The 72,089-nt window shown below is 39.0% G+C and overlaps 2 protein-coding genes and 1 pseudogene across 2 annotated transcripts; 2 read left to right on the forward strand and 1 right to left on the reverse strand.

Moving 5' to 3' along the window:
- Window positions 1-15,581: 15,581 nt before the first annotated feature.
- On the forward strand, window positions 15,582-18,613 carry LOC143559583 (uncharacterized). Its single transcript, XM_077048112.1, has 7 exons — window positions 15,582-15,704; window positions 15,787-15,903; window positions 16,533-16,850; window positions 16,968-17,110; window positions 17,185-17,305; window positions 18,112-18,252; window positions 18,358-18,613. The coding sequence occupies exons 1-4, from the start codon at window positions 15,651-15,653 to the stop codon at window positions 17,097-17,099; spliced, it is 621 nt and encodes a 206-aa protein (XP_076904227.1). The 5' UTR covers window positions 15,582-15,650; the 3' UTR covers window positions 17,100-17,110; window positions 17,185-17,305; window positions 18,112-18,252; window positions 18,358-18,613.
- LOC143559742 (uncharacterized) lies at window positions 17,103-18,435 on the forward strand. The gene is made up of 4 exons (XM_077048225.1): window positions 17,103-17,110; window positions 17,185-17,305; window positions 18,112-18,252; window positions 18,358-18,435. Exons 1-4 carry the CDS (start codon window positions 17,103-17,105, stop codon window positions 18,433-18,435), a joined length of 348 nt encoding a protein of 115 aa, XP_076904340.1.
- A 4,144-nt stretch (window positions 18,614-22,757) lies between the features above and the next one.
- On the reverse strand, window positions 22,758-24,359 carry LOC143559753 (scarecrow-like protein 3 pseudogene; annotated as a pseudogene).
- Between the last annotated feature and the right edge of the window lie 47,730 nt (window positions 24,360-72,089).

Here is a 72,089-nt window from a genome sequence, read left to right on the forward strand (position 1 = left end):
GGCTCCCCTTCTCTTCGTTTTTGATTTAATAAAATCGATTCCAAGCTCTAGGAGGTAAACTAAGGTGTGTACTAATCTCCCATAATCTCGTTTCCTTCATATGTGGCCTCCTTGATGATCAATTGCTTCGGTTTTCAACCTTGGGCACCCACTTTCCGAGGTAAAAAAATTGGGCCTTTTGGTGCCAAAAGATTCCCAGGTATGTATAGTATATCATACTAAAAATTCATGGCCATTGGAGTTGTTTTGATAGGTCAATTGCTAAATTTCGAATTTTAGGGTTTAGGTGGGTTAAATATCGTAATTCTTTCAATTAGGGTATTGTTTGAGTGAATTGACAACTGGGTTAGGTCATGTGGTATTAGGAAAGGTTAATGGCTGTAAATAAAGTACTGTTTTTACAAACGTGGCAGTTTTGGTTGGTGATCACTCAAACAGTTCGTTAACGCGCGAACTCGTCAATTGCAAGGGTCACCGGGCATATTTTGTGAACCAGTAGCCCCAAATCGGGTGTGAGAAGTTAATATTATCAAATTTAAGGTTTAGGGGCTGATGTGGATGATTTTGGTAGTGTACGGGGTTTCAGATCGGTTTAATCGAGTTGGAAAAGCTTGTAGAGTTAACTAGTCGTTAGTGGTCTAGTTAGTAATGTCACGTGTTATAACTTGACAGGCTTTTGACTTGGCTGAGCTTATAGGTTCTCTAGCTATGGTATTTGAGTTTACAATCATAAGGTGAGTTTCATGATGCTCGTTTTTAAATGCTTTTGACGTTTTGGGCCTAACATGCACACTTACTGTTTATTTCCCTGTACAACTTTTGCTTGTTATTTCCTAGACTTGATGATGTATGTATGTTATTTGCATATTTTTTTGTATACGTATGTTTTGGTCTATGATTGAGGATGATTCGTTATTATATGATTTAATTGATGTTTGGTGTGGCCACCGATTTGTATGTTTTTATCAAGTCATGACCGGGTCGAAGAAAAGAATAAAATTCCTTAATTCCCCTATTGGGGGTTAAGGTGGATGTGTCCCGGGATAGGAAGATTGTCCTTGAGGCGAATGGATGTTTAAAAATCCCTTAACAGTTTATCTGTCCTTAGGGTAAATGTTACTTGGGTCCTTTACTTTGTGTTTAGTGACTTGAGGTGAGGAGGATCGTGTTGCATGCTTGACGGAGGATATTATTTTTATAAGGATGGTTATTGATTTTTGTATTATATAGTTTATGATTAATGACGTTTTTATGATGAGGATGTCTGAAAGTTGTATTTTATATTTTAACGATTAATGATGTTTTTAAATTCCTTTTTATTTAAGCATGAACTCACTCAGCTTAAGCTGACTTTGTGTGCATGTTAGATTGATTGCACGTTAGATAAAGATTGAACATTGCTTGGAAGTGCAATGAGCTACCTGACTTTGGATGATGACATTTCTAGTCGAAGACTCTATTTAAATATTTTAAAGTTTATGTTTTTATTTACCGAATGGGATTGTTAACATAAAGAATTATTTAGTTTGATTTTTATGTTTCCACTGCGTAGACTTGAGTTTTAAATTAAATAAAGTACAATTTTTTATTCAATTTAAAATCCGCTTTGTGTTTTGGAAATTTGAGTTGAAAGACTTTCGTTGTTTGTTTTTAGATTAAATGAGCTCGTTTTATCTTGTACAATTAAACTTCTATGGAATGATTACCAACTGTGGGACTCCCAAGTTTTGAGGTCTTACAAGTTGGTATCAGAGACAACGTTCGAGGGATCTGGGCATCCTTCGGTGCTTGGACTCGAATGGTTAAGGGAAAGACTAGAAATGCCAACCGCGGGTAGTTACACGCCAAAAGGTAACCTTTCATTTTTAAAAAGTATTAGAATTTATTTTATGCGTTTATAATTTGCTTTAAGTGTTTGGGTAGAATGCTAAATATGATTAGGGACATGGGGTGAGTAGGATAGGTTGGTAAAGTAAACAACTAATCACACTTGATCAACATTATTAGCGATTTACCATTACTTATCCTAGACACTACTTGTGCTTGATTATATTAAAGTTCTATCCCTGTATTTCTCCATCTTTTTCTATTTACGTGAATGACCTATGTTTAGTTGTTTTAGTAAGGATTAGGATATTGCCATCCCTAGCACTTTTTTTGCTCAAAGAGCTGTAGGCTTCGGTCATGTTACAAAGCTTGAACTTAATGGATCATAAGATATGACAATCAAGATTTGGATCCATTTTTTTTCAAATGAAAAAAATACAACACATATATATAGGACAGCACATATGCAGTGGATAGGTCACATATATGTGGTGTATATGTAGTTATCCGCTGTATGTGTTCTTACTCAACATATACGGGTGTTAACACACAAAGCCTATTACATATGCGGCGGATATGTGACATATCCGCCGTATATGTCCACATACACATACATTTGAAATTCTAACACTTTTTACTACTATCATCATCTAATTGACCTAACAAGACCTAAGTAAAACACGTTCCATGCTCTAACAGACTCCCCCTTGGATAGTGCTAGGTACTTGCATCTCTAATCCATGCCAAAGTGCTTCTTGCGATGCGCTTTCCTTGTCTCTTCAAACGATGGCTTCTTTGTTTATGATGTTGGACGAGGTACTCGGCTTGGCATATATTGAAAACGATTCCATGAAGCCCGAGTAGTCCCCTCTTAACATTCTTCCTCAAACTCCACCTCAATACGATCTTGTTCTTTACTTATCTCTCTATAGTTGGTTTCCCAAGCACGTCCAGAGTGTATATTCTTCTCGAAACATAAATAAACTACCTTTTGGAATAGATTTTCTTGAGTTTTAACTTTGACACCTGAAATATGTATCCTGCTCGAATGTAACACTTCAATGTCTTTCTGTGAGCAATTCGCCAGCCACATCGGATCATAAACTCGTATTACATCATGTCTCTTATCTCCATGATCCAGATAGATACTAGCTTCACCTGTTAAGACAAGTACGACCAACAAAGGTAGTAAGGATGAAAATCTTGTTCCATCGGGTATAAAGGTATGACTCGTAAAGAATCTGGTCGAGTGTATCGCAACGTGACAATCAATTTTCCTTTAGGATCCCTTCTTGACTTTGACATTGAATGTGTGAATATTAATATGATCATATAAGTTATACGGTTGTATATCTTATACGCTCGTACAAGCCTTTTTCACATATTAAACATGTAAACTCCGTATATCACTGCTATCCTACAGTACAACCTACAAGACCTAAGCGATAGAAATTCATGCTCCAACAGACTCCCCCTCGGATATTGCTTAGTCTTGTTGTCTAAGAAGTAGACATTCATGCTCCAACAGACTCTCCCTCGAATATTGCTTAGACTAGTTTCTCAAATTTCAATCATCAAGATACAAGACCTATGAGCATCATGATTTCCGATCATCAAGAAATGATTTGACACTTTAGACTTTTAATTTGGCTAACAATTAGGTCTTTTATATTTCATGAACTCCCAATAATATGTCACGACTATCTTCATTTGGTTCTCCACTCGTATATCTTCCAACATAAATCTTGATTCTCCATAAATGATTCATCAGCGTATAGGTACCCACAGCATATATGTAACATATACACTTATGTTCATATATCAACATCTAAGCTTGTATACCACGTATGTAACGATTCCGGCAAATTCAGGTATACCCTAGCCGGAATATACTATTTACGTGTTATTCAATACTGAATATATGAATTATAATGTGTTTATACGAGTATATAAGATTCACCGTACGAATTATACTCGAATGTACAGTTAGTCGTATTGGAATTACGATTAACCGATGAACGGTTATTGAAACCCGAACGAATCGGGGATTACGTCATAGATGAAATATATGATGTTTAGTAAGGTTTACGAAGTATTAAGGCTTCGGGATAAGTGAATTTATAGCACAGAAAAAGGATTTCGAGTTATTAGTACGTCGGTACGTTAAACGAAACCTTTAACATCAAACCAAGCAAGAGACGATCGATCAAGCCGAAAAAGATGCACAATGACCGACAATATGATGTGTTGAGTCAATAAATGTCATGGTTTAAGTTTTTAAAGATTTTAAATCGGTTTTATATAAATTTTATTTTTAAGCCGAAAAACGACCGTTTTAGCCTCGTTTTAAGCCGAATTAAGTGTTTAACCGAAAAACGAACTGAACCAGATTATCCACAACATTATCCGGATTACACAATCCAAATGTGTGGCCATGGTTGGAGATGTGGCCCCCCCCCCACACATACTAGGACCGATCGGTCCCAATACACACACACACACACATTACATTTTCTTTTTTCTAAGCTCCCAACTCCAAAATCCTCTCAACACACTTCAACCTTCATCCAAATCCTTGATTTTTAACAAGAATCATAAGGTAAAAACATGGTTTTAATGTTTGATTCATAGTTTTGATTCCATGATCTTGAGAAAATGAGGTTTCAAATGAAAAATGGGTGAAAACCCGAGATGAAACCGATTCTTGCATGATCAAGTGATGTATACAAGTTATACAAGGGATCTTGGTCCAAGAAAGGAGTTAAAAGAGTCAAAAACAAATTTTTACGGTTAAAATCTTTGTTTTGATGTCTTAACCGAAATCATGAAAAAAATGGCTTGATTGTGGGTATAACTTGCTTGGTGTGGTGTTATTGTGCTTGTAGGTGTTGTATCTAGTGGCTAGCAAAGGCTAGAAACCAAGATCTTTGCGATCTAACGCTAGAAAACACAAGGTAGTTCGGTTTTCGTATGATTTAGATAATTTGGACAGATTGTGATAGACCTAGAGTTGGGTCACGAAATTTCACAGAGATTATCTACACATGAAAATATGAGATCTGTGAATTTTTGGTAATTTTTGGATAAAGGATGAATATTTGGTGAATTTAATGCTCGGTTTTGGCCAAAAATGGTGAAAAATAGCTAAACATCATGAAAAATTCTGGAAAATTTAAGATAAGCTTTTTATAACATATAAAAGTCACACACAAAATTTCAGGTTCATTGGAGAAGTCTAAGTAGGCTTTTAGGTAAAACAAGTTCTAGGGATTTCTAGCTCGGTTTTGGTAAAAATGGCATGAAAAATGAGTTTTTGGTTCTGGAAAAATTACAGGGAACTATGTGGGTGACAGGGGTCATCCCAGAAAAATTTGGGATTTTTCGAAGGTCGTTTGGTATTTTCGACATATTTGGTGTTTAAATGACGTTTAAAAATGGTTAAATAAATTTTAGATATAAAAATTAATTCTGGAAAAAATTTTATAAAATTCCTTACTGTCAAAATATGGTTTGTACAAAATTTCAAGGTCCGAGACTAAACGGATATTTATTTGTGCTAAATGGAACTTAAAAACAAACTTTTAAAGCTTAAAACGAGTAAACCGGCGAAGTTCGCCTAAGCGAGCTGACTGGTGTTTGAAAACCTTAAAAATGGATGATTTTTATGAAACTAAGTTAATCAAGTAAAAATAAATCATCCGAAAATAATTCGGATGATTTGGGTAATTTTACCCGACTTAACCGTTTCCGGTGTATTAAAGGCGGAAACGGGCCCCGCGGCCAAACGGGGTGTCTAACCGAGCTCTAATTTCACCACTTTCATGAAAATATCAATAATGACTATTTTCGGGACGTATGTGGTCAAACTCATTTTTTGAAAACATAAAGACGAATAACCGTGCTAGGCACGCAAAACGAGAAAACAAACTATCGGTAGTTTTGACTAAAGAACTCTAAGTGATATCACAATCTAAGTCCTGAAAAGTATTTCGGGGTTAACATTGTCCCCGGATCGTGTACGGTACTGGGTTAGCAGTGTCCCCAGACGTACCGGTTAACACGAATTTAAGTTATATTGATAGAAATTGTGTAGTAACGATTTGGGGATCGTATTACAGATCTGTACCAGTAGCCGTGCACCGTAGTACATCTTTGCTCACAAGAAGGTGAGTTTTCACGAGCCCCTTTTACTGAACTGTTTTAAATATTTTCCCGGGGCGGAAAGCATGTTTTTATCAAAGTGTTTAAGTACATGCTGATCGCATGGAAATGAACGTATTTATATAATGTTTATTGTACGGGAATCGTACGGTAATGAATTAAGATGGTAATTGTCTGAGTTGCTAACAGTGTAAGGCCCGAAACAGTGCTCTGGGGTAACCGAGTTCCCAGAGGTTATTAAATGTGTTCTGGGGTAACCGAGTTCCCAGAGGTTATTAAATGTGTTTCTGGGGTAACAGAGTTCCCAGAGGTTATTAAATGTGTTTCTAGGGTAACAGAGTTCCCAGAGGTTATTGGAAGTATTCTGGGGTAACAGAGTTCCCGGAGGTTAATCGATATGTTTTGGGATTAACAGAGTTCTCACTTGTGGGCTCAGCATAATTACATCGCTTATTTATGATTATTATAATGATTTGTTATGGTTTATTTAAATTAGTGAAACTCACCAACTATTCGTAGTTGACCCGTTTTCTTTACATGCTTTCTAGGTACACTCAAATTGGAATGAGTGATATGTGTTCGATGCTGTGTGCTATTTTGTGGAAGTCTAGAGATCTATATTTTGCATTAAATATGTTAATGTACTATCGGTAACACTTATGTGATAACGCTTAGATGGTTATGAAACTCAGAACAATGTAATACGTTTAAATTAATGTAGTGGTGTTTTCTTTATAAACAATGCTGTTGATATCAGATGTGTCTGTTGCATCCCGTGTACGTTTCCGCTGCGGTTACGGGGTGTTACAGAACTTGGTATCAGAGCCATTGGTTATAAAGAATTAGGATGTCTTTAAAAGATACCTAAAATATAACCAGTAGCTCAAGTGTTATAGGATCTGAATATCAACTAATAAAGTATTGTGACGAGGTCTGGATGAACTTGGATGGACAAGTGAGTTATTATGGTCCGGAACATAATAACAGACTTGTCCGCACGAGGGAATTCAGGGGAAGTCACGGGGGACTTTAATAGGTAAAATCGGCAACATATGTGTAAGTATATGATAATATTTTTATGTGACAAGGTGGCAACATTCAGGGGAAGTCACGGGGTTCTTGTTCTTGTCTGGTCGTCTTCTATATTGCTAAATCGGTTCATCATCCTTCACTAATATAGGTAATTAAGTATGTCGTTGTACTCTTCGTCTTTTCTGGATATTTAACTCTAAGGGTAATCGGCGAATCCCTTAACGAATTGGCCGTAGGAAACTAGGGTTCATATGCATGTTTATAAAATTCCGTTACGGGCTTATAACCAACTAACCCCCTAGCCCAGTTGGCTAGGGGGTGCGTGTTAAGATTCTAAGGGGCTAGAGGGTGCGGGTTCGAGCCCCTCTAGCACCGTTTTTGGTTTCTTTTTTTGTTACAGTTCAATTATACTTATATATATTCATATATTTAATAATTTAAATTATGTTATTGATATTATACATTTAATAGTTAGTCCATATTTTCTACACAGACAAGTTAACCGAGCACTTTTTTGAACCTTTGTTAAAACCATATATGTATGTATGTATGTATGTATGTATAATAGATTATTTAAAAAAATTTAATGGTTTTAATATTTAAAAAGGGTGTTAATCTAATATATATATATATATATATATATTTAAAATTTATTGTAAAGTAACGTATTAAAAATATGATCTACGTATCCTATAAAAGATCATATTTTATATAAATATTACTATTTATTATTAGTTATCTAACTTTTACAACATTAATATAAAAGAAATATTAATCAATAATAAAGATTTACATAAATACATTAAACATATTTTTAGTTTAAAATAAATATTTTAAAACAATCTCTTTATATAATATTTACAACAGTTTTATAAATATTTATTTAAGTATTTTTATGTATTTTATATAATTAAATCATCTTTATTACGATAAAACTTAAAAATGAAATTTATAATAAAATAATGAAATAAATAGCTTTTGTAAGATTATACTCGATCATCAAATCTCGAACCTCTATTTAGTTTTAGACTTTATTTAATTCGTATTTATTCCTCAACTATTGTTACTTAGGATTTCTCGTCGGTAACTTCCGAAGAGCGTGACTCTTGTTTACTACCGTTCTTACCGATTCTTTATCTCTTGCTTAATTGCTAAGGTGGGTAATCACTACCCTTTTTATTTATTTTAAATCTTTTGGGGATATATGCGTATTTACAATATTTATCTATTATCTAGTATTTAAAAACAGCAACTATTTAATCCTTGTGTGTATATCAGTTTATGCCTAACTTGTTATTTGCTTACTTGCTTATTTGGTTGTGTCGTCATAGTAGCCATCGCCCAGTTTAACTGGCATCGTGCGTATCTACAACTTATTTACTTGCTTATGTAGTAGCCATCGCCCAGTTTATCTAGCATCGTGCGTATCAACAACTTATTTACTTGCTTATGTAGTAGCCATCGCCCAGTTTATCTGGCATCATGCGTATCTACAACTTATATACTTGCTCATATGGTTAAAGTGCTTATCTCACAGGAACAGATTGCATCTTTCTTTATTTATTATATAATATTATTGTGATGTCTTAAACTGGTGTTTTACTCACTCAACATGTGTTGTTGACAAACCTTTCTATTTTATACGCATATACAGGTTATTGTTTGAACTAGTTGCAATATTTAGTGAAGAATTATGTTAGGAGAGATATAATCAAGATTTAAATTTGTATTTATTGTTTGTTTAATGAGTTGTATTTGTATTTGATTATTCGAATATTTAATTAAATTAATAGATACTGTCACTTTTATTATTGCATGATAGTACCTTGGGAGTTGTGAGCAATCATCTCACGCCTCAGCATTTCCGCCTTAGGTTAGGGTGTGACAATGTAAGGATATAACTTTTTAGTATGATGTTCAAAGCCAAAAATGTGACAATGTGTGAAGTTTTGGTAACATTTGAACGGCTACATCCTTCGGAATAATCAAAATAGTGTAGAAAAGAAACGAAAATGAGTTTTCCAAGTAGATTCTGAGAACCTAGCTCTGATACCAGATGAAAGAACGATGAATGGATCGTATGACACGACGTGTAAAACACGTTCACGAAAAGATCTACTCTTTAATGTAACACGCGGAATTCGTTACAAGATGAGAAACACGATAACGTCTCTTTTACTCATTTATTCATTCAATAGCAGTGACAGTACATTCGGGTATGACAGTATACAATACATTTACCGGATTTGGACCAAAGTCATCTACGTTCATGCACCAACAATCACCATTAAGTTTACTTTCTTGTCTCCTTTTGACAACATTCTTTGTGATTTTTCTTTTCATTTCAAATGGAGTTGATTTGATATAGTCAATGGAATTCTTTGAATCTTGAGATTTTATTGACAGTTTCTTCACCAATTTCTTGACATTCAATACTTCTTTCTTCACACCCATTCCTTCATCTTTCTGCATCCCCTTCATCAAATATTCATCATATTTCTTCTTGTAAAACACAAAATCTAGACCACAAATATTTCCAGTGATTTGATTTTCTCTAGTTTTCCATAAATATTTCTAGTGGATACTAAATTGTTCAGAAATCAACTTCCACTTGAAGTTGTGTACTCTTTAGCTTTTCTTCTGTGTACATCTTTTTCAACCCTTATTTCTATGGTGAATCTTGACTGAGTCTTGTAGCTGTCTATACAGCCTTCTTCAAGACTTTTAGTTTGATTTTAATAAGTCTTCTTACTCATCTCATATACATTAATAATACTTTCCTTTTTGGAACACTCACTCTGCTATTTACATACTTCTTTCTTCAAATAATCATTCATTTGTCATAAATCAATAATAGAGTGATCAGAAATTACCTGAGAGTTTGAAGTTTCAGCTTGATCATTCACTATTGCCATAAAAGCAACATTTTCCTTTTCAATCTCTTATACATGGTTGCTCCAATCAAATTACCCATCATGTGGCTCTTGTGCAAAAGCTACATTGCCTTGATTTCTAGGTTGGTTCACATTAGCTATGTTTTGATGAATAGGAGCTTGATTGTTGTTCATTTGGGTTTTTTGTGGTGGTGGTGGTTGTTGAGGAATGATCTGTTGATTATTCTGTTGTTGCTGAAAGTTGTTGTTTTGATATTGTCTTTGCTGAGGAACTTGATTCAGGTTCTGATTCTGGAACTGATTTCTTTGCTAATTGTATTGATTTTGAAACTGACTCGTCTGATTTTGAAATTGTCTAGGGAGATTGCATTCTCTGGCAAAGTGCACTGGTTGTTGACAGTTGTAGCAAATAGTCTTTGACTTGTCAGATCCAATTCTTTTATTGGGACAAGTGAATGAGTATCTTCCTATCCTATTATACACTCTTTTGCTTTTCTGGTCCAACATTGTTGCTGGCCATTTCAAATCCATATCCTTATAATCATCAACATCAATGTAACATCCCAAGTTTCGTCAGTATTTAAATGAATTGTGTTTGATTAAATTATAGAAGATAAATGTAATTATCTAAAGTAGTTGGAGAATATGTGTCATTAGATGAAAAGTTAAACATGAAACCCTACCCTCTTCCTATAAAAGTAGACACCATCTCATTATAACCATTCTAGCCTCCAAATTTCTTCATTACCAAAATTCCCGTTTTTGAGAAAACAACCCACAAAGACATGATGAATCCTGGAGATCTAACCGTCGGATCGGTCTCAAATTTTAATTGGGTGTTCATGGCATATAAATGAATATTCTCATCGATCAGATCTTCGATCAGATGTCGGGAAATCCAGTTTTTATCAGCAAAACCGCAACAGCTAAAATGGAATTTTCTGGCCACTGTTCAGCCTCTCCAGCGACTGTAGCGGCATTTTCCGGAAACGAAAAGGTGATGGGTTTGTAGATCGGGGCGATACGGTTGCGTGGCCCCTTGAATCACTCAATTCTGAGTTCGTTTGATATGGTTTTGGTCTATTCGAGTGATTTCGAACATAAACTCAAATGTACGTTTTTGTTAAAAGGTTTACTTTTCGTGTACGGATTTGCATGAAAATTGGTAGAATGATAGAACGGGTCGCGATTATTGATAAAGCAATGAAATTGTGAGTAAATGGGTTAGTTGGTTCATTTCGGGTCAAATGAGTAGTGTTCGGTTCGTGAAAAGAACGGGTAAACGAAGTCGGTTTTGCATGAAACTTGGTAGGATAGTAAATCGGACCTTATTATGTGAGAAAAATTTAAACTTGAACATAAACAAGTTGTTTGGAATGAAACGGGAGAAACGGGTAATGTTTGAACCAAGTTAGTGCAAGGAAACAATATAGTTAAAGTCAAATGATCATTTATTATGCAAGACGGGCAAAACGAGTCGAAAAGAATGATGGAAAATGATGAGAATAAAATCATATTCAAATCCGAAAATAAACCAAATCGAATGAACAACGTAATCGAATCGAATGGGCAAAGTAATCGAATCGAGTGGGCAAAGTAATCGAATCGAATGGGCAAAGTAATCGAATCGAATTCTATTCGATTAGAATCTGCCATTCAATTAGAATCCGTCATTTGATTAGAATCTGCCATTTGATTAGAATCTGTCATTCGTTTTAGAATGGTCATTCGATTAGAAAAGTCATTCGATTAGAACTGTCATGCGATTAGAACTGTCATTCGATTAGAATTGCAATTCGATTAGAACCGTGATTCGATTAGAATGATAATTCGATTATATGATATAGTTAGAGGTAGTTAATTGATACTTATAATTATTACACAGTTAGTCGTGCACAGCTAAGGAGGGGTATTATAGTTAACTCTGAGAAACACAAGACACAGGTGAGTTTCTTAGCCCTTTTCTCTGTTATGTTTTTTGGGGCTATGTGCATACTCCTATGTGTTTAGTTAATACACTTATCTTAAGTGATAAGTGTATGCTACATGAATGTTATGAATGATATTTGAATGATATAGAAAGGGTTAAGAGTATGCATGTAGATGTATATGAATATATATATATATATATATATATAACTAAAAGTATGTATGGTATTTATGATTTTATGGAAAAATATGTATGGTTGTATGCTTAAAAGGTTGCAAACCCTAATAATATATGCGAGGGTTAAAGGGTTGAAGACCCTAATAATATCTGCGAAGGTTAAAGGGTTGTAGGCCCTAATAATATATGCGAAGGATAAAGGGTTGCATACCCTAATAATATCTGCGAAGGTTAAAGGGTTGCAGACCCTAATAATGTATGTGAAGGTTATAGGGCGAAAGGCTCTTTAAAACGTAGAGATAATTACATATGTATAACTAAGCTAAAACAAGAAAGTATGAAAGAATGAACGTATGAAAGTATGAAAGAATGTAAGTATGAAAGAATGCGAGTATAAAAGTATAAAGTGTGTATGTATGAATGAAAGAAGCAGCTTAAGTATGTAATATGTATCTACTGATACATACATATATATATATATATATATGAATGTAATGTATGCTATCTGATTAACTAGAACTCATTCAGCGTAGCTGACTTTTAGTATGCACGCATGCAAATAGGATGAAGAAGCTGGCTTGGGGGGGGGGGGGGGGGCACATGGCATGGACTGAGCTGACTGACATCTAGTGAAGAAAAGTTATGATGTTTTATGTTAAAATAATTTGTAAGTTAAAAGTTATGATTTTAATATTTTGTAATGAATGTTTGATGTTTTTATATTCCGTGAAAAAATTTATTTCACTATGATATTTAGAACTGTGTTTATGAGTAAATCCAACATCCAATTTAGGGCACCAGGACTGGGACGTTACAATCAATTCGCTCAAGATCTTCTTGAACAACACTAGTATGAATTAAATTCTTTGCAACAAAGACATTGTAAGATTATGTAAACATTGAAAATAGTGCTTGATACTCATTTCCTTGACTTGCATTGTTTGGAAAATAGGGAGCATGACCACTAGCTATTGAAGAAGCATCACCAACATCTAACATCTAACAATTGAATCTTTGTTGACCAGACTGACTTCTAGATGCTAGAGTGACATGATAAACTCTTAGAGTTTCAGAGTTGAAATCACTTGGTTCTTCAGTGATGAGAATTTGTTGTTGATTCTTTGTTGACATACTACTTATGGGAGCAATCAAAGCATTGGCCACCGGAAAGCTTGGTCTTTCCTCTTTAATCATATTGTTTTCTATCATTTTATGCTCTGCGGCTTGAAGAAAGTTGGCACTTTCTTTTATGAACTATCTAGCAGTGTACCATTCAACGGATAATGATGACAACAAATTCTTGTTTAAAAAAAGTCAGTGATTGGTAAATCAGCTGTCCTTATCTCATTTACTATGGTCACAAACCTCTGCAGCACTGATTTTATCCTTTCACCCTCTTTAAACTTGAATATGTCTAACTGTTGTTTCAACCTGTCTTTCTTGATTTCCTTCAGCTCTATATTTCCTTCAAACATTTCAACAACTGCATCACACATTCCATTGGAAGTTGTATGATGGTTAACACTAGTAAGAATTTCGTATGATAAACCCAATTTCAGCATAAACAATGCTTTGTCATCTATTTTCTTCATCTGTCTCTCAGGAGCTTAATTGTTGTTTAGTGCAGAAGAAGGAACATATGGACCTTCTTTGATTGAACGCCACAACTTTGTATCACTGTAGCTTACTACTGTTTTAAAAAACCCTTTCAACTTGATGTAATTCTCCTAACCCAAAAGTCTAGGAATCTTGTTAGTAGACACCTCTTGGTCATCCATTTGTTCTTTTTGAAATATTTTTATCAAGAACTTAAGAACCTATTTTTGTATTTTTATAAAAATTTTAGACAAAAATGAAATTTAAAATAAAAAATTACTAAAAACTTGAACTTTTGAAATTTTCAGATCTGAAGAAGAAATCTTTAAATCTTATGGGAACAAACGATTTTAACCAAGATCTAGACACAAACTTAATCAAATAGATGTAGATCTAGGATTAGAATACTTTTGAAGCTAAAACAATAGCAGGTCTGAAAGAAAGGAGAACATGGTAGCTGACGTCACTCTTCAATGAAACAGTAGTCTGCTTACGTCATTGTCTTCAACCTTAAATCAACATAAATATACTAAAATTTCACAATCAAATCTTTAAGCAGCATAACGGTCTTCACTTAGCTAACACAGCTCTGATACCACTTGTCGGGACCGAAAATTCGTAACACAAATAACCCTAATTGACAAGAACTATTACGAAACAATAATATGTGAAACCTCTAGATAATAACCGGCGAAATCAGTTAGAATCAGGAAGTTGCATAATATAGTAAGGATACTAAAAGTGACAATCACACAATCAACTCAAAAGATTTCCATTAAAATATTCAGACAAATACAATCGGAAATGCTTTAGGGTTTCGAGTGGAACGTCAGGGGCGTCTGCCTTTCCGTATAGAATAATCAGTATGTCTCGAAAAGTGTGTAATCAGCCGTTTCCATCAATGTAACCTAGTATTCTCTTATATAGGCACCTGACATTCCTTATAGAAACTCTAATCATTTTAAAACATATTCAAACGTATTCAAAGTTATTACAAGTGTCAAACAGGTCTTGGAGTAAACTTTTATCTCTGACGAGTAGACCTTGTACACGAGTGTGCTCGGAGAGTTCCTTCGAGTAAACTTTTACTTAGAATATTTTTCTATGAAAATATTCTTCAAACAAGCTTCAATATTCATTATATATCCCAACTTTGCTCGGAAATATCCCGCGAGCAAAGTATTTCTTCATGATCTCTTCAATCTTTGTCCTTAGACTTATTCCAGCAAACATAGTATACTCAGGTCCTGTAGCCTGCTCAAGATTTAACTTTGCTCGTAGAAGTCTTTATAATAGTTCCTTTAACTTCTCACAAGTATGCTTGATATCTTCTTATTGTATCTTTAGTCGACCCACCAAATTACTTGTTAACTTGGCTTAAGCTAGGATATGTCAAGCGTATGCTCTAACACAAACTTTGCTCGACTGAAGAACAACTTTGCTCGTTGAAGTGTAGCTTGCTCGAAGCTCAACACTTAGAAGAATTCTAGAAGATAACCTTACTCGAATAAGATATCTTTGAATAAGAATAAACCTTGCTGGAAATGTCTGCCTTGCTCGAGTTCCATACTTAGCATTTTTCTGAGGAGGTTGAGAAGATTCCACGCTTCCTTGATCTTCCTTTATGCCCAACAAAAGGTCCGGATATCCGAAGTGCAGATATCTAAAAGTTTGGATATCCGACTTTGAACAACCATAGTACCGAGGGACTTTAATGAGCAAGAAATTATTGTGTGAAAAAAATGTTGGTTTTATGGTTTAAGGTTTGAAACCCAAGTGAAGGAGCATTTTTTCATAGTGATGAGCTACCTCATTGATGGTTTTTATGGATTAGTAAGACTTGGAACGTTAAATTAATATCGACAATTACCTCTATGGTGTTAGTAAAAAAAAAAAAGAAAAAGAAAATGATTGTTGGAGAGTTGAAAGGAAAATACTCGAATAGCAGAATTAGAATTAGAAAAGCAACCGACCTTTTTAAGAAGCGCCGGAAGCCCTAACCTTTACCTTTGAAATTGAAAGAAAGAAAGAAAATGGCTACTGAAAACAATAATAAGAAGAGGAAGAACCATTACCGTCCCAACAACGTACGTCTTTTTTTTCTTCTTTTTTTTTTAACTTATTTATACTTTCATCTTTAATCATCATATAATAATATTCATATGACAGAAATCAGTAAAGAAGGGGCCGTATCCATTGCGCCCAGGTGTTCAAGGCTTCTTCATTACTTGCGATGGTGGCAGAGAGCGTCAGGCTTCTCATGAAGCTGTTCAACTTATCGAATCTGTATGTAACACTGTATTATTATCTTCTTTTTTTAATTTAATTCAACAATTTATTATTAGACCATGAGCAATGTAATATGAATGGTTCGCTTCGGTTAGGTTAGGTTAGGTTAGGTTAGGTTAGGTTAATAGAGAGTACCAAAAATAACCAATTTCTAGTTAATCGGGTTTCTTTAGTTTTGGTTCGGTTTCGGTTATTTATTGCTCACCTATTGATATATCTTATATTTAGTAGTTAACAACTTACATAATTATAATTTTAGTATTATTTTTTTAATAACGGCTGCCTCATATACGTGATGTCACGGGTTCAAAACACATTGGAGCGTCTCACTCTTGTTAATACCAAACAGCATATGAAGTATTTGTTTGTTTTACTGGGATTTTTCTCATTCACGCAATTTTTGGAAAATGAGCTAGTTGTAATTTTGTTTGAATGCATATGTTGTGGGTTTTATTTTTATATATCGCTAATCAGTCTTTAGATTAACTCAGTTCTTGCTTATGTTATCCACACATGTTTGGCATCTTTATGAGTAGAATTTAGCATACCTGATTACATGGTTTTTAAAAGAGCATTTGGGGTTGTACATAGAGCAAAGCCCTCACTTTAATATTGGTATATCCCAGTTTCTTGAAGAGCTAGCCGAGGGAAAGGAACCAGATGTGAAGCACACAGTTAAGCCCATGAATAAGAAGATAAAGTTCAGTTATTCATCTTCTGATTCTGAAACTGATGATGATGTGAATGGTGAAAAAGAGCAAGATAAGTCCGAAAGTCAACCAAAGGATGGGCAAGAAGATGTTAAAAATGAAGAAGAAAGTCAACCCGAAAAGAAACAAAAATGTGCAGAAACAAACGTGTCCAACAATGAACAACTCGTAAAACCCAAGTCGATTGATCAGTTAATAGAGGCAGAACTTGATGAGTTGAAAGACAAAACCAAGGTCAGTTCATTATTCTAATAATCTTAGTATTTATTATTACGACTATTGTTATAAGAAATCTGAAAATCAAAACATTTAAAAGTTGCATCGATTATGTATGTATTGTTTGATTAACAGAGGCGTTTCAACTACCTTGATACGGGGTGCAACGGTGTAGTGTTTGTTCAAATGAAGAAAAGAGGTGAAAAAGATCCGACTCCTAAAGAACTTGCTCAGCGCATCATAACCTCTGCAGCTGCCACAAAATGACACATGTCAAGGTAAATTTATATCAACATTTATTCCCGATTGGTTTGAAGTTATATGTATTTTAAACTTTTAATGGATTTTACAGGTTTATTCTAAGAGTGTTACCTATAGAATTGCCGTGCTATGCATCGGAAGAAGAAATTTCACGAGCAATCAAACCTTTAATTGCTCAATATTTCCCCATTGACCCTCAAACACCATATAAGGTATGTTATTTTTTTCAATACAAAAGGTAAAAAACAATTGAAGCTTGAACAAAACTAGATGTTTACCGGTCAAAATGGGGGAAAAAAGTTGGTAATTGCTGTAAAGGGTTGGGTTGACTTTGGATGCTTTTTGTTCAATATTTTACTGGGCAAGTACAAAAAAAAATTACTTTCTGCTTTTTTTCCTCACAAAAGTCTCTCAGCATTTGTTTTCACATTAAAGTCCGTCACTCCCTCTACATGTTAAATTTGAACAAAATGTGAGTTTTTTTCTTTAAACAACTTGGAACGATACGTCTGGCTGTTTTGCTTACGTGTTTATCTTTTTCTCTTACGTGGGTTAAATTTTTTACCCGTTGTTTGTTTAAAATAATTTGGATGTCCCGGTTTCACGTTATTTTAAAAAATTCACATTTTTATTGAATTTAACATGAAGAGGGACTTTAATGAGCAAAAAAGATGTTTGAGGGAATTTTGTGAGATAAACAGAATTATGTTGGTTTTTATGGTATTCGTCTCTTTTATTACAAAAAGTAATTCTTTATTATAAATAAATTATAGGGCTATTACAACCGTACTTTTAACGTTTGTCTTGTTTCCTTTTAAGCTATTTTTCTATTCTACCCATTGGGAATAAAATGTAACACGAATTGACCCTTTTACTATAAACTTTTGTTAAGCGGCTGTGCATTAGAATCATGGTCTTCTATATTATCTGCAGCTTCTCTTCAAATTACCGGTGTTTGGAATGTACAGTATTTTGTGATTAATAACAACCGCCTAAATATTTGTTTGAATTTCCATAGTTTGCAGTGTTATGTGAGGTGCGTGCAAATAGTGGTCTCGACAGAATGATAATAATCAACGTGGTTGCAAAATCGGTCCCGGAACCCCACAAAGTTGATCTCACCAATCCAGATAGGACTATTGTGGTCCAAATTGCCAAGGTGTGTGTGTTTTCTTTATCAAACTAACAAATAATTAAACAATGCACATATTTTATATATATATATATATATATATATATATATTAATGGATTCACTATATGCAGACTGTGTGTTGCATTGGTGTTGAGAAGTACAAGGAATTGGCTAAATACAATTTGAGGCAGCTGACGTCATCCAACTAGTAGATTAAGTTCAAAATACCTGCTTAGTGGACAGTTTTTAGACATAAACTGGTGACATATTCTGAGACAGGCAGGATACATGTTTTGTCATTGTTTATGGAGTTGGATGGCTTGGTTTTTATGTATTTTTAATCACTAGGAAAATGATTTATTTCGTTTGATGTTTTAAATTATTTATTTCAGCTGTAACTGTAATGTTTGTTTTTAGATTACATTTGATCGCTTTCTTCTCCTAACTTCTCTCTTTTAACCTTGGCGATGGCTTAGTTATATCCGTTTGCCTATTAGGAAGATTTCTACGCTCTCATAGTTGAAAGTGATTCTAAGTGAACCGTTAAAATCAGCCGGTTTGAAATCCAAGTGGCTTGGATTATGGTTTGGTTCGTTTTGGAAGTTATAGTATGAATGCGACAAGTGTGTTTGATGTAAACACAGAAAATTTATGATTTCACTATGTTGTTATATCTAACATGAAATGTATACCCTAGTTGAACGTGTATGATTCATTTTATTAATTTACCCCTTAAACAATCTCGACCGTGTATTACATCAAAAGCCATTCTCACTTTGATGAAGTGATAAGCTGTTTAAGGTGTGAAAAAAGTGGTCATGAGTTTAAACTCTAAAAAAATTCAAAAACAAAATTACGTGTATTCTTTCAAGAAGACTCAACCAAACATGCTTCATACTTGTAAAAATATAATATTTATCACATACTCAAATACTCATCTTATTACCCATCTAGAACGTTTTGGATTTGTTTGTCATGTCTGGCTTCATTTATCATTCCTAAGATATCCTTGCAGGGCAAGGAACACTTAATTTAATATATACAATTTTTTTTTAAAGGCCGAATATACTAAAGCCAAAACGGGAACCTCCTAACCAATGATAGGAGCCCGAGAACATTCAAGGAACGAAATAAGAAAACAAAAACATACAAGACCAAACCCAAACTATAACTTTCAAAGGAAAACTGATACTTAAAACAACATCAACAATCTCAATCTAAAGTAGGTCTTTTGCCAGGGTTTTTTACCCGTAAAAAGGAATTTACTTTGATGCCTTCAATGATCTCAGTGATCGATCTCTAATTATTTGTGAAATATTTTTCAATTTTCAAATTGCCCATAACATAGCCGCGACAATCACTTGAATCACCATACAATCGCCCAACTCATCCGCACAAAGCTTAATGTATACAATCTTATACTCGCCTCATTTACTGTTTACCAAAAACCTCTACGTTGTATTCCAGAGTTGCAGTTAAGGAGAGAACAGAGATGATTTGAAGTGAAAAGAAAAAATGGTGTTTCATAGATTTTTTTCAAGGAGAGAAAGAAAGAGAGAAGAGAAAAACATGGGTTTTCGGTCTTCATATATTTCTTCCCAAATTAGAGTGATTTGAAGAGAAAGAAAGCCATAAAAAACACGTTAAAAATTCAATTACAAGTTTGTCCTTGTTAACATGATGGCGGGAATATCTCCCACCACCCGCCATGTCTTCAACAACTACCTTCCATCATCTCTCCCTAATTGATTTCACCATTCTTCTAGTGGTTTCGAGCAATTCTGCTTAGAAGAAGACCAAATAAAATCACCCACTTTCCTTTCATTTTGTTTCTGTTCTCTCTTAATTCCATTTCTTTTCTTTTCTTTGTTTAAATGGAACTCAGGAACACAACGTAAATGTTTCCACATTTGATGAATTCCAAACACTAGAAGCAACGTTATAACATAACTTATAGAGGTGCACAAACTGGGTATCCTCAGGAACCGGAACCGGGTATGGTCAACAAAAGTCAAAACAAGTTCCGGGTATAGTCAGGTATTTGACAGGTTCCATCGGGTTTTTCCGGGTTCGGGTAGGGTAGGGTCGGGTTTTGACCGGGTATTGGCGGAACCGGCTGCACCGGGTCCGGGTCGGTTCCGGGTACAGTTCCAGGGGAAACGCTTTGCCAAAGCCCGTTTCGTACCCGCGGGTAGGTTAGGGTCGGGTCTGATTCCAAGTAGGAACCGTCAGGTCGGGTCCATAACCGGTTCTTATATGCACCTCTAATAACTTACATGTCATATATGTCAAGTGGAGTGTCCTAAGATGCATTTGTATTAATATGATGGTTTTTCTTTTTTTTTTTAAAGATTAAATCATTAGATAAATCCCATTATATAATCACCAGGACCATAATATGTAATGTGAATTTAAAGCGGCTATTTGTTTACTCTCATCTTCCATGCTTAAAGCTGTGCTCTTATGTGTTCTTGCCAACAACATGACTACTATTTTCAGGCTGATGTGGTTTGCATTGGTATAACAAGATAAGATTCACTATATAAAACCAACAACTAGGCGTATATCTAAATTAGCCCCCATACACCAAAAACAAAAACAAAAGGGAAACATCAAAAATATAAACCATAACCTTAAAAAACAAACAACATTAGCATTAAACAACACAAACTTTCCAAAGGTTTCACATTCACCTTCTACATTTCCAAGCCGAAACCGAGAAAAACGGCCGGTCTTGCAACTAGGGATGGCAAAAAAAACCAAACCCGATGGGGAAAACCGAAACCCGCCCCGAACGGGGCGGGTTCGGGGACACTTAATCGGGGACGGGTCCGGGTTCGGGGTTTCCCCGTTTAAGTTAATCGGGTTCGGGGCGGGTATGGTATAGCCTGTACCCGCCCCGTATACCCGCCCCGTATACCCGTTTAAAACCCGTTTAATTAAATATAATTTTTATATTTATATATAATATATTATTTATTATTTATTTTCCCAATAAGGCTGCCTAACCCATTTTCCCGTATACCCGTTTAAAACCAGTTTCCTACTTTCCCATTTGGCCATTTACCCTAACCCTAGAACAACCTCCCGCCCGCACGCCGCCGCGCATCTCTGATCTCACAGCCCGACTCGCCATTCTGCAGTCGCCGTTCCCCATTCTGCAGTCGCCGGACTCGCCATTCTGCAGTGAGTAGGCACAGCCCGTTCCCCATTCTGCAGTCGCCGCCGCGCATCTCGCCGGACTCGCCTGACTCGCCACCGCCGCGCATCTCCACAGCCCAGTGAGTAGTGGTTTCAAAATCTATTTTGATATATTTAGTTTCTGTTTTTGATAGATTCAAACTTTGTTTGATAGATTTAGTTTGATAGATTCAATCTATTTTTGATAGATTTAGTTTTGATAGATTCAAACTTTGTTTGATAGATTTAGTTAACAAGATTCTTGAACTGAATACATATATAGTTATTTGTTAACTGAGGTCAACACTCACTAACTCATTGTTCATTCTATTAGATCATTGACGGTTGTAAGTTATGCTTTGTGTATTGTATTAAGTGCATTGACTGTTGTGAAGCATGCTTGTGTATTGTATTAAGTGCATTGAGTGTTGTGAAGCATGCTTGTGTATAAGTGTATTGGATTAAGTGCATTGACTGTTGTGAAGCATGCTTTGTGTTTTGATTGCGATGCTAAGAACATTTTCATTTTCATAATTATTCGTAGGATTTATGGAAGGACACACACAACAACCACAAACATCTCCGGGTGATAACTCACAAGCCGATAGCAATAACTGTATGAACCAATCTTCACCAAATACAAGCAATGAAGGTCCATCACACACAACCACAGGAGAGCAAACCCAAACCCCAACCCAAAATGATGATAGCAACATGGGTTCTAGGAAGCGAAAACTTACGTCAATTGTATGGAACCACTTCGAGAAGATGACGATCAATGGTGAAGACAAGGCGGAGTGCCACTATTGCAAGAGAAAATTAGGAGCTAAGAGTGAGAATGGAACACGCCACTTACTTGATCATTATAACAAATTTTGTCCAAAACGAAACCAAAACGAAACCAAAGAGATATAAGAGTGACAAGTGTTTGAATGGTTGAATGGGTGCGGTATGGACGTGTAAGAAGGATCAATCATGAAGTTAATTTCCGTTGTGATGGGAGAAATAAACATTTTTATGTATTAATAATGTCTTTTGTATGTGTAATGTGTTTGGATATTGAACTTTTTGTGTATTAATATTGTATTGTAATTTTGTATCATTTTCTTACAATCGGGTTTTAAACGGTGAACCCGACGGTTAAATGGGGATCCCCACGGGGAATTTAGCCCGTTTAAAAACCATTTATGCTAGACGGGTTCCCCGAATACCCGCGGTTTTCCCCGAATCCCCGATGGGGATTCCCCGTTTAGTCCCCGCGGGTTTTTAGACGGTTTTGGTAATGGGTTTTATAAACCGGGGCGGGTATGGGATTGGCATTCCCCGCCCCGAAACCGCCCCGTTGCCATCCCTACTTGCAACACATCACCACACACCCATTCTCCTCTTTGATCCTAAACCCATCACAACTATAGCCTTGAAGCAATCTACGCGATTGCAATAGCGCGTAGTAGCTCAAAGGCACACACGCGAATCCAGCAAGATCCAACCTTTGAACCCATTTTTCGAGCTTTTCATGTCTTTCTATTCTCTCCCCACCTTCACAAGAAATAATATTATTAATCTCTTCTCCAAACATCTTTTCCACCTTCAACCTCTCCATTGAGCTTCGCGGTAATGTTGACTCCAAACAGTCGAACAAAGCGGCATAAAAGTACAATGACTCCGATAGTCTCTCCATTAGAGATGATTTGTTGTGATCCGAATCTTGTTCGGCTACCACCATCACTTTAGGGGACAATGCGCGTAATGCATTGAGAAACGCCTCTATCTTTGTTGAAGTGATAACGGGGATGAGGAGGCGGTATCTTGACTCGGGCTATACCCGTTGACCAAATCTTTTTGAAACACCCTTTGAAAGTTCTTTCTTGATTTACCTACTTCATCGTCGGGTGCTAGCAACGAATGGAGTTTAAGAACCGAGCTGACCACTAAAGCTTCCCCCGTTTTAACATTAAGCTTCTCCACATCAAGATTCTCTAACTTGCTCACAATGGGATTGAACTGAAATGGGATATCTAACTTCTCGGCATCTTCGATTAAAACTCGCGCCATTTGGTCTAAAACCTCTTTTTGTTGATGAACACCTGTGATCCTCAGATGCGGTGGGCCCTCAGGGCGCGCGCTCAGGTCTCGAAGAAGCGCGCGCCACTGAGTAGGCTCACCAGCATTGAGATCAACCACATGAACCATCTTTTCGCCCTCCATGGCTTCGATGATCACTTGATTCGTTATCACAAATGCTATTTTCAAATAAGGGAAGTACTCAAAAAACATCTTTCTAACCAAAATGTTTTCAGAGGCGAATGATATTTTAGTGGAATGAACTGCTTTATAGATTCCAGGCCATGTTTTGAGGATTCGGTTGGCGAGTGCTTGGGCGAAATAGGAAGCGATTCGTTGCATGGTGTCGCCTTCGGGGGAGGCGAGATGGGTGATTTGATCAAGGGCAATATTGGCATGTTCAAAGTTTCCTGAAGCCACATGTTTGGCACAAGTGAGTAAGAGATGAATCAAACACAAACCCCTTTCTTCTGATTTGAGCTCCTTGAGCCACGGATATGGTGATCCCATTCCGGACATTAACGGAAAGGTTTGAACTGGTGTCGAAGTCACAGATGATGACCCATCATCTTGAAACATTGGATTTCAAAGAAAGGAATTGTTTCTATTTATAAAAGATCTGAGTTATCAAGAAACAGGGGATTCGAAATTACGTCACAGATTGAACGAACACAGCAGCAATTCCTTACTGGGTATTGAAATTCATCAAAAACCCAATTCGAATATCACAAAACCCCTGTCAATCGGTACCAGATAAGCATGAATTAGGGGTTTTTAGAGAAAAACAAGCGATAAACTAGGGTTTGAGCAAATACCTACAAGAATCAAAAGAAGAAAAAATCGTTACTGGGTTTTGAAATTCATCAAAAACCCAACTGAAATCTGACAACAATTGTGTCAATTGAATCGAATTTAATGGGTTTTTGTAGAGTAGAGAGAGAACAAGAGAAGAGTTTAAAGCGTGGTTGAGTGAGTGAGTGAGGCGGTTTGATTCACAAAGGAAAGGAACAGTAGAGCCAAATGGCTTGAGATTTGTTTTTATGTTCACCGATTTTGTGTCGTCTAGTGTTGCAGGAGAATATGTGACTTGCCATAATTCGAATAAAAGAATACCACTTTTGTCTTTTTCCTTCCATACCAAAACTGCTTTTTGCAAAACTTTGTCTTCACTTAAGCTGGATAGGGAATCCAGGATACATCCACAAACCTCATGGCACCTTAATTCTCTATTTTTTATTTCTTTTATCTAATTATATAATAAAATTATTATTATTATGTAATCTAGAAATGACTTACTTTTCAATTATTATTACTTACATCGGATGCTCTAAGGGGTGTTTGGTACAGAGAATGGAATCGTAGAGAAATAGAATAGAGAAATGGAATTACAGAGAAAGGGAATTGGTCTGGAAAATGAGAATTGACTGTTCTGTTTGGTAGTACAGAGATTTCAGTAGAGAAATATAGCTGAGAATCATTTCTCTTGTTTGGTACATAGGAAATAAACAGAGAATTATATCAACTTTATCATTAGCACAAGTATTTTTTTCATAACAAATATTTATTAAAAAATAAAAAACATATAAAAAGATGCATAAATTCCAACCAAAATATGCATTGATCAAACCAATTCACATACAAAACATAGTTTTTAAGCAAAAAACATCAACCATAGTTAAAACCAATTCACATACAAAACTATTCTTTAGTCCCCCTCTAGTTTCTAGCATATCACAAAGTGTTGTAAATGCATGTATATTCATTCTTATGTTAACAACACTCGTAACATCACTTTCATAAACCATCCTCACCATGTTTTCACGCCTATTATGGTAACTCATTAAATATTTTGTACGTAAAGTCATTGACTCAATCGACCGACGCAAATGATAAGTACACAACATCTGTAACACCCCGACCAAAGGCGGATTATACATCGGGGCGCCACATATTGTTTCATTACTCGTGACACTATTTGGGTGTCAATATTTAATAAATACGTTCATTCGCGCACGCGCAAGGTAAACACAGATAACATAAATCAACATAAATCAATATATCATAAGGCAAAATATTCGAACAACAATAACTTGTCTTGATACATTTTAATCTAGGTCCAAAAGTAAAAACGTCCTACGTGTCCACAAGCTCCAAATGTAGCTACAGCAAACCTGAACATGTGTTAAAATAAACGTCAAACACTTGCGTGTTGGTGAGAAATCAAGTTTAATACAATACATAGATAACAATAAATCTGCGCGCAACATGTGTATGTCTGGTTTTCAACAAGGGTGTAATCTGATCGGGACCAACTCTAAGATTCATAGACTGCCAGTGCTCACAATTGAGCTCACAAACAAGACAAACTGTGCATGTGTAAACAAAAGAGAAAATCATAAACGATAGTTCTCCCGTGTTCATCTAATGGTACCATGAGAACTGCGGAATAGACCGACAAGACGGTTAATGATCCACACATACAAATAAACAGCCAAGTCTACGTCCTCAACACATGGGATACTGCGCGACTAAAGTTCATAAACAGTTTAAGACTCTAAGTTTGTATGAACACATGAACATCCCAAAACGTTAAAAGCAAAAAGGGATTAGGTACGAGATTACTCACTTGATAAACGATGCGGTGTAAGATAAAGCAAGAGCCAACTTTAAACAAGCACAAGTTAACCTGTAAATAAGATTATTGTTTTAATGATTTGTTTTAAGTCTTGATATAAGTTAGCATAATTAATAAGTAAGTTATTATATATAATATATATTACCGGAAAAGCAGGACAGAACAGGGAGGAAGACGGAGGCAGAGAGGAGGACGGCAGAGAGAGCAAGGAGCAAGAGAGATTAAGTGTTTTGTGTGTGTAGTGTTATGAAAATATTATTATTATTTATAGAGAAACCCTAGGGAACACAATCCCTAGAAAAGGGGAAAAAGATCTCAAAAAGCAAAAGATTCCAAAAGCAAAAGATATCAAAAGATATGGCAGCTGCAGGGGCAAGATAAAGCTGACAGGGAACAGTAAAAAGCATGGGCGGATCAGAAAAAGGTACTGGTCAAAGCATGGCAAAAGCAGATCTCAAAAGATAATGTCAGTCACTTTTTCTACCAACCAATGGGGTTGGTGCGCATGCTGCGCCGAAAGTAACTTTTCAGACATAAAGCAGATTAGGTCAACAGCACAGAAGATAGACAACACAAAAGCAAACAGGCTGGATAAAACAGAAGAAAAGATAAGTCTAGCGCGAGAAAGCTCGAGCGCGAAGGCAGACACAGAAGGTCAAGAGAGCGCGAGCGCGAAGGCAGACAGAACCAACCTTAACGCGTCGCGGAAAGAACTACATTTCTAAGCGTGCCGCGGGAAGAATCACATTTCTTAGCGCGCCGCGGGAGGAACTAAAATTCCTAGCGCGCCGCGGGAAGAACTATAATTCTTCGCGCGTCGAGGGATGAACTACAATTCTTAGCGCGCTGCGAGAAGAACTACAAATCCTTAACGCGTCGCGGGAAGAACTACCGTTCCTCGCGCGCTGCGAGAAGAATTACAATTCTTAGCGTGCTGCGAGAAGAGTTCGTCTCGCGTATCGCTGGAACAGATGGTCTTCACGCAGGCTTCCTTGTAAGGAGTCTGGCGCGTGGAGCTGCGCAGACAACCTTAGGTGGGAAGGAACAAAGGACAAGCAAAGAGTTAGAAGAAAAAGAGGGAAACAAGGCGTAAGGGCGGGACGGCGACAAGAGGGAAAAGAAGGCGGAAAGAGAGAAGGAAGAGGGACGGGACGGCGGAAAGAAAGAGAGAGAAAGAGGCGGGAAGGAAAATATATTATTATTATTAAAAATAAAGTATGAGTATAAATAGATATTAAATCATAAAAGAAAGAGATCGGATAAGGGAAACGGGTACCTGGGTCGGGTCGGATCGGGGCAGATGTTACAGTCTCCCCTACTTTAAGAAATTTCGTCCCGAAATTTATCTCGAAGTAGGTTGCGCAGAGAACAGGTGCGGGTACTTGATCTTCATTTGATCTTCCCTTTCCCATGTAAACTCGGCTCCGCGCTTGGACTCCCAGCGAACTTTCACGATAGGGATGCGACTGCGCTTGGTTTGCTTAACCTCGCGGTCCATAATCTCAACAGGCTTCTCCACGAAATGCATAGTTTCATCAACTTGAACTTCATCAAGTGGGATGTGAAGGTTCTCGTCAGCTAAACACTTCTTGAGATTGGATACATGGAACGTTGGATGCACATTACTGAGCGCGGGCGGCAGGTCAAGTCTGTAGGCAACTTTTCCCACACGCGCGAGAATCTTAAATGGTCCAACATATCGAGGAGCAAGCTTACCTTTCTTCCCAAAGTGGACAACACCCTTCCAGGGCGACACTTTGAGGAGAACAAGATCACCAACTTGAAATTCTAGAGGCTTCCGCCTACGATCTGCGTAACTCTTCTGTCGGCTTCTGGCAGTCAGCAGATGATCACGGATCTTGGCGATTTTATCGGTTGTCTCTTGAACAAGTTCGGGTCCTGTGATTTGAGTTTCACCCACTTCGCTCCAACAAATCGGGGAGCGGCACTTACGACCGTAAAGTGCTTCAAATGGGGCCATACCAATACTGGAATGATAGCTGTTATTATAAGAGAACTCAATCAAAGGCAGGTGTGAATCCCAATTACCTCCAAAATCAAGAACACAAGATCGGAGCATATCCTCAAGAGTTTGAATAGTTCGCTCAGACTGACCGTCAGTCTGAGGATGATATGCCGTACTCATGTCCAAGCGAGTTCCTAGCGCAGATTGGAGAGATTTCCAAAAGCGAGATATAAAACGGCCATCGCGATCGGATATGATGCTCAAAGGAGTACCATGACGGCAGACAATTTCCTTGACATAAAGCTGCGCGAGATGCTCAACACGGTAGTTTTCACGAATGGGCAGAAAGTGAGCAGACTTAGTCAAACGATCCACTATTACCCAAATGCTATCATGTTTGCTTGCTGTCAAAGGTAACTTGGTAATAAAGTCCATCGCTATACCTTCCCATTTCCACGTAGGAATTTCTGGTTGTTCGAGCAAACCAGATGGGCGTTGGTGTTCAGCTTTTACTTTAGAACAAGTCAGGCATTTAGCTACGAACATAGCAATATCCTTCTTCATACCGGGCCACCAATAAGTAATGCGCAAATCCTTGTACATCTTATCAGCGCCGGGATGAATAGAATACCGAGATTTGTGCGCTTCACTCAGGATATCAGCGCGAAGATTCTCATCAAAGGGAATCTAGATGCGATTGAGATAGCAGAGAATTCCACTCAGATTGGGCACAAAATGCGCTTCCGCGCCACACGCTAACTCGGCGCGAAGGTTACCATTACTGATGGATGCGCGCTGCGCGTCACGAATACGCGATTCAAGGTTGCTTTGAATCGGCGCAAAGTGAAGCTGGGTGCGCGGCAAGATACAGTTAAGCTGGCAGGGTTTTCGGCTGAGCGCATCGGCTACCACATTAGCCTTACCAGGATTATACCGAATCTCACAATCGTAATCGCTGATGAGTTCGTTCCATCGGCGTTGCCTCATGTTGAGTTCCTTTTGATTAAAGATATGCTGAAGGCTTTTATGGTCAGTGTAGAGGATACACTTAGTACCATAAAGGTAGTGTCTCCAGATCTTCAAGGCAAAAACAACTGCACCAAGTTCGAGGTCGTGAGTTGTATAATTCTTTTCGTGAACCTTAAGTTGCCTTGATGCGTAAGCGATAACCTTGCCTCGTTGCATAAGAACACAACCGAGACCTTGGTTGGAGGCATCGCAATACACGACAAAATCATCATTACCCTCAGGTAGCGCAAGGACAGGAGCTTCACACAACAAACGCTTGAGCGTTAGAAAGGCTTCTTCTTGCTTCGAGCCCCAAATATACGGTTTACCTTTGTGCGTTAGAGCTGTTAAAGGCAAAGCGATCTTCGAGAAGTTCGAAATGAAGCGCCGGTAATAACCAGCTAAGCCCAAAAAGGAACGGATCTCAGAAGGAGTAGATGGCGTAATCCAGTTCTTGATTGCTTCAATTTTGGATGGGTCGACATGAATACCCATCTTGTTTACAACATGACCAAGAAACTGTACTTCATCAGACCAAAATTCACACTTGGAAAGCTTAGCATAGAGTTGCTCAGTTCTAAGCTTTTGCAACACCAACCGAAGATGTTGCTCATGCTCGGCCTTGGTCTTAGAATACACCAGAACATCATCGATAAACACAATCACGAATTTATCCAAGAAAGGCCTACACACCCGATTCATTAGATCCATGAAAACGGCGGGTGCGTTGGTTAAACCGAAGGACATGACCAAGAATTCAAAATGGCCATAACGAGTTCGAAAAGCAGTCTTCGGAACATCTTCATCGCGAATGCGCAACTGGTGATAGCCAGAGCGGAGATCAATCTTCGAGAAACAAGAGGCACCTTGGAGTTGATCGAAGAGGTCGTCAATACGCGGTAAGGGATACCGGTTTTTAATGGTGAGTTTGTTCAACTCGCGATAATCAATACACATGCGAAACGATCCATCTTTCTTTTTAACGAACAACACCGGAGCACCCCAGGGCGAAGAGCTAGGGCGGATGAATCCTTTAGCAGTCAACTCTTGAAGTTGGCTTGCCAATTCTTGCATCTCAGCGGGTGCAAGACGATAAGGAGATTTGGCTACGGGGGAAGCACCAGGGACAAGATCAATACGGAACTCGACTTCACGAGCGGGAGGGATACCAGGAAGATCATCAGGAAAAACTTCAGGAAAATCGCGCACAACAGGGATGTCGCGAAGCTTCTTCTTTCCTTCATCGGGTTTAACCACATGGGCTAAGAATGCAATACACCTTTTCCGCATGAGCCTTCGGGCTTCGGCGCAAGACATAAGCTTAAGACCGCGGGAGGGTTTCTCGCCGTAGATATGAAGATCACCATTCTCTCGAGGTATGCGAATCATCTTCTTGGCGCAAATAACTTCGGCGCAATTATGCGTAAGCCAGTCCATACCAATGATAACATCAAAGCTTCCAAGAGGCATGGGGATGAGGTCGATCAGAAAATCGTTTTCGTTAAGGTTAAGCGTGCAATCTTTAATCACAGAGTTAATTAAAACAGTTTCGCCATTAGCCAATTCAACTGAAAAATCTTCTTTTAAATCGTTGCGCGGTCGCGCAAGCTTCTGCTCGAAGGCGCGAGAGATAAAACTTCGATCGGCGCCAGTATCAAAAAGTACAGAAGCATAAAATCCGTTAAGCAAAAATGTACCATTAACTACGTCATTATTCGCTTGCGCTTGGTGCGCGGTTATGTTAAAAGCTCGTCCGCGTGTCACTTGGTTCGAAATCTGGTTCACCGGATTCGCTTGTGTAATCTGAACTTGTAGTCTCAGGCACGCGTTCCGGAAATGACTGGGATCACCGCAGTTAAAGCACGATCTGGGTCGTGGGTTTTGGTAGGTTGGTTGTGGGTTCTGCGGGTAGACTGGTGGTGTTGGCGCAATTGGATTGGCGGGAAGGACTCTACAGTTTTCTGCAAGGTGACCAGCGCGGCCACATCGGGTACAAAGTCGACATGGGACTTGAGGTGGGTGGTGGAGTCTACAGGTTGGGCAAAAGGGGTGGTTTCCTGTGTAAGGTTTCTTAGTTGGCGGGGCAGGGAGTGCTGGATTGCTTAAGGCATAGTTGTGGACTACAGGAGGTGTTGGGTAGGCTGACAGAGGGTTAGGCGCGTATACTAGAGGTTGGTAGGCGGGTTGCTGGACTATGGGCGGGTTGGTAAGCGCGTAAGCTTGTCTGCGCCTACGTTTCTGGTTATGGTTTGAGGGTTCTGGTTTGGTTTCTGCGGGTTCAGGGGCAGTTTTGGTGGGTTTGGTCTTTTCAGTTCCCCGCAGGAACAGGGTTCCTGCTCTGACATGGTTATCGCTGAGCACAGCGGCCAACTCAATGGCGTCAGAGAGGGTTACTGGGTTTCTGGCCCATACAGAATCTTGAATTTCCATGGGGAGACCCCCAAGGAATTTCTCGATGGCTCGGCGGGAAGGGGTAACAAGGTGAGGGACAAGCAGGCTTAGTTCATGGAAACGCGTCGCGTACTCGCGCGCTTCACCGCTGTATTGCTTAAGATTCCAAAATTCTTCCTCCAGGCGCTTAACTTCGTTGGGAGGGCAGAATTCTCGCGTCAGAATTTCCTTGAATTCCTCCCATGTCATGCTAGAAGCAGTTTCTGCGCCACGCGCATGAGCTACTCCATTCCACCATGTAAGCGCTCTAGATTCCAGGACACTGGAAGCATATAGGGTTCGTCTGTCTGAGGGGCATTGGGTATGGAGGAAAGTGTTCTCTATTTTCTCAAGCCACTGGAGCATCACGGTGGCTCCTTCAAGACCTGTGAACTTTGGAGGGTTACCCGCGTTAAAGGACTTAATGTTGTAACCAGAAGTGTTGGTATTGTTTTGGCTCAAAGCTTGGGCTATTGCGGCGGCCATTTCCTGGGAACGTTGCTGCGAACGTCTGCGCGCGGCTTCTTTCTTCTTGAGATGGCGAGCTGATAGCGGAGGCATTCTATAAAAGTTTTAATTCTTAGTTAATATCTTGGTTTTAGCGCAAAGTATAACCTCGAAAAGCTTGGTTTCACGGAGTCAGATACTATCAAAAGTTAAAGTAAAATAAATGATCCTAAATGCAGACTTAATAAAGGTAACAAATTCGAATCAAGAATCGACAATTCATGTATCACCATGACTTTCCGAATTCCCAATTTAAAATATACGAGCAAAAGAGTATTGGAGATTGACGATTCATGTATCACCATGACTTTTCAATCTTCAATATAAAACATACAAGAAAATGAGTATTGGAGGTTGACAATTCAAGTATCACCATGACTTTTCAAGTCTCCAACCTCAGAACATAATCGTAAATGGAAATTGAAAATCAACTATTCATGTATCACCATGACTTTTCAGATTTTCAAATCCAACAAACGAGTATGTAAGTAAAATCAATAAAAATCGAAATTCAATTAAAAATCTAAATATCGCGAAATAAAACATAAGATCATATACTGCGCAAGCGCGAGCATATTCATAAATAACGAGTAATTAACAATAAGCGCGCAAACATGAGATTTCTCTCATGTTCGAGAAGGGACTCTTAGGTATTCTAGGCCGTTACGTCTAACCACCTATCCTAAAGTCAACGAGCTCTGATACCAATCTGTAACACCCCGACCAAAGGCGGATTATACATCGGGGCGCCACATATTGTTTCATTACTCGTGACACTATTTGGGTGTCAATATTTAATAAATACGTTCATTCGCGCACGCGCAAGGTAAACACAGATAACATAAATCAACATAAATCAATATATCATAAGGCAAAATATTCGAACAACAATAACTTGTCTTGATACATTTTAATCTAGGTCCAAAAGTAAAAACGTCCTACGTGTCCACAAGCTCCAAATGTAGCTACAGCAAACCTGAACATGTGTTAAAATAAACGTCAAACACTTGCGTGTTGGTGAGAAATCAAGTTTAATACAATACATAGATAACAATAAATCTGCGCGCAACATGTGTATGTCTGGTTTTCAACAAGGGTGTAATCTGATCGGGACCAACTCTAAGATTCATAGACTGCCAGTGCTCACAATTGAGCTCACAAACAAGACAAACTGTGCATGTGTAAACAAAAGAGAAAATCATAAACGATAGTTCTCCCGTGTTCATCTAATGGTACCATGAGAACTGCGGAATAGACCGACAAGACGGTTAATGATCCACACATACAAATAAACAGCCAAGTCTACGTCCTCAACACATGGGATACTGCGCGACTAAAGTTCATAAACAGTTTAAGACTCTAAGTTTGTATGAACACATGAACATCCCAAAACGTTAAAAGCAAAAAGGGATTAGGTACGAGATTACTCACTTGATAAACGATGCGGTGTAAGATAAAGCAAGAGCCAACTTTAAACAAGCACAAGTTAACCTATAAATAAGATTATTGTTTTAATGATTTGTTTTAAGTCTTGATATAAGTTAGCATAATTAATAAGTAAGTTATTATATATAATATATATTACCGGAAAAGCAGGACAGAACAGGGAGGAAGACGGAGGCAGAGAGGAGGACGGCAGAGAGAGCAAGGAGCAAGAGAGATTAAGTGTTTTGTGTGTGTAGTGTTATGAAAATATTATTATTATTTATAGAGAAACCCTAGGGAACACAATCCCTAGAAAAGGGGAAAAAGATCTCAAAAAGCAAAAGATTCCAAAAGCAAAAGATATCAAAAGATATGGCAGCTGCAGGGGCAAGATAAAGCTGACAGGGAACAGTAAAAAGCATGGGCGGATCAGAAAAAGGTACTGGTCAAAGCATGGCAAAAGCAGATCTCAAAAGATAATGTCAGTCACTTTTTCTGCCAACCAATGGGGTTGGTGCGCATGCTGCGCCGAAAGTAACTTTTCAGACATAAAGCAGATTAGGTCAACAGCACAGAAGATAGACAACACAAAAGCAAACAGGCTGGATAAAACAGAAGAAAAGATAAGTCTAGCGCGAGAAAGCTCGAGCGCGAAGGCAGACACAGAAGGTCAAGAGAGCGCGAGCGCGAAGGCAGACAGAACCAACCTTAACGCGTCGCGGAAAGAACTACATTTCTAAGCGTGCCGCGGGAAGAATCACATTTCTTAGCGCGCCGCGGGAGGAACTAAAATTCCTAGCGCGCCGCGGGAAGAACTATAATTCTTCGCGCGTCGAGGGATGAACTACAATTCTTAGCGCGCTGCGAGAAGAACTACAAATCCTTAACGCGTCGCGGGAAGAACTACCGTTCCTCGCGCGCTGCGAGAAGAATTACAATTCTTAGCGTGCTGCGAGAAGAGTTCGTCTCGCGTATCGCTGGAACAGATGGTCTTCACGCAGGCTTCCTTGTAAGGAGTCTGGCGCGTGGAGCTGCGCAGACAACCTTAGGCGGGAAGGAACAAAGGACAAGCAAAGAGTTAGAAGAAAAAGAGGGAAACAAGGCGTAAGGGCGGGACGGCGACAAGAGGGAAAAGAAGGCGGAAAGAGAGAAGGAAGAGGGACGGGACGGCGGAAAGAAAGAGAGAGAAAGAGGCGGGAAGGAAAATATATTATTATTATTAAAAATAAAGTATGAGTATAAATAGATATTAAATCATAAAAGAAAGAGATCGGATAAGGGAAACGGGTACCTGGGTCGGGTCGGATCGGGGCAGATGTTACAACATCCACCAACGAATCGTAACATAAATGACATAAAATGCACCTATGGCAACTATTCTTTGTCTGGAAGGTGATCTTGCCATCTACACATAAAAATATAAGAAAATTCAAGAAAAGCAAATAACTCCAAAATATAATCCAAATATTAGCAACAAAGTGATCATGAAAGCAAGAAAAATGATTACAGGCTACTTTATTCACTGACTTGCTGAATGTTGTTTAATTGCCAATGTTTACATCAATATATATGTTATTTTGGATGAAATTGAACATCCAAGTTTCCATGTGAGTTACAAGTCAATGTTATACAAGATCCCTAAGGTTTCCATGTGAGTTACAAGTCAATTTCTAGATAAAAATGGTGTAAAAAGTGATGATTTGTTGATATGTAGAAATCTGAGTTTTTTGGTCAGATTTGAGTTTGTAAATATAGATTTATTTATCAACAAAACAATTGAAATAAATTATGAAAATATTTTCACAGAAACTTCAACATCTCTAGGTGTTTATATATTTTTCTCAAAATTTTAAAGTATGCATAAGGTTTTCAACTAAAATGCTAATTATCAAAGGTATCTAAAACTTACTGTTCAGAGTTTGTAAATGTCAAAATTTCTCAAAAATTGACTACTCAGGATTTGCATACAAGGCCAATTGGGAAATATTCTAGACACTTAAAATGTTCATTAGAAAGAGGAATGAAGTCTAAAACTACAAAAACAAGAGAGTTATGCTCTTTAGAAGTGGACCTAAAATCTGTCAGTCAAAAACAGATTTGACCTTCGGTTTTATTTTTCATGTTTGGGTAATCAAAACTTCTCTAAAAATTACGAAACCAGTGGGGTTTGAAACTAGACTCTTTGAACTTAATGTTAGACTCAAGAAACGATCAATTTGCATCTGTTATGATCAAAATATTGTTTGAACAAAACAGCATTACAGATTTCATCAGCATCAGCATTCAAGCAACTCATGTAAACATTCAATTTATCGGTTCCAACATTCAACCTAGCATCTAAATATCATTCTAACATAAAATTCATGATTCAAACTCATCAATTTCATACCATATAATGTTCAATTCCCAACCTAGACATCAAAGATTTCATCAAGAGTCGAATTAAACATAAACCATTGAAATCTAACATATCTAAATCGATTACCAACAACATACAAACATCCCACGATAACAATCGACATCAGCAGTTGAGTTTGGATCGAGGTTTAGGTCTGGTCGAGCATAAGAAAGTCGAAAAAATGAAAGTTTCATACCTAGGATCGTTGGAATCGAAGCAAGGATCGCGAATACGAACTCGGTTCTTGGATTGGAGATGATTTGTGGGTGATTAGAGGCTGCAAGTTGATCGAACAGCAGGGAGAGGCGTGAGTTTGCTGCTGTAGATCGAACAGCAGGGAGAGGCGTGAGTTTGCTGCTGTAGATCGAACAGCAGGGAGAGGCGTGAGAGAGTGAGGCTGAGAAATGAAACCCTAGAAATCCAATTCTCCGCTTTTTTAGAGAAACAAAATCAGAGAAATGGAAATGGTTTATTTCCATTTCTCACCTCTTTCTTTCATAAACAAACAAGAGAATTCTTTCCAATTTCATTTCTCACCCCTCAATTCCCTCTACCAAACACCCCCTAAAAGTTTTAAGGCTTGTGAAAAATCCACAAAAACGTAGTTTGTAAATGAGTTGAGCTCGAGCCGGCGTATGTCTGGTTTGTTAAAATTAACTTTGAATTCTAAAAAATCATTTAAGGCCACCGCAATTTTAATTTTAGAATAAATATGTGAGGATAACTCAAACTTTAAGCTCCTCAAGAATAAAAGATTCGAGTTAAGCTTGCTTGTTTAACTTCAAATTTGAGTCCGAACTAGAGTTGGTTTGACTAGCTTGTTAAGCACAAGACTACATGTAATGTAATTAATTTTAATATATATATTGATATAGCACATTAGAGTTTTTAGATATTTTAAATACATCTTACAAAAGAAGATATAATCAAACTAGTCATTTTTTGAACTATTTTGCCATAAGTGTATTTCAATTAATGGAAAGAACACAATTGTTTTAGGATCAAATGTGGGTAAGAAGAAGTTGATAAGTGTTATAACCATTTTGAAAAAATTGCCATCAAGTTAAGGTTATTCAAAACAAAACTAAACAAGTCAAAGATTGTGTTTAGGACACATTATCTAATTATTATTCATTGCGTTTTGCAAAAAAAGTATAATTAATCAGAAAGTAATGTTTGAACAATATCTAAAAGGGAATAATAGTCTAAACTTGACTTTGAAAAAACATGTTAACACCGGCTTTTTTTTAATGAAGGCACTTTTCAAGCTCAAAAATCAAAATTCAACCGCCTTCTTAGATAGTCGGATTCATAATGGGTTTTCTTTTTAAATGTTATATGCACGTTATTATTCGAGTGACAAATACGTTTATAATAACTACATAACTAGTATAAGATTAATGTAACATATTATAAACTATTACTCGTATCATGTAATACCCTAGGCTAATTCTATGCCAGCAATAAACAAAAGAGATTTTTGGTTTATAAAGATTGACTCATGCATCTTAAATCACTAATGCGTTTTAGTATAATGCTAGTAAATGAGAGAAAAAAATTTACAGTTAAGCGTGCTCGGTTGAAAGTAGTCTCATTATGAGTGACATCATCAGAATTACAGCTTAGGCAACCAAAAAGAAACCCGTGAGCTCAATTTGGAGAAAACGGGCATATTGGTGACACGAAAGGCCAAATGTTACATTACAGTTTCTAGTTCGTTAAAATCTTTATCATGCTCGTTGATTTATTTTGTTATTCTAATCAACAACTAGTTAAATCAAGCTACAAATGTTTTTTTAAACTTTAAATACTTTCTTTAGTTGTTTGTTGACGCAATGGGTCATTGCTTAAGGAGTTTAAAATAGTTAAAATATATATATTTTCATACTTTGGGTTGCCAAAGCTTTAAAATCTATTTAAAAATTCAACCATATATATTATCGAATTTTTGAAAAAAAAAGAAATTTAAAATGGATGTGTATTATTTCATCCTTTACGAACTCCAATGAGCATTTTCAAAAAGGTCATAGACTTAGAATATTTATCGTAATTTGGGATATATATATATTCTCAAACGTGCACTAGCATGCTATGAATAAAGAGTAGGCATGTTATTAAATTTGGAATATTTGAGAAATTAGAAAAAAGAATTTAAGAAATGTTTTTGTCATGTCTTAAGGTGGATGGGGAATCAAAGAGGGGTGGCCAAAACACCTTTAGCTTTTATTACTCATCCGTCCAAACACTCCATACCAAAGCCAAACGCTAAATGCTAAGTAATCACCACCATTCATTCACCCTCATTTTGTTTGAATTAAAGGCATGTACATATACCCATTTCCTTTTTTCATACGTATAAAACTTGACATGTAATTTAATACCAAAAAAATAATAGAATCGTTTGAACACCTATTGATATTGCCAACTAAGTGTTCTAGAATGAAGGGTGAAAGTATTTGGAGTCTTTATAAAAAATAATTTATTTAAAGAGTAAAGATAAAAAGTGGTTAGGAGGAAAAAAGTAATGTAATGGTTTTGTTTGGTAGTGGGGGAAGAAGGCAAAAGAGTTTTCAAAGAGGGCATACTGAAGACAAGGAGACAAGGAGGTTACCAAATACCAAATGCCACCGTTTCTCCACTTGTTAAATACATACATACATACATCTTTAACTTTTGCTTCCCTTGACTCTCGTGCCATCCATCATCCTCACTTTCTCTCTCTCACACACCATTTTTAACATGCATCATGCATACATACATTTACCATCATCCACCTAAAAATCCATCAAATTCAAATTCAATAATGAATAAGGTTTTTAGTTGTTCTCTTCATTCTTCAATGTTTGGAACTTTGGATATCTATTTACTGTCATTCAATTATACTATAGATTAATATTGCAATGTCGGTGCCACAATTCTGCCATGATAGTGTTAAAAAGGTTATATTTAATAATATTGAAAAGCAAACAATTGTGATGCATTGCTCTACTGGTTTGGAGTAGAATGTTGAAAAACAAGTTTTGACCCCCCAGCTCAGGTTCGATTCCTATACTTATTTCTGATTAATATTGCAATGTCGGTGTCCAACGCTTTCTACAAACATCAAAAAGCACATTCTACAAGCTAGAGCTGCACATGAATAACATTTTTTTTATTATTTATATTTTGTGTGTTCTTGCTATTTTATAACTTGTTGAAACCGTAACGAACGTAACCGACACCAATCAAATTTGTGCTTGTTTGTAGTCGTAACGCACAAGTTTTTTTCTTACGCTCCGAGTTTTGTTGTCAATTTTTTTTATTTTTTTACTTTCGGTACCGTAAATTACCGACCAAATTCGTGTTGATATCGGCCGAATTCACATCAGTTAGCGGCCGCTAAACGTTGGTTATTATTATTCGTTGTGTTTCCCCCTTATTAATGTTATCGCTTTCGATACTAACAGAATTTGCGTCGTTACGCAGCCGCAACGAGCATGGTGTTTTTTTTGTTTGCCGCGGGGTTTTGTTGCTGCTTTTTTAGTTTTAGTATTGTAGTTCGATACCGACTGATTTTTTTACGGTGACGGATTTATTTTTTTTATTCACTACACCATCAACGGATGTGAAACCTACTTGTCCAAAGCATTTTGTTTTTTCCCGTTCTGATACCGTAACGAGCATAACGGAAGCTTGCTGAATGATAATTTTATTGTTTCTTTTGTTTTTTTTTAATTCCGAAATCATAACGAATGTGACGAAAATTGACCTAATTGCATAGACTCAACGTCTCAACGCCCAAGACCGACAACGCTCAGTTTAACCAACAACCGAGTTTACCAACCGACACCACCACATTGGTCCACTCAATTTATATATATATATTTTTTCCTTTCTTTAGCTTCGGTATCGTAACAAACTTAACCAAAACCGACCGAATTCGTGTCCAGTTAATGTCTGGACCGACAACGCTTGCACCGCCCAGGTTTACCGACCAAAAAAATGTCGTTTTAAATATAATATATTTCTATGTTAATTTGACGAATACATATTTTTTGGACGCTAATGTTTTACTAATGATGTCTATACGTAAACAACGCAAACGATACTAACTGAATTCGTGTCAATTCACCGACGTAATGCTTGGGTTTTACCAACACCCGGGTTTCAACGTTGAGGTTTTACCAATTGCCCCGGCGCAACGCGCCGGGTCAAAATCTAGTTTGTTTTAATAGTTAATAAAAAAACTTACACATACCTAAAGCTAACATCATATAACCCAATTGAGACATTATGGAATAGGCTAAACCCCTCTTAATGTATTTTTGAGCAAGAGTTAAAGTAGCTCCGAAAAAAACTGTTATTATCCCTATCAAAGAGATACAATTCATTATGTGAGGTATGACTATGAAAAGAGGCATAAGTCGAGCTACAAGAACAATTCTCGCAACTACCATCGTAGCAGCATGTATAAGGGCCGAAATAGGAGTCGGCCCTTCATTGCATCAGGTAACCATACATGAAGGGGAAATTGTGCAGATTTAGCAATCGCACCGGCAAATAATAGAACAACGCACAAAGTAACAAACACACAATTGACTTCTTTATTAGAAACAGTGTTGCAAAAATCGCTAGTCGCTAGTCGGGCGGTGGGGTGGGGACTAGCGATTAATCGGGATTAGTCGAGATTAATCGGGATTAATCGGATCATACTTTAATGCATAATTTTCAGTTTTATGCATACACGCACACATTTTTATATGTAATTTCCAGTTTTATACATACACAACACATATTTTGGTTGGAATCTCGCTTGAATCCGCTAATTTTTGTTAAAGTCTCACGCGAAACCACTAATTTTGGTCGGAATCTCGCCGAACACCGCTGATTTTGGTCGGAAGATTTTGGCCGGATTTGACCGGAAACCGCCGATTTTGGCCGGATTTGACCATTGACCGATTAATTGGCCGACTAGCCCAAAATTAATCAGTGAAGTGGGGACTAGCGATTAATCGGGGATTAATCGTTGACTAGTCGGGATTTTTGCAACACTGATTAGAAATCAAGTTATTGAATATTTGGAATAAATCACGAAATTCGAAACTCCCTGTTATCCAATAAAAACCCAAAGTGCCTAATAATAAATCAGAATCACCAACACGATTAGTTACAAATGCTTTTTGACAAGCCTTTGCTGCAACAGGTCGTGTGAACCAAAATCCTATTGATAGATACGAACACATTCCAACCAATTCCCAAAAAATATAAATTTGTATCAAATTTGACTAGTAACTAATCCCAACATGGAAGTACTGAAAAAACTCATATAAGCAAAACATCTCAAGTATCCGTGATCATGAGACATATAATTATCACTATAATTAAGAACCATAAGTCCAACAGTAGTGATTAATATTGACATAATAGAAGTAAGTGGGTCGATCAAGTATCCGAATTCTAAAGAAAAATCATTATTGATAATTCAAGACCATATATATTGATAGACAGAACTGCTATTTATTTGCTGAATAGACAGATTGATAGAAAAAATCATGACTATACTTAACAATAAAACACTTTGAAAAGCCCACATACGACGAAGACTTTTTGTTGCCGTCGGGTCCATAACCATGGGTTCCAATGCACGAGATCTTGTAGCACTTACCAATGAGGCCTTTCGATTAGTATTACACAAAAGAAATCAATTATAGATACTAATACAATTAGATCCGCTCTTCATAGACAAATTTGTGATTTGCAATCCCAGGTAAGATCGGTCCAGGATCATGGGATCCTTTTCTATCAGATAGGAAGGGATGTAGCACAAATGTACTTTTAAGTAATTGCTACATAGATCCTATATCTATCTATATGAAAAAGAAATCATGTACCGAAGTGGATTCTTATTTGTACAATTGGTACTTCGAACTTGGAAGAAACATGAAGAAATTAATGATACTTCTTTATCTTTTGAGTTGTTCTGCTGGATCGGTCACTCAAGATCTTTGGTCTCTACCCGGACCCGATGAAAAAATGGGATCACTCCTTATGGACTCGTTGAGAATGATTCTGGTCTAGTTCGTGGCCTATTAGAAGTGGAAGGCGTTCTGGTGGGATCCACACGGACATGCAGTCAGTTTGATAAGGATCGAGTGACATTGCTTCTTCGACCCGAACCAAAGAATCCCTTAGATATGATGCAAAAAGGATCTTGTTCTATCCTTGATCAGAGATTTTATATGGAAAAGACGAATCGGAGTTTGAAGAGGGGGAAGGAGCCCTCGACCGACAACAGATAGAGGAGGATTTATTTAATCCCATAGTTTGGGTTCCTAGAATATGGCGCCCTTGGCGCTTTTTATTTGATTGTATCGAAAGGCCCAATGAATTGGGATTTCTCTATTTGTCCAGGTCATTTCGGGGCAAGCGTTATGATGAAGAGGATGAGCTTCAAGAGAATGATTCAGAGCTCTTGCAGAATGAGCTTCAAGAGAATGATTCGGAGTTCTTGCAAATTGAAACCGTGAAGTACCAGACACGAGAAATATCTTCCAAAGAACAAGGCCTTTTTCGAATAAGCCAATTCATTTGGGACCCTGCAGATCCACTCTTTTTCCTATTCAAAGCTCAGCCTTTTGTCTATGTGTTTTCACATCGAGAATTATTTGTAGATGAAGAGATGCCAAGGGGGCTTCTTACTCCCCACAAAAATCCTCCTACATCTCTATATAAACGCTGGTTTATCAAGAAGACGCAAGAAAAGCACTTCGAATTATTGATTAATCGACATGGATGGCTTTGAACCAATCGTTCATTATCTAATGGATCTTTCCGTTCTAATACTCTATCTGAGAGTTATCAGTATTTATCAAATCTGTTCCTATCTAACTGAACGCTATTGGATCAAATGACAAAGGCATTGTTGAGAAAAAGATGGTTTTCCCCGGATGAAATGCAAATTAGATTCATGGAACCGGAGAAGATATTCCCATTCCTTAGCCGAAAAGATATGTGGCCATGAAAGGCGAAGGAAGGCTAGAATTCCAACATACGTCTATTATTGAATTCACCCGACCCGACAGTTGCCGTTTGGGGAACGTCCAGTGCCAAAGTCACTGAATGGGTAAGTCGCCAATCCCTAAAACGGACTATTGGGTTACGAGTGGTCATTTTACTAGAGGTTTATAATCTACCATTGTGTGATTCCTGTTGAAGCATATACTCGAGGGGTGGGTGCAGGGTGGACGATTTGAAATTTTAAAGCAGACTCCCCATTCATTAGATAGAGTAGATGACCAAGATTTTGTGATCCGCTGTCGAAGTTATTCCAAGAGAGCTCAGATAGCAATACCAATTCGATCCGAGCTCTCTTATTGAATTTCTCATTAAATAAGCATTCTCAATATTATGCCTTGAAGAGGACTCGAACCTCCACGCTCTTTAGCACGAGATTTTGAGTTTCGCGTGCCTACCATTTCACCACCAAGGCATCTTGAAAGTGAATCGTATTCCATGAATATGTATCTATATAGTGTGATGTATGGAATAGTGGATGTTGGAGTCTTTCTATTGATCGGTCGTGTCATATAGGCCCGAATTGGACATCCAATTGCTTCGATTTGCATTATCCGGAGAATGCCTTATACATATATCCAATATATCAAAAATATGGACAATCAAACCTATTTCTCGATTCAATAGAAGCCCAAAGAGGTGAATAGGGTCCCAAATAACGAGAGATATGTAAAAAGCAGGTCCGATTACGCCTATTCCTAATCTTAAATGGAATGTAAATGTAAACATAGTATCTATTTAGATACGCTCAAATGATCCCTTCTCACAATGAGAATGTATATAACCCTATGATAAAGAAAGAGCAAGAGTAACAAAAAAATGACGATTCAAATCAAGATTTATCTGGTACCCTATATAAAATAAAAAAAAATCATAAAAAGAAAATCGATTCGAAAGAGACCAAAGAAATGTTGTAGTTGTATCAGGCTTCTTGTCTTCTTGTAGTTGGATCTCCAAGTTTTTGGAATGCTCCAAATTCTACTTGAGCATCCAAATCTGGGTCAATATTAGCGAAAACATCTCTAAACAAGGTTCGAGCACCATGCCAAATGTGTCCGAAGAAGAAGAGCAAAGAAAATGAAGCATGTCCAAAAGCAAACCAACCCCTTAGACTGTTACGAAAAACACCATCAGATTTCAAAGTAGCACGATCTAATTCAAATATTCCCCCCAATTGAGTGCATCTAGCGGTTTCCTTTTTTTTTTTTTTCATTTTTCTCTTGAACTTCTTGGATATTTGGTTCATCTCGATGTGAACCGTATCAAAAACATTTCTACTCATTTTTATATGTATAGAAATGGCAAAACAGTCTAATACATAACTTGAGCTTAGAAGTAATACTAACGACACAATGGGTTACTAGTAAATTCAAGTCAAGGGACACCACAACTACCACCACCACATCTACTTCTTTCTTGTGCTATACAATGTGAAATGTGAGTTCGCAACGTAGGTGTCATGTAACATTTGAAACTTTCACATTTCACACAAAGTTGCTTGTTATATAATAGAGTGAAATGTGAAATGTGTTGGTGGAGTGAGATGGAGATATATAAACTTTCACATTCCACTAAGCTGCCCACACCATCACCCCCACGCCTCTCTGTGACCATGTTGTCAATCTGGCACTCCCACACCCCCTCCTCCGTGCCCCTCCATTATGCATGACATCATGGACAATAATCCTTAGAATTAAACCAAAAAAAGAACGACTTGAAGTTTTAGTGACCCGATTTAAAGAAAATTTGCATGAGCGACCTAATTCAAATGCTTTTGAATATTAGTTACTATTCTACGACAATTATAAAAGTCGAAAATCGATTTACTTCTTATGAAATCAAATTCAATGATGAATACAAATTTTGAATATTAAAATATAAATCTTATCTGAATCGAATTCTGAATTCAATTTGCAAATCAAATTTGAATTAAGGAGCTTTAAACCCACCAAACAAATTATTTAAATATGAGTATTCCTACCTTTTTATGTGCCTTGATGCCTTACATATGGTTAGTACATTACTTGGGCTTAGAAATAGTAGTAGTGGGCTCATAGTAAACTCAAATCAAATGCCTGGATATGTGGTAAGTGAGCATAAGCTTGGGGCTTGACTTAATGAGTTTTATTTTAAACCTTGAGCTTGTATTGTTTATTCAAGTTCAAAGCTCGACTCATTTTTAGTTATTAATTAATTTATACAAAAAGTTCATATAGTTATATTTAAAAGCTTTATATATAACAAAAATTTATATTATTTTGTTATTTTTATAACAAAATTATCTAGCGCGTTGCGCTGGGTTTTGAGTTCAATAGTATATCAGCAGAGACATATAAGTCATAAGATTAGTTACAGATAGAAAGTAGCATACAGTTTACAAAACGATACAAAGCTGGTTCACTACTAACACTCCGCCCGATCTTCTGAATCTTGATGTTCTTAACATCAATAACGGCTTCTTTTCCATCAAAACTTGTAAACCACTTAAAACAATCTATTACTTACCTATCTATATCAGATTTACAACAACAATATAAAAATAAGCTTAAATAAATATAAAAACTACGTGTTGATCCAAACACATCAACACAACAATATTTAATACTGATAATACTAGTATTGTATGAGTACATTCTCATTAAAATCTATCCATACTCTTCTATAAAATTTGTTAAAAAAAATTATAAAGAATGGTACAAAAACTACATAATCACTGCTACATATCGTTTTCTAAAATAGAGAAAAAAAAAACATTAGTGAAGAAACGTGGATCGACTCACTGGTAGACGATTTACTTTCCTCGGGTGTGATTATACTATTTCACCGATGGTTTCTCTTGGATCTGGGTTCTTCCACCTACAAAATGAACAGCACCGTCAACTTACCCCTCAGAAAGGGACAGAGGGGTCCTCTTTGGGGTAACCCTCCGGTGTGAGAATAAGTATTTGTGGAGAAGATAATAATATGTCCAGAGTAAGGAAATCTGGAGAGTATTGCTTAATAGCTTAATACTCTGTGTGATTGTGTTACTGGATGTAACTGTCTGTGATTGAATGTAATTGAATGTGATTGAATGTGATATGATGATGTTACTGGCTGTAACTGTGAATGATTGAGTGTCCCTCCTTGTGGAGTTGATGCTGTATTTATAGTGCTAGGGTTTCCACTGATTGGGCTCAGCCTTGTTGGCCTCCTCCAATTGCTCTGCGCCACGTGTCCTCTGGGACACCTGGTGCTTTCTCATTGGATATAATCACGTGGTAGCACATGGGTTATGCTGAGTTGTCCACCTTTCATTTGGCAGCTGTCAACATCAGCATATTCTTATTCCTTAAAAAGATACCTTCTGGAAGGTTGTCTGACGTGCACAATCAAGGTTGCCCTATTCCTGATTTGGATAAGGACGAGGTTGATTATGTGCATGTGTGATATGCGCCAATCCTGAGGATGCGCGAGGTCTTCTCTTTATTCTCACGCGCAGGTGTTTCATGCGCAGATGTGATATGCACGAGCATGTGATATGCGCCGCGCGCATATGTGATATGCGTGAGCATATGTGTGCCTGGGCATATGATGCCTGAGCATGTGTGGTGCCTGGGCATATGATGCCTGAGCATGTGTGGTGCCTGGGCATATGATGCCTGAGCATATGTGATATGCGCCATACGCATAGGTTTTGGCTTTGTGACTTCTTAATGTCTTGATTTCAAGCCTCTTGTCTATATCTTGTGGGTTGACCCGCCTCGCTCGGTGTTGAGGCGGGTACATACCTCTTCAAGCCCCCCAGTCTAATGTGTGTCTTGTCTCGCGCGAGCGAGGTAAGACAGATGTTAGACTAAATAGTTTGCTCTTTTAGTAGGGGTTGTCTTTTTCTTCTTATTATTCATCGTTGCGCGAAATTCTATCCTCTTGGGTGCAAACGAATCGTCCCTGAACGTGGTTGGTTGTTGCTGACGTGGGCCAGTGATGGAGACGTGTCAGGCCTTTCGTGTGCTCGAGGTGCTACAGTTGCCTTTCGTGTCCCCTCACATGCTGTCAGGGACACGTGTCGCGCTCGTGTTGGTCCGTTCCTGCGAGTGGTGGCGCGTGAACTCTGGCAGCAGCCGTATAGTTTCCTTTCATGTCCCCTCACACAGTGTCAGGGACACGTGTTGCGCTCGTATTGGCTTAAGCCTGCGAGTGGGGGCGCGTGAAGTCCGTTCAGCACCAAAATTTTCTCTCTTGGGCCTATAAAAGCCAGCCCTTAGAGTTTTTTTATCCTTCATCTTCTTGTTTAATATTCATAGCTCTTTTCTTTCTTTCCTTGTATTCCGATTACCCTTGTTCTGCTTCCAGCTATCTGTTCTTCAGAAGTTTCCCTTGTTCGATTTTACAGTTGTATGTCTGATAGTTCAGACAATACAATCTCCCCCATCCATTGCCGTAGAAAATCGTTAGTAATGTCTACATTGAAGAAGACCGGCAAGGGGAAAAAGGCTGCTGAGGGCTCATCGGAGGAGGTAGGGAGGACCAAGGCGGTGAAGAGGTGGAATGAAATCCCCTGCAAATTGAGGCAGGCTGATCTTGACAGCCTTATCGCCTCTCAGGGTTTTCCCACCTTGTTTGGCTGCATGTTGCCTATGGCCGGGCAAACGGCGGCGGACCCGCCTACCGGCTATATATCCCTATATAGCCATTTTTTCACCCACTGCAACCTTCGTCTCCCGATGACAAGGTTTGTGGGTGCACTGCTTCAGTTCTATGGGATTCATATATCCCAAGTCCATCCGTTTGGACTTGTGCGCATGACTCACTTTGAGTTCATGTGCAAATCCCAGCGCGAGGAGCCCACCCCTCGGCGCTTTCAGTTTTTTTACAAGCCCAAGATCCAAGACTCTTGGTTCTCTTTTATTCCTCGCAGTCAGAAGGTGAAGTGCTCCACTGTTTCATTCAAGAGCCTTCATGACTGGTCTGAGAGGTTTTTCTATATAAGGGCTGGTGTGATCCCCATCCACATGACTATGCGCGCGATTTCTTCTGCGCCTGCGGATGTGGGTGTCCTCAAGAACCCAACTGGCGCCTGGGTTAATAAGTTGACCGCTGAACCATCCCCCGCCAAGAACATTTGTGAGGAGGCGCTGGTGGGGGTTGGTATGAGCAGGAGGTGGGCGGACAGCGCGCTTGAGCCCGTTATCCAAGTCGACGGGTTGTGTAAGTTTATCTCATTGCTTTACTTCTGCGCGAGTAAAATTATTTTTGCTGATATCATTTGACTTGTTTTGTGCAGTCACCAAGGAGTATATCCACGCCGCATATGATGAGCATATGGAGGGTGGCTCCGTCGCGCTCGGCGCTGGGGAGGTTGGTTTCCCTGATCGCTTTGATGACATGTTCATCCCTGTTGATCTGGGATTTGTCTTCGACAGCGATGCGCCTGGTAAGCCTTTGTACTTATGCATTTTCCTTTATAATACCAAATTTTGCTAACACTTCTGTTGCATGTATTGTAGATGCGCTCGAAAACTACGAGCTGGAGCTCGCGGAAGAGGAGGAGGAGGAGGAGGCGCCCCAACTAAAGCGTAAAGCTAAGGGGAAAACTGGCGCAGGGGCCAGTAAGAAGCAGAAAAAAGATGTTGCCCCTGTTGTTCAGGACCCTCCTACTCAGGCGGGGGGATTTGGGAAAACCCAGGAGTTTACCACCAAGGTTTCCTTGTCTTCCCTGCCTAAAAAAGTGGGCAGACCTCCTGTCCACCTGAGGCATGGTGCCACTACCTCCTCCCTTCGCGCGGCTGAAACGCCCGCGACAGGTAAACTTTGCTTATCCTTTATGTTTCTATGAGCGCGACCCTTATAGGATTACTAATGAATCTTGTCTTACTCAAATGTTTGTAGAGCCGGCGACAGCGCAACAAGATGCCGAGGCTGCGCCGGAGGTCGCTTCGAAGTCCCCCGTTTTACCCTCAAAGAAGGGTAGAATGGACTTCATGGCGATGTTTGCTGCGCGAACGGAGTTGCGCCAAGGTACGTATTGCGCTCTTATTTTCTGACTTTCTTTTAGATCTATTCATGAACCATTTCTTTTTGTTGATTTTTTTCATAGAAGCCGTAGCTGGCGTACAAGCTTCTGGTGGCACTTCTGGCGCCGGTGCCAGCGCTGTTGGCTCTGCTCCTGCTCCTGCAAGCGATGAATCTCCCATCATCGGGATTACTAAGGAGCAGGAGGCCGTTTTGCGCGCCGACCTGGCGGCGTCGAGACCTCCCTCACCTCCTCCTGCGCACAGCCCTCCTCGCGAGACCGATTTTGGCTCCAGGTCGCAGGAGAAAAGGCCTGTTTCCGAGGAGGATGAGGAGTTTGGTGTTGAAGAACCCGCTGGCGCCCCCGCCAGCCCTGCTGCGCCACGAGGTTTCGCGGCGGAGCCTTCTCGTAGGGCTGGCGATGACTTTTCTGCTTCATCCCCGCAGGTATAGGTTATTTTTTGTTCCGCTGCGCGGACTTCCATCTTAGTGTTTTGATAACTTAGATAATTACTTTGCTTTTGCAGGAAGCCGATCACATTTACCGCCCGAGATGGAATATAACTGAAGACAGCACCTTTCAGTCCATGGGTGTGTGTGCGGAATTCTCGGCTCATGCTGTGCCTCCAACTGAAAGGAGGTTCCAGGAGGACCGCGCTCGCGACGACCTGCTCAACGACCATATGTTTGCTGGGTCGGCCTTCTTTGCTGCCTCCCAAGAGCTTCGCTCTGATTACGTAAAAGTACGTGATGCTCTTGCGGAAGCCAAGCAAGAGGCTAAGGTGTCTGCTTGGCATCTTTCTGATGCTCGCGAGAGAGCTGAGAAGCTCCAAGCCGAGCTCAGTGAGAACAGAGCCAGTGCCAACAGCGCCTTCGTGAAGCGCGGTCATGAGCTTCAGGCTGCGCGGGAGAAGCTGCAGGCGGCGGAGGCGGACGCGGCCAAGTACTCGCGCCGAGCGCGCGAGTTGGAGCTTGAGGCGGAGGCGCGTGACCAAGCTCTTGTCCAGTCTATAACTGAAAAATCATCACTGGAGAGTGAGGTTGCGCGCCTGAAGAGGGAGCTGGCGGCCGCGCAGGCCGATAAAGATGAAGCCCTGGCGACGGCAGCGTCTAGGCAGGAAGCACTTGATGCTGCGCGGGTGGAAAAAGAAGAAATCCTGGCGGCAGCAGCGTCCGACAAAGAGGCGCTAAAACAAACTAAGGAAACTGTTGAGTTATTAAACTCTCAGGTTCCTGCCCTCGAGACGTCTGTTGCTGGCCTCGCGCAGGATCGCCACTGGCTGATCTCACAGGGCATGACTCGTTGCGCTTACACGATGAAATACTCAAGCGAGTTTCAGGCCCTGGTGATGGATTGCAACGCTGCCGCGCGCTTGGTGGGCCGAGCTGAAGGGTTCACGGATGGTTATGAATATGGCATGTTGAAGAAGACCCCATCCGAGTACCCTTATCAGAGCGACGCTGCCTGCGCGGAGATGGCCGCGATGGGGGAGATGTATATGAATACTCCCATTCCCATCCTTGCGCAGGTATTTTAACCTTAATGAGATTACCTTGACTTATTTTCTAAGTCTTTTTGTACTCATATTTTTGCTTATGATTTGCAGATATCCGCGCTTGCTGACCAGCCCGATCTCGCCGCGCTAAAGAAATTACTTGACGAGTGCGAAGGGGCTGGTGGCGGCGATGATGGCGCGGGGAATGCTGGCGTTGCTAGCGGCTCTGGCGTGGCTAAAGGATCCGCTCCTGACACTGTTGTGCTAGAAGACTCCATTCAAGATGAACAACTTGACTATGGTCAGTTTGGAGAAGACGAGGAGCAGGCTGCGCCAGATGCTGAGGGCGATGATGAGGAGTATGAAGAGGCTGACGTCGACGTGGAGACTTGAGAAGCCCTTCATGTTTTTTATTTTTATTTGTAATTTGTATCTTATCTTGTAAACTTGTAAATTTCAATGGAATGAAATTTTGTTCTTCCCTTCTTCGCATCTTGCGCATTCCCCATTCATCTCTTTATATTGAATGTTTGCTTGTTGAATATAAGATATGCTTGCACGTTGGAATAAGAACAAGGTTGTAAGGAATTTATTATACTTAACCCTTGTCATATTGTAAGTGATTTTGCCATATCTTGATGTTGTTGACACGTGTCTTTGCGTTTTCATTATTCCTGTTTTGCGCGACGTTATCGCGCATGGAATTATGAGTTTTTTAGCCTTTACGTATCAATATGTGTTGCTCAGATATCCATTACAATTGCATGCGCGACCTCGACCTGAAACCTTAACAACTATGTTTTGGCATTTGTTTTGCCTTAGTTGTTTTTAGGTATTTTATGGTCAGGCTGCGCAGTATGTAGGATGGATGTTGTGAGTGATTTGAGCTAAGGCTCACATTATTGGGCTAAGGCCCTGACGTTTTAGAGTTAAGACTCGTCAACGCGTTTGAGCTTGTTGCTCACGCATGTATGTTTTACTTCGTTTTATTTTGTTTTGATGTCAATACAATGTTGTCATATTGCTCAAAATTAATAAAGGGAAGTGTGAAACATGTATGCAAAAGGTAATAGAATTGGGCTAAGGCCCTGACGTTTTAGAGTCAAGACTCGTTAACGCGTTTGAGCTTGTTGCTCGCGCATGTATGCTTTACTTCGTTTTATTTTATTTTGATGTCAATATAATGTTGTCATATTGCTCAAAATTAATAAAGGGAAGTGTGAAACATGTATGCAAAAGTTAATAGAATCCACATTAAGAGAAGATAGCGCGTATCATTATTCATAATGGCTTAAAAAGCCTTGATTACAAACTTGATATTTTTTACATGAAACATTTTCTAAGCTGTGCCGCGTTCCATGCGCGCGGGATCTTCTTTCCATTCAAATCTTTTAAAGCATATGCGCCCTTCCCCAATTCTTCTGAGATTTGATACGGTCCCTCCCAATTGGGTGACATTTTTCCTGGGGGTATCGCGCGGCTAGCTTCATTGTTTCGAAGGACAAAATCATTTTTCTTGAAGTGGCATTCTTTCACGCGCTGGTTGTAATATTTTTCCAGCTTTTTCTTGTATTTGGCTTCACTGATGATAGCCGCCTCTCTGCGCCCTTCAAGTAAGTTGAGATCCAACCTTCTTTCGCGCTCGTTATCAATCTTGCTCATCATGAGCACTCTATGGGATGGGCATCCAATTTCTGCTGGAATCATTGCCTCTGTTCCATAGGTTAGGCTGAACGGGGATTCGCCGTTGCTGGTTTTGCTTAATGTCCTGTGTGCCCACAGGACATTAGGTAGCTCTTCGACCCAAGAATGGGATTCTCCCTCCAACCTTTTCTTCAGCCCATTTAACAAGCTTTGATTCGTGCGCTCCACTTGGCCATTCCCTTGAGGGTGGTATACCGAAGTGAAGATTTGGTTGATGCGCAATTCCTTGAGCCAGTTTGATAACTTCTTGTCAGTGAATTGTTTGCCATTATCGCTCACAATTTCCATGGGCAAGCCAAAACGGCATATGATGTGGCTCCAGATAAACTGCTTCATCGCTTCGGCTGTTATTTTTGCTAGTGGCTTGGCTTCAACCCATTTTGTGAAATAGTCTACTGCCACTACCAAGAATTTTACTCGCCCAGGCGCTTGCGGTAGGGGACCCACAATGTCGATTGCCCATTTGTGGAAAGGCCATGCGGAGGTCACCGGAATCAAGTTGTTCTTTGGCCGCAAGGTGTTTGGCGCATAGCTCTGACATGCTTTGCATTTTTGGATCTCTTTTAGAGCGTCCAAGTACATGCCAGGCCAATAGTAACCTGCGCTCATTGCCTTGGCAACCACCATGCGCGGGCCAGCATGTATTCCACAGATTCCTTCATGTATCTCTCTGATCACATAGCTTGCTTCCTCAGCATCTAGGCATTTCATGAGCGGCCCAAGATAAGAGCGTCGATATAATGTACCATCAAGCAGTTCATAGTTCTGCGCCTTGTGTCTTATCTTCCTCGCTTGCGCGCGATCATCTGGTACCTTTCCCTCCTTCAAGAATTCCATTATTGGAGTTATCCATGATGAAGGTGTTGTATGAGTTACCAGGACAGACTTCGCTACCACCGACGGGTTGCTCATTACTTCTACCCTGACATCTTTGCCAAAGTGATCAAAACTGGTTGATGCCATCTTACTCAGCGCGTCTGCAGATTTGTTTTCACTGCGCGGAATATGAATGATTCTGAAGCTGTCAAATTGCTCGATGAGCTTTTTCGCCTGCTCTAGATATAGAGGCATGGTGTTCTCCTTGGCATCATAAAGGCCATTGACCTGTGCTGCTACCAAGTATGAATCAACATGGGCCTCTAGCTTTTTAACCCCGAATTTGTGCGCGATGCGCAGGCCAGCCAGCAGGGCTTCATACTCAGCCTCATTGTTGGTGCTTTTGAAGTCCAACCTGATGGCGTAAGTATATTCATGATTCTCTGGATCTACCAGTTTTAGGCCTGCGCCGGACCCTTCGTTGTTTGAAGCTCCGTCAGTGAACAATCTCCAAACATTTTCTTCATCACTGGCTCGCGGAGGGTCTACCTCGCGCTGAGCCTCTTCAATTTTTCCTTCAGGGACCTCGGCAATGAAATCAGCCAAGATTTGTCCCTTTATTGCTGGACGGGGCTTATAGGCGATCGTGTGCTCGCCTAATTCCAGCGCCCACTTTGTCAGCCTTCCCGAGAGCGCGGGGCGCCGCAAGACTTGCTGGATGTTGTAACCAGTCAGAACTTCAATGGGATGACCATTGAAATATCTATGAAGCTTGCGCGACGCGTGTGTTAGTGATAAAACTAACTTCTCCATGATGGAGTAGCGCGTTTCAGGATCTGTCAGCACCCGACTCACATAGTATATTGGCGTTTGGATTCCCTTGCGATCCACCAATAATACTGCGCCGATGGCGCGCTCTCCTGCTGATAGGTACAATGTCAAAGTTTCACCAGGAAGTGGAGCTGTGAGCGCGGGCAGATTTATCAAACATTCTTTAATCTCACTGAAAGCTTGTTCGGCCTCAGGAGTCCATTTGAACTGGCTTTTCTTTAAGCAGTTTCTCAATGTATTGACAAATGGGGTAGATTTGGTTGCATGGTTCGCTAGGAACCTGTTGATTGAAACCAATCTACCATTCAGCTTCTGGACCTCTTTCATGGTGGATGGCGAGGGCATGTCAAGGATGGCCTCCACCTTCTCAGGGTTCACCTTGAAACCATCCTTGGTGACCATTACACCTAGAAATTTTCCCTCTAGTACGCCGAAAGTACATTTGCTCGGATTGAGCTTCATGTTAACTTCCTTTAGGCGCCCAAGGGTTTCTTCGATGTCTTTGAGCATTTGCTTTTCCTCCCTGCTCTTGATCACCAGATCATCCACATAGACTTCTAGGTTTCTCCCGATTTGCTCACTGAAAACGGCATCCATAAGTCTTTGGTAGGTGGCGCCCGCATTCTTCAAACCAAAGGGCATTTTTGTGTAGCAAAAAACACCCTTGTCGGTTCTGAAGGCGGTCTTGTCCTCATCTTGTGGTGCCATTTGAATCTGGTGATAGCCTTTGTAGGCATCCAGGAAACATTTTAGCTTGAATGGCGCCACGGAGTCCACCTTTGCGTCGATGTTTGGGAGGGGGTAACAATCTTTTGGGCACGCTTTGTTGAGGTCTTTGAAGTCAATGCACATCCTCCACGACCCGTTACTTTTCTTTACCATCACAGGATTGGCTACCCACGTCTGGTATCGTATCGGGCGGATGATGTTTGCGCGCAGTAGATCCTCAACCTGCTCATTCATGGCCCTCGCCTTCTCATCCCCCATGACTCTCTTCTTTTGAGCAATTGGCTCTACAGACTTGAACGTGTTGAGAGAATGTTGCGCCAGGTCTCGCGGAACCCCAGTCATATCAGAGTGTTGCCACGCGAAGACCGACATATATGCTGTGAGCAACCTTTTCATTCTCAATCTCGTGTCGTCTGATATCGTTGCGCCAATTGTGATTTTCTGCTCCGGGAATTTTGGGTTAAGAATCCATTCCTCTGGCGCATTGTCTGCCATTGGAAGTTTCATTCTCCCCTCCCGCGGAGTACTTGCCACTGCGCACAAATGATCTCGGTATACAAAAGTTACACCTGTTGGTGTTGGGAACCCCAATGCGCCGTGCGCTGGTGACGGTATGGCGTTGAATTGGGCAATCGTTTCCCTACCCAAGATCATATTGTGGGAAGAAGTGGTGGGCAAGACCAGGAAGTTAACAACTTCGGCTCGCTTGTGTTTCTCATCCCCCATGGTTAGTTCAAATTGTATTTGACCTAGGGGATGAATGATTTCATTTGAAACACCCGAGATCGGGGCGTTCACAATTTCAAGCCTTGCCTGGTCTGCCGGATCCAGTTTCCTGAAACATTGCTCATACATGATGTCTGATTCGCTGCCAGTGTCAACCAGGACTTTTGACACTTCGTAATGAGCAATGTGTGTAGTGATGACAAGAGGACTGCTGATGGAAGGGCCTCCCCTGATTCTTGGGAAGATGACTTGTTGCTCGCGCCAATCCCTTTGGATTTGCGCGCTTCTCTTTCTTGATAGTTGCCCTTGCCTTCCTCCCTCGGCTACACAAATTCTTTTGTACTTTTTGCTGGCTCAGGCTCCTGGTTGTTCGTTTTCTGGTCTTGAGTCTTTCACCAGGTGAGCCAGCTTGCCTGATTTCACATCCTTTTCGATTGCATCCTTCAAGTGGTGGCATGCATCAGTGTTGTGCCCTGTGGATTTGTGAAATTCACAGTACTTGCCACTGTCTGATGGTCCCTTGTAGTGTAGTGGCTTGGGGCTTTTGAATTGGACATTCTCAGTGCTTAACACCTGTGAAGGCGTTTTAGTGAGGGGAGTCCATATTCTTGGCAGAGGTCTGCTGGGATCTCTGTCGCCTTCCCTCTTGTCACCCTCCCCGCGATTACGAACATCTTTTTGGGGCTGGGGTGAGCTTGGTTGCGCCTGCTTTTCTGCGGAAGAAAAACTGGTTGGTTGCAACCTGGACCATACAGAGTTCTGTTTGCCCCTTTTTTCTTTGCTGCGCGGCGACTCAGCTTGATGCGCTCTTTCTCTTGCCCTATCTTGGGCAATTTGTTTTTCATTTCTCGCGAAAACTCGCGATGCTTCCATTAACTTGGCCCACGTGGTGGGCATGCCATCTCTGCTCACAAGAGCTCGGCGGAGTTGATCACTGCGCGCGCCTTGTATAAAGGCCACGCGCAATAGTTGCTCAGTGATACCTCCGATTGCAAGAGACTCCTGATTGAAACGAGTGATGTAGTCCTCAATCGTTTCATCATTCCTGCGCACGCAGTGCATGATGTCATCAGGGTCGCGCGTGTGTCTGCGCTGCTGTACGAAGTGGGCTTGGAACTTTTCCAACAGTTCCTCGAACCCATCGATTTGCCCAGTCGGCAAGCTTTCAAACCAGACACGCGCCGCGCCCGTGAGGCAGCGAGCAAACATGTGACACCATGTTGGCATCGTCCAGCTTTCTAGGTTTCCTGTGTTGTAAAAACCTTGCAAGAAATCGTCTGGATCTGTTGTGCCGTCATATTTGCCCAAACCACTTGGCATCTTGGTTTTGTGCTGGATGGGAGCCTTCGCGATGCGCTCAGTGAACTTTGAAGGTTTCACCAAGATGGCTGGTCTGTACGGTGTGGTTACGTCCACTTGCCCTCTAACTGGTGGGCTGTACGGTATTTGCATATCCAGATCGGCTCTGGCTCCAGGCGCCATGTTCACAGGCGCGCGGAGCTGTGAGCCTCCTGCATGAGTATCTTGCGTCTTCCTCATGCTGTGCACTTCTTCATCACTGAACTCAGTGTGTGCAGTGTGAACAGAATGTCCTTCTTCCGGCGCGCGCGGCCTTTTTGTTCCATGAACAGTTTGCTTATCAAACGCTTGCCTTTGTGTTAAGTCGGCTAGCTTTTTCTGTTTGACCATCTCATTGTACTTGTCCATTAGACGCCGCTGCTCGTTTATGAGCCATTCGTTAGGATCATTTGTTTCATCTTCTGGACCCATTGGTCCTTTTTGTTTCGCGCCGGCAAGATTTTGTAACGTAAGATCGTCTGGAGGAGTTTCAGTCTGGCCATGAGGAGTTGTGATGAAAGGACGGTTACTGGTGGCGCGCGTAGAATCACGCTACGCCCTCAGAAACTGTTGTCCCTCATTAACATCCTCACGTTCAATATCCTCCAGAGCTTGATCAACGTTACGAACGCCAGAAACCATGGTGAAAATTGGTTTTTTATATAGATCTGAGTAGATCTTGTTGCCGTTGTAACAGTGGATGGCGCCAATGAAGAAACGTGGATCGACTCACTGGTAGACGATCTACTTTCCTCGGGTGTGATTATACTATTTCACCGATGGTTTCTCTTGGATCTGGGTTCTTCCACCTACAAAATGAACAGCACCGTCAACTTACCCCTCAGAAAGGGACAGAGGGGTCCTCTTTGGGGTAACCCTCCGGTGTGAGAATAAGTATTTGTGGAGAAGATAATAATATGTCCAGAGTAAGGAAATCTGGAGAGTATTGCTTAATAGCTGAATACTCTGTGTGATTGTGTTACTGGATGTAACTGTCTGTGATTGAATGTAATTGAATGTGATTGAATGTGATATGATGATGTTACTGGCTGTAACTGTGAATGATTGAGTGTCCCTCCTTGTGGAGTTGATGCTGTATTTATAGTGCTAGGGTTTCCACTGATTGGGCTCAGCCTTGTTGGCCTCCTCCAATTGCTCTGCGCCACGTGTCCTCTGGGACACCTGGTGCTTTCTCATTGGATATAATCACGTGGTAGCACATGGGTTATGCTGAGTTGTCCACCTTTCATTTGGCAGCTGTCAACATCAGCATATTCTTATTCCTTAAAAAGATACCTTCTGGAAGGTTGTCTGACGTGCACAATCAAGGTTGCCCTAATCCTGATTTGGATAAGGACGAGGTTGATTATGTGCATGTGTGATATGCGCCAATCCTGAGGATGCGCGAGGTCTTCTCTTTATTCTCACGCGCAGGTGTTTCATGCGCAGATGTGATATGCACGAGCATGTGATATGCGCCGCGCGCTGATGCGCCGCGCGCATATGTGATATGCGTGAGCATATGTGTGCCTGGGCATATGATGCCTGAGCATGTGTGGTGCCTGGGCATATGATGCCTGAGCATGTGTGGTGCCTGGGCATATGATGCCTGAGCATGTGTGGTGCCTGGGCATATGATGCCTGAGCATATGTGATATGCGCCATACGCATAGGTTTTGGCTTTGTGACTTCTTAATATCTTGATTTCAAGCCTCTTGTCTATATCTTGTGGGTTGACCCGCCTCGCTCGGTGTTGAGGCGGGTACATACCTCTTCAATTAGAAATGCATTAGTAAGAGCATTCCCGACAACTTCTCTATCTCTATAACATACTAAAAAATACTACATTTTCTTGCTCATATATAATTAAATAATATTTTTTTTTACTTTTTTATCATTATCATTTCTATCTACTCCATTCACAACCACTTTCAAATATATTAAAAAATATATAGAGAATGAACAGTGTTCCTCCAAATTTGCTCATCTATTTAAAATTTCTTTTTTCTTCACTCACAACCATTTGCAATTCTCTAATAATATTTAAAGAGCTCTCTCACATAATTATAGAGGAGCTATTTTAAATGCTTTAATACTTTAAATATAGAGACATATAATTCATTCTCTATCAACATCTTTATACATATTTGCAAGTGATTGTGGCCTTGAAGATGTTAACAACAGAAAATGTAATTATAAAAATATTATTTAATTGAATATTGATAATTACAAAAAAAATAAATGTGAGGAGTTTTTAAATGAAAAAAGTAGAAAAAGTTTTTAAGTAAATTATAATGCGAGACAAAGAAATCATCGTGAATGCTTCAATAAGTAGTTGTCAACTTTTACACCTTGTTTCTAAGTTTCATTTAAGGAAGGAAAGAAAAGGAAAAGATGATGAAAAAGGCTGGTTGTGTTTTCGAGTTTCATCTAAGAAAGAAAAAGAAAGGAAAAACCAAAAAAGAGTATTCCTAAGTTTTATTAAAAGAAAGAAATGAGAGAAATAAAGTGAAAGAGAAGAAAATGAGAAGAAAAAATTTCATTCCAAATTGACAAGAAAAGAAAAGGAAAAAAGCAAAAAAGGAAAAGAGTAGGAGAATATTGGAGTAGAAAGCCTTTAAACGGTTGGTTTAGGAGTGGAGGTCTTGGGCTTAAGTTCCAGAGACCAAAAGATTAAAAGAATTTCGCTGTTGAAAAATAAAGAAAAAAACTTTCTTTCTCTTGGTAGGTGAACTTGACACAGTTATTTCACCGATTAAAAAACAATTCAGTAGCGGATCTAGACCAATATCTCAGGGGTAACGTTCAATAAAAATAAAAATTCACCATATTTTATACTATGTAAACGAATTTTGTTGGGCTTTAATTAGTTTTAGCTTTTAATTTGGTTGGACTTTATACAAATAGGGATAAAGTTATATTTTTTCAGGAGTAGCGAACTATAAAACCGACCAAAAGATTAATAAATTTTCACTACCGACGAAAGTTGAGGGGCACCGGAGGCTACCCCTAGCTACAAGCTAGGTCCGCCCCCGAAAAGCACCTTTCCGTTCCATGTAGGGGTGTTATTCCTTGATGAAAAGCAATCGCAAATTACCGACCCGATTTAATATGGTTTGATATGGTCGTATCATAGTCACATAAATCGCTGGCAGATCCACGAATTCCGTATTGGTACGTTGTGTACCCAATCGCAATTCGCCGGTGTTCCGGTCGCAGAAGAATTCGCGACTTCAAATTCCGGTACGTTTCGATCCCTAAAAACCTAAATTGCGATTCAATTGATACTGGTCCATCGCCCTTATTGATTATGAATTCGTGATTATACTGAATTGAAAGAGGAAGAAGGAATAGATAGATGAGAAAGATGGAGAAGAAAGAAAGAGCGGCTGTAATCTTATGTTATTTTAGGGTTTTAAAAGTATAAATAATTTAACATTAGCTCCATACTCTTTCATCCTTAACATTTAGTCCCTTAAGTTTTTAAATGTTTACATAAAAACTATTAAAAATGTAAAATTAGTTTGTGTATGCTAATAACTAACCCCCTCTATTCTAACTAGTTTACATTTGATCCTTAATCTTATATATTTATACATAAAAAGTATTAACTTAAATTTGTAATATATATAAATTATAAATAGCTACTTTTTTATTTGGGTGCATCGAACCGAACTACATGGTACACCGTACCGGTTCGTACCGAAATGAACCTACCCCCCTCCATACCGAATTCGTCTAGCCTAGCGAACCGCGTACCCGTACCGGAGTGTACCGCGATTTATGTGACTATGGGTCGTATTTTGTATTATTTTATACTATATATAGAGCAAATTCAATGGGTCTCTTAAAATTTAAAAGATACAATTATGGTTGCTTAAACTACTTTTGTTGTTGCATATCTTAAAGTTAAAGGGCATCATAGTCTTTAACTCAATGCCACCGAACGACCTTTTAATTTATTAAATGTTAATTAAATGTTTTACCCCTCAGCTTTACAAAAGTTTTGTAAATTTATATAATAGTTACCCTTCTATCCCTTTTTAAGTTTACCTATGTAATTGCCAAAATTATTTATTTATTTTTTTTCTTTAATACCTTTTTAATATATTATGTATGAAAAAAACAAACACACTAGTATTGTTATCAATATTTCGATATAAAGTTTGTTGAATATCGAGGTATGGACTATATGTACAAGCCTTAGAAGGGTATAAGAAGGGTATAAGTTGCAACTTTTTATTTTTGAACTTTTTGGTAATTTTTTTTTTCAATTATGCATACATCTTTATTCATATATATTTAAATATACCTAAAATATAAATAAATAAAATGTTACGAATGTTAACAGTTTATGACTTAGTGTTAAAAAATACATTATGCATTGTAACATTTCGGGTTTTTCACTTTCTCATTTGTAACTGTTACCCGACCCACTTTCGGGTCCGGGCTTTATCATTAATAATATCCGCATTTATCGAGTATAATTATTGTTATTTATTTATTAATTATTGTACACTTTTAACCTTATCTCTCTTCGACTTCAAACTTCAAGGTCCTAGTGGTAACATTATGATATAACCCATCTCCTCACCTGGATAGTTCGTTTACCCATATCTATAACTAATCGGTTTTTCTTGGACCCGTATCAAAGAATCATCAATTTTGGGCTAGTAAATCATTCTTGTGAACAATATAATGATCTGGAAATCGTTTATTGTTGTTAAAATGCGGCTCACCACGAACTAATTAAGTCAATAACATCAAACTGATTCGTTTTTCCTTCTTTAACCAAACCGCCAACCCTAAATCATTGATGAACACGGAATCGTCAATATTATTTCAATTAATTTCATACAATCATTCCTTGTTTACTCGCCGACATTAACCCTCTATTTAATTGGATTCATTTCACTTGTTAATACCCGTTCATCACATTTTTTTTAGCCGGCTATGTTCAGTCCCGTTCTTCCCTCTCTAAGCTTCGTTCAAGGTAATTAAATCTATGGTTAGGACGCAATTTCATGAGGATTAATACCCTTAAACCTGTTTTAATCAATTGTTAACGTATTGGGTTAATTGCGATTTCTAGGGTTTGTAATCAATTGGGGATAAACAGCTTGTGTTTATTAATATTTGAACCAGGGTCTTATTGCACGTCGCCTAAGTGGCCTGCTAGTTAACTCATGTATGCTTGGGGGTGGAGATCACGAGGTCGACTCTCCCACACCCCCTTATTTTTGGAAAATGATCTTTTAATTATTTTTTAATCAATAAATTCATTTTAATAATAATAATGATGATTAAACAAAATTGTTTAACTAAAAACCGACATTTTAATATTCGTTTTCGTTCATATATTTCTCTAAGACACGTTTTCATTTAATATATATATATGTACATATAAAGATACTCAAAAACTAACATTTCAATATATATATATATATATATAGGGTTGGTATCATTTAAGAACTCTAAAAATGTTAAGAACTCTTAACAACCAAACATTTTTTTTAATTTTTTTATATATTAACATTATTTATGAGTAGTTTTATCATATTTTATTTATAAATTTTTTATTACATATATTAATCACAAATGTACATATGTGTAAAATTTAAGTACTAACAAATTTACATATATGCAAAAAAATATAGATATGTATAAAAACTAATTTTTCAAAATTGTATTCGTAAATATATATAAAAGGCAATGATAAAACTGCACTCAAATAACACTAACATACAAAAAATTTTATAAAAAAAGTTAGTTTTCAAGGGTTCCTTCAAGTTCTTAAATAATTTAGGAGTTCTGTAATGATACTCATCATATATATATATATATATATATATATATATATATATAAATCAAGTAACTTTATTTATAAAAACTAAAAAATAATATTTTATTATATTTTCTAAAATCAAAAATAATAGTTTAAATGATAAATCCCCAAATGAATATAATAGTATGTTAATTGGTTATTGTTTAACTAGCGTCTTAATTAAGATCCTTATTTTTTTAAACACATCCTTTACTCTCTTAGGCGTTACGCTCGCGTGTGATTCGTTTTCCCATTCTCACTATCTTAACCGTCCTCGTTCATCTTTGAGGTGAGTACCACATTCCCCCTTTTTACTCGTTTTATCACTTTTGGGGACATATGCGTAACTTAGTATATTTTCACACTTTCCCAATACACAAAACTGCAATTGTTGTCTTATGTGTTAACTAATCTCATGCCATACTTGCTATATGTTTATGTGCTCAATGTGAACCGCATTCGGAGAGGTCCAGCATAATCTCAGAAAATAGTATGATCATACGCTAGTCGATTTAGCCTTGTGCTTTTCGACATCTCATTTTATTTGCTCATTGGTTGATTTGTTAATATCATATGACTCGTTGCAGCTATGTATTTTATTATATATGTATTACTGAACTGGTGTGTTGCTTACTCAACCTCGTGCTGACAAACTATATTATTTTCAACGCATATGCAGGGCACCATTTGATGTGAAGTGTGGACTTAGAAGAATTGTTTTAAGGACTATGCTAGAAGAGTTTATTTTGAGACTATGAATTTTCATTTTAATTGTTTGATGTTTTGTTTACTTTGAATTCCTTTTTGTAATGAATAATGGTGTTATTTGAATTAAATAAATAGATACTTGAATTTCAATATTTGCATGATAGTAACCTTGCGAGCTGTGACAATCAGTCCACGCCCCGGCATTTCCGCCGTAGGTTGGGGTGTGACAGATTGGTATCAGAGCCGAAGGTTTAAGATAGGTCGTTAGAGATTGCCTTAGACACATGTTTAGGAGCCTTATACGTGCTTATCTGCTTACCTTATGTGTTCTATCTGATTGGTACTGCTTTCCCTTAGTTAATAATTTTCTTATTATATTATTGTCATGCACACACGCACTGCTCCGAGGCTATGCCTCAAAACTTAAATTTTTTTAATTTAAAATCAATATTAGATTGCTTTTTATTTGCGGAAATTCCTTAAGAATTTCCACATGTTGTTTTCGCTCGTTCACCTTAGGGCTAGGTTATATGGCATGTCCCTATCATAAGAAAAGGGGAGAGAAACTGTGAGTTGGGCACTGGGAAAACGGTTCCGAGAACCAAAGGTAAGACGCTAATCCTTACCTGGGTGATAACCTGACCACAGTACTCAACCCTATGGACCCGAGCGAGACCCATGAATGCCATATGACCGACACCCTAAGCTGTCAACCGTAACCACACTAGTGGTTGCATTCCTATATTTTTAAACCGAATTCACGGTGATTCATGGCTTAAATTCGGTAACCTTCCGATTATGGTTTTTACGTTATTTCAAGTGGTTAGTCGGGAATCTCGACTATCCATTTATTAACTTGTTTAGTATTTTTGTCGGAGTCATCAACGTGGTGGTCCACAAGATACTCCGACTACCCATATTTTATTTCGATAGTTCGTTATTTGGTTTGGTCGGCTAAGGACGCTAATCGGGCCGACAAACTAGATTTCATTGATAATTCGTTACTTAGTTGGGACAACCAAATTGCCATGTAGTCCAACTCAAATGTTTATTCGTTAATTATTGTTGGGCCATTCAAATTGACATGGAAAGCTCCTGGGAGGCCAACATCCCCAGATGCATTTCGTTAGATTTTTGTGAGACTAACCTAACAGAAACTTAATGTTTTCAACTAACTTTGTTTCCCTACAAATATTTACACATATGATCCCCCAACTCATAAACCTTTACTCTTATTCTCCCGTAGAATGTCGTCACTCAGAAATCACCGTCGTCATCAACGTTCATCTGGCTCACGCGACCGCCACCTGGCTGCTAGAATCACGAAACAGTTTGCTGCTGCAATGCCTGCAATTATCACTCAGATCCAGAGCCTCAACTCTTACGGATCAGCCACCTCGGTCGCACCCAACAACTATGATTTTCGTAACTTCTTGAGCACCAAGCCTTCATCTTATCGTGGTGAGGAAAATGCCACCGCCTTGCTCCAATGGTTTGAAGAAATGGAGAACATATTTATCCACTGTGAATGTCCGGATGTCAAACGGACCAAGTTTGCTTCTAGCTGCTTTGTGGATCGAGCTGTTATCTGATGGAATGCCCTGAGGAACGACCAAGGGTCTGAGTTGGTCGTGGCTATGCCTTGGGAGGAACTGAAGGAGGCGATGAAAAAGGAATTTTGCCCGGAACATGAATTGCAGAGGTTGGAAGCGGAGTTTTGGGATCTTAAGCAAATTGGCGGCGATAACTCCACTTATTCTAGTCGATTTCGCGAGTTGAGCCATATTGTGCCACATAATTAAAACCCCAGGGACCCGTGGAATTCAGAAGTACATTCGCGGTCTCCCGCTTGCTTTCCGTGATGCCGTAATGAGTCATAACCCATTAACAATCGCGAGGCAATGGACCTAGCTACCTCCGTCACCGATAGTCACGTTGGAGCCTTGTCTCGCAAGGATTCCAAGCCCACTCCCGACAAGACAAAGACCGACTCCTCTACCGATGCCAAAGCAGAGGCCAAACCATCCAACAACAACAACCGCTTCAACATGAACCACCAAAAACGTAAGCCCAGCAATCAAAACTACTCCATCAACCAATCCAATAACCAAGCCCCAAATGACCCTAATGCCCCAAACAAGAAAGCTTACTTTGGACCACATCCCCTTTGTGCCAAGTGTAACCGCCATCACCCCGTCCAATCCCGCTGCCGGTTGTGCACTAAATGCAACCGTTACGGTCACCTTGCCAATACTTGTCGTGCACCGCCTGGTTCTCAAGTTGTCCAAACCCGGTCTGCACCCCCTACTGCTAGACCTGATTCTAACCCTACTCAGCCCGGTGTTCCTAATACCCGAGCTTGCTGCCATTGCGGAGACCCTAATCATTTTCGTAACCCTGCCCATTACTCACCCATGCTAACCAAGCCCACGTCATGCCTGCACCTCCTTATGTTACCTTTCCACCGCAAGCCCAAGTATACCATGCACCGTACTACACTGCTCAAGCCTACCAAGTGCAAACCTACCAACCCCAAGCCTATGCACCCCAAACACATGCACCTCATATGCCTCAGCTCATGGATCCTCCATCGGCATCAACACAAGCTCTTGCAATTCAAGCTCCTCCTGTGAACCAAGTTGCTCAAACCCCTCAAGTGTCTAATGGTCGTGCGTTTATGATGAAAGTTAATCAAGCTCAGAGTTCTAGCGATGTGGTGAATGGTACGTTTCTCATTGATAATCATCATGCTTCGGTTTTGTTTGATACGGGTGCCGATAAGAGTTTCATATCTTTGGATTTTTCGTATATTATTGATAAGCCTCGGGATAAGTTGTCTAGACTTTTACCATAGACGTAGCCGGCGGGAATTCTATTATGATTGACTTGGTAGTCAGGGATTGCGTCATAGTCCTTAACAAAGTCGAGTTTTTAATTGACCTCATTTCGATGCAAATGGGTAGTTTCGATGTAATCGTAGGGATGGATTGGTTAACTCTTAATCGTACAGAAGTTGTTTGTTTCGAAAAGTTCATTCGCATACATCTCAAAAACGTCTTATTCTTAAGGTTTTCGGTGATACTCCAACGTCTAAGATTAATCTCATGCCGTGCTTTCAAGCTCAACATTATTTGCGAAGAAATGTGTCGCCTTCCTAGCTCTCGTGGTGGAGAAATAGCGAAAAGAGAAGAAATTATCCGATATCCCGGTTGTTCACAATTTTCCCGATGTTTTTCCCGATGATATCACTGGTCTTCCTCCGGTTCGTCAATTCGAATTCCGAATTGATCTTATACCCGGAGCTAACCCTGTAGCTAAATCCCCTTACCGTCTTGCACCCTCCGAGATGCAAGAACTCTCGAGCCAACTCCAAGAACTTTCGGACAAGGGCTTCATTCGCCCGAGTTCTTTTCCTTGGGGTGAACCTGTGCTTTTTGTCAAGAAGAAAGATGGTTCATACCGCATGTGCATTCACTACCGTGAACTTAACAAGCTTACCGTCAAGAATCGACGATCTTTTCAATCAACTTCAAGGAGCCGCATGCTTCTCGAAGATCGATCTCCGTTCGGGTTATCATCAACTCCGCGTTAGTGAAGATGACATCCCCAAGACCTCCTTTCGAACTCGTTATGGTCATTACGAGTTCTGTGTTATGCCTTTTGGGTTGACAAACGCACCTGCGGTGTTTATGGACCTCATGAACCGTGTTTGTAAACCTTGTTTGGACAAGTTCGTTATTGTTTTCATCGATGACATTTTGATCTATTCGAAATCCGAAAGCGACCACAAGAATCATCTCCATACCATTCTTGATCTACTTCGAAAGGAGAAATTGTATTCCAAGTTTTCTAAGTGCGAGTTTTGGTTGAAAGAAGTTCAGTTTTTGGGCAATATTGTTAACGAAAAGGGTATTCATGTTGATCATGCAAAGATCGAAGCTGTTAAGAATTGGAAGCCGCCCGCTACTCCCACCGAAGTTCGTTCTTTTCTCGGTTTGGTGGGTTATTACCCTCGTTTCATTCATAACTTTTCCAAGATCGCATTGCCCCTCACCACTTTAACACATAAAGGTAAAACCTTTGTGTGGGGGTCAAAGCAAGAAGAAGCCTTTGAAACTCTTAAGGACATGCTTTGCAATGCTCCTATCCTTGCTCTTACGGAAGGAAATGAAGATTTTATCGTTTTCTGCGACGCTTCTAATGGTCTTGGTTGCGTTCTCATGCAACGAGGAAAGGTTATCGATTATGCTTCGAGACAACTCAAGGTTCACGAGAAAAAATATACAACACATGATCTCGAACTTGGTGCTGTAGTATTTGCCATGAAGATTTAGAGACATTATCTCTATGGTACGAAGTGTGTGGTGTTCACCGATCACAAGAGTCTCCAACACATTTTTGACCAAAAAGAACTCAATATGAGACAACGTCGATGGACCGAGTTGCTTAGCGACTACGAATGCGAAATTCTCTATCATCCTGGAAAGGCGAATGTCGTGGCCGACTCTCTCAGTCGTAAGAAGCCATTCAAATCGATACTTCTTACTTGTGTTCTTGTTCAAAATAATCTCAAAAAGCGTGTTCTCGATGCTCAACACGAATCCGTCACCGAAGGCAATATGTATGACGAGATGTCATGTGGTGCCGAAACCCAACTTGAAACTAAACCCAATGGTCTGCTTTACTTTCTGAACCACTTATGGATCCCTAATCGTGATGATCTTCGCACATTTACTATGGACGAAGCTCACAAGTCACAATATTCCATACATCCCGGTGCGGATAAGATGTACGCCGACCTTCGTTATGTCTATTGGTGGCCTGGTATGAAGAAATATATCGCTTTGTATGTTTCTAAATGCTCACTTGTTCCAAAGTGAAAGCCAAGCATCATTGACCTTTTGGTTTACTCGAGCAACCTCCCATTCCCAAGTGGAAATGGGAAGGTATTGCCATGGACTTTATCACCAAGCTTCTTTCTACCCGTAAGCAACATGATAGTATTTGGTTAATTGTTGATCGTCTGACCAAGTCTGCTTATTTCATTCCCATCAAAGAGACTTATTCTGTTGAGAAATTGGCGCGTATCTACATTGAGAAAATTGTTTGTCATCATGGAACTCCTTATCTATTATATCTGATCGTGATGGTCGTTTTACTTCTCGTTTTTGGAAGTCGCTTCAATCCGCTTTGGGTACTCGAGTGGATCTTAGTACTGCTTATCACCCGCAATCTGACGGTCAATCCAAGCGGACGATTCAAACTTTAGAGGATATGCTCCATTCTTGTGTCCTCGATTTATGAGGAAATTGGGATATTCATCTACCGCTTATCGAGTTCTCTTATAATAATAGCTTTCACTTTAGTATTAATATGGCACCTTTTCAAGCGTTCTATGGTCGTAAATTTCGATCTCTGATCTGTTGGAACGAAGTTGGTGAATCTCAAATCACTGGTCCCGAACTAGTCTCAGAAACGACTGATCGTATTGCTCAAATTCGTCATAATCTCCTTGCTGCTTATAGTCGTCAGAAGAGTTATGCTGATAAGAGGCGTAAACTCCTAGAGTTCAGTGTTGGTGATTTTGTTTTACTCAAAGCTTCTCCTTGGAAGGGAGTTGTTCGTTTTGAAAGAAGGGAAAACTAGCTCCTCGTTTCGTTGGTCCCTTTTGAGATTATTGATAGAGTTGGTCCTGTTGCGTATCGGCTCAAACTTCCTGTTGAACTCTCTAATATTCACCCGGTGTTTCATGTTTCTAACCTCAAGAAGTGTCTTGCCGAGGGTAATCTCCACATTCTGCTCGATGAAGTTAGTATCGATGAGACTATGCATTTCGTTGAGCAACCCTCTGAGATTATGGATCATATGGATAAAGTTACTAAGTGAAGCCGGATTCCTTTGGTTAAAGTTCATTGGAATTCTAAGCAAGGCGCCGAGTTTACGTGGGAGCGTGAGGACCAAATGAAACTCAAGTATCCTCATCTTTTCGTTGTTGCGGATTCTCTAATTTCGAGACGAAATTCCCAAAAGTAGGGGATACTGTAACATTTCGGGTTTTTCACTTTCTCATTTGTAACCGTTACCCGACCCACTTTCGGGTCCGGGCTTTATCATTAATAATATCCGCATTTATCGAGTATAATTATTGTTATTTATTTATTAACTATTGTTACACTTTTAACCTCATCTATCTTCGACTTCAAACTTCAAGGTCCTAGTGATAACATTATGATATAACCCATCTCCTCACCTGGATAGTCCGTTTACCCATATCTATAACTAATCGGTTTTTCTTGCACCCGAATCAAAGAATCATCAATTTTGGGCTAGTAAATCATTCTTGTGAACAATATAATGATCTAGAAATCGTTTATTTTTGTTAAAACGCGGCTCATCGACGAACTAATTAAGTCAATAGCATCAAATTGATTCGTTTTTCCTTCTTTAACCAAACCGCCAACCCTAAATCATTGATGAACACGGAATCGTCAATATTATTTCAATTAATTTCATACAATCATTCATTGTTTACTCACCGACATTAACCCTCTATTTAATTGGATTCATTTCACTTGTTAATGCCCGTTCATCACATTTTTTCTGGCCGGCTCTGTTCAGTCCCGTTCTTCCCTCTCTAAGCTTCGTTCAAGGTAATTAAATCTATGGTTAGGATCGCGATTTCATGGGGATTAATACCCGAAAACCTATTTTAATCAATTGTTAACGTATTGGGTTAATTGCGATTTCTAGGGTTTGTAATCAATTGGGGATAAACAGCTTGTGTTTATTAATATTTGAACCAGGGTCTTATTGCACGTCGCCTAAGTGGCCTGCTGGTTAACTCATGTATGTTTGGAGGTGGGGGTCACGGGTTCGACCCTCCCACACCCCCTTATTTTTGGAAAATGATCTTTTAATTCTTTTTTAATCAATAAATTCATTTTAATAACAATAATAATAATGATTAAACAAAGTTGTTTAACTAAAAACCGACCTTTTAATATTCATTTTCGTTCATATATTTCTCTAAGACACGTTTTCATTTAATATATATATATGTACATATAAAGATACTCAAAAACTAACATTTTAATATATATATATATATATATATATATATATATATATATATATAAATCAAGTAAATTTATTTATAAAAACTAAAAAAATAATATTTTATTATGTTTTCTTAAATCAAAAATAATTGTTTAGGTGATAAATCCCCAAATGAATATAATAGTATATTAATTGGTTATTGTTTAACTAGTATTGTAATTAAGATCCTTATTTTTTTAAACACATCCTTTACTCTCTTAGGCGTTACGCTCGCGTGTGATTCGTTTCCCCATTCTCACTATTTTAACCGTCCTCGTTCATCTTTGAGGTGAGTACCACATTCTCCCTTTTTACTCGTTTTATCACTTTTGGGGACATATGCGTAACTTAGTATATTTTCACACTTTATCTATACACAAAGCTGCGCAATTGTTGTCTTATGTGTTAACTAATATCATGCCGTACTTGCTATATGTTTATGTGCTCAATCTGGACCGCATTCGGAGAGGTCCAACATAATCTCAGAAAATAGTATAATCATACGCTAGTCGATTTAGCCTTGTGCTTTTCTACATCTCATTTTATTTGCTCATTGGTTGATTTGTTAATCTCATATGACTCGTTGCAGCTATGTATTTTTATTATATATGTATAACTGAACTGGTGTGTTGCTCACTCAACCTCGTGTTGACAAACTATATTATTTTCAACGCATATGCAGGGCACCACTTGATGTGAAGTGTGGACTTAGAAGAATTGTTTTAAGGACTACGCTAGAAGAGTTTATTTTGAGACTATGAATTTTCATTTTAATTGTTTGATGTTTTGTTTACTTTGAATTCCTTTTGGTAATGAATAATGGTGTTATTTGAATTAAATAAATAGATATTTGAATTTTAATATTTGCATGATAGTAACCTTGCGAGCTGTGACAATCAGTCCACCCCCCGGTTTCCGCTGTAGGTTGGGGTGTGACATGCATTAATATTCATATAATATATAATATTTAATTATGATAAACTATTAAAAAAGAGTTATAGAGGTAAAAAATCAAACGCATGTGGTCACGAACTGACGCGTACTTGCCCGGTATCAATAGTGATGACATTAGAACAACAAAAATCGCGCGTGGCGGTTGCAAAGTGACGCGAATTCGAGCGCAAATACAACAAATTAATATATATAAGAATAAGAAGAATTAATGTAATAAAACGTTTGTAGAATATAACATGAATAAGTAAATTAACATGAGTAGTACACGAAAAGGATTGATAAACTAACATAATCAAGAATTTTTATTTGAACGCTCAATCAATAAAAACGACGAAATAACAAGAAGCTATCTCATCAAATTACACTACCAAAGTTTACAAATAAAACACCTTACAAATAAGGGAGCCAATTCCACCTATATAATGTTTACATATTTTCAATATCGAATTTCCGCCACTTCTCCCATGAAATACGTGTATTTTTCGACCTATTACGAACTCAAAGGAAACTCATTGCTCTTATTTCTCCAATAAGATTACATCGGTTCACTTGTTTCCGCTCGAACACCACCGCATTTCTAGCCTTCCGAATACACCATACCGTCGTTAGACAAACCGCATGGAAAATTTTCGCTTTTCGTTTAGAGAAATGGCAATATTTATATAATTCTAACACATCACGAGTGAAAAAGGCATATATCGCCGGCACGTTACACCTATTGGCTATTCCATTTCAAATGGCTTGGGCAAAGCTACATGACACTAAAAGGTGTTTCGCCGTTTCCTCCGCATCACCATATATCGGGCACCAAATGGACTCCACATTAACATTTCTCCTAGCCAATGCCAACAACACTTGTCACACCCCAACCTAAGGCTGAAATGTCGGGGCGTGAGCTGATTGCTACAGCTCTCAAGGTTACTATCATGCACAATATAAGTTTCAATATCTATTTAATAATTTCAAATAAAACAAATATTCA

This window comes from Bidens hawaiensis, unplaced genomic scaffold (genome assembly GCF_021521415.1).
Source record: "Bidens hawaiensis isolate Kalapana, Puna unplaced genomic scaffold, B.hawaiensis_p1.1 tig00001093_1, whole genome shotgun sequence".
NCBI classification, from domain to species: Eukaryota; Viridiplantae; Streptophyta; class Magnoliopsida; order Asterales; family Asteraceae; genus Bidens; species Bidens hawaiensis.

Bases quoted from the DNA above. Each gene is read 5' to 3' on its own strand.
- LOC143559583 (XM_077048112.1), top strand. From the start codon at position 15,651: ATGGCTACTGAAAACAATAATAAGAAGAGGAAGAACCATTACCGTCCC. The intron at 15,904-16,532 runs GTATGTAACACT...GGTATATCCCAG, and splicing joins CTGTTCAACTTATCGAATCT to TTTCTTGAAGAGCTAGCCGA. The intron at 16,851-16,967 runs GTCAGTTCATTA...TTTGATTAACAG, and splicing joins AGTTGAAAGACAAAACCAAG to AGGCGTTTCAACTACCTTGA.
- LOC143559742 (XM_077048225.1), top strand. The intron at 17,306-18,111 runs GTATGTTATTTT...GAATTTCCATAG, and splicing joins ACCCTCAAACACCATATAAG to TTTGCAGTGTTATGTGAGGT. The intron at 18,253-18,357 runs GTGTGTGTGTTT...CACTATATGCAG, and splicing joins TTGTGGTCCAAATTGCCAAG to ACTGTGTGTTGCATTGGTGT.